This window comes from Globicephala melas, chromosome 9 (genome assembly GCF_963455315.2).
Source record: "Globicephala melas chromosome 9, mGloMel1.2, whole genome shotgun sequence".
Classification (NCBI taxonomy): Eukaryota; Metazoa; Chordata; class Mammalia; order Artiodactyla; family Delphinidae; genus Globicephala; species Globicephala melas.
The window spans coordinates 48,240,726-48,312,814 of NC_083322.1; positions in this window are offsets into that span (position 1 = coordinate 48,240,726).

A 72,089-nucleotide genomic window follows, 5' to 3' on the forward strand; every position below is an offset into this window, starting at 1 on the left:
GAATAAATGGAAATGTAAATGCTTTTATTGAGTGGGAAGACTTAATATCTCCCTAAATTAACCTAATTTAATGCAGTCTCAATAGAAATACCAACAAGATAATATTCAATTTCATACAGACTTAATTTTCAAGTTTCTATGAAAAAGTGAATAAGTAAGTATAGCTAGAACATTCTGAAAAAGAAGAGTAATGGAGGATACTAGTCCTACTAGATATTAAAATGCATTACAAAGTTGACTATATCTTATAATGAGATTCTGGCAAATGGAAATACAAATCAATGGAATGAATACAGATTGCACAGATAAGATTCTCAAGTTCAAATGGGAATTTAGGTTATCATCACAGTGACACTGCATACCAATAAATTAAAAATAGATTATTCAGTAAGTCATGTTGGAAAAAGTGGGGAGCCATCAGGAAGCAAAACAAAGCCAGATCCAGACCTCTCTCCTTATACTAAAATAAATATTAGACCACAAAATTACTAGAAGAAAACAAGGAAGAACTTTAAAAAAAAAAAGATCTTGGAGTGGGGAAGCCCTTTCTTTTTTAAGCATCACATAAAACCCAGAAGTCACTAATAAAAAACATGATTACATTTAACTACATGAAAATAAGAAATTGCTCCATGGCATAAAACACCTTAAACTAAATCAAAACTTAAGCAAAAGAGAAATGACAAATTGGGAAAAAATACTTAAAATTTGTATGACAAAGGCTAATTCCTGATATATAAAGATAGCCTACAAAACTATAAGAAAAATGTCAACAACCAATAAAAAAATAAGTAAAAGAATATAAACAAAACTTCAAAGAAAAAGAAATGCAAATGGTTCTTACACATATGAAAAGGTGTTCAGTGATACTCATAATGACAGAGATGTGAATTATAGGTCTGAAATAGCATTATTTTTGCCTATCAGGTAAAAAAATTTTAAGTTTTTTAACACATTGTTTAGTATATAGCAAAACAATGAAACTTTTGAACATTGTTGAAGTGAGTAAAAATTGGTGTAACCTCTACCAAATCTGCCAAAATTAAAAATACACAAAACTTTTAGCCCAGCAACTCTGCTTTAGGAAATCTTACATTTTCCAGTATAACCAAAGATGCATCTACAACATTGTCTAGAAGTTCAAAACTGCAAACAGCCAAAAGATCATAAACAGAGAACTAATTAAATAATTTACAGTATATTCTTACAAAGAAGTATATGTGCTAATGTGAAGTGACTCCAAGATGTATCATTAAGCTAAAAAAAAATGTGAGTGTTTGTGTGTACACAAATACATGTTTGGAAACTTCTGGTAGGTATACATTAAAGTGGTGTTGGAGGTTAATTCTAGGCAATCAGCCCAGGGACCAGAGATGGGAGGGAAACTCACTTTTCATTGTATACCATCTTGTGCTATATAAATGTTTTTTACCATTGTGCAAGTGTTATTTGAGTAAAAATAAATATTGATTTTTTCAGTATTGAAACAAAATGGTTTTATTAGTGATTTTAAGTATAGAAGTACTATTCTACCATGGACAGTGGCTAGCCATTCTCAATTTCCATAGAAGAGATCTCCAACAAGAAGAAAGATCAAATTTAAAGTGAATACATATTTTGGATTGGAGAAAAAGAAGAATTTCCTGATGGAACTGGTGCAGAGTTGTAAAACTCTCTGAAGGGCTTTTGAAAGAGGGTTTGAGTCTGGAGTGGGTGGTGAGTGATTGGGGGAGGGAAGGACACTGGTGGCCTGGGGAGGCTTCTTTCCTCCCCAGGATGCTGTGACCCTCTTCCCAGGAGCAACACCTCTCTGCTGGCTGACAGTTTAATGAGCATGTTACCCAAGACATTCACACCGGTAGGAAATCCTGTTAGATTTACAAGTGCCCATTAGTTAAAAGTTCTCCAGAGCCACTGTGTAGGGTTTCTGCTCTGAACTTCCTTGTGCTTTCCAGTGTTGAATATCAGTGCAGAGAGGGCAGCACCTCTAGGAACTTGATTCTTCTCTTGTACATTATAAACAGCCATGGGGGCAACATCTTGAGCTCCTCATAGCTGACAAACTACAAACCTACCACTCTCCCACAAGGAGCTCCAGACTATCGAGCAAAAATGGGGTTCCTTCCATGAATGAATGACCTAGGACACTTCAATGAATGGGGGAGCATACTGAGAATAAATGAACAAAGCCAGAGTAGGGAGGAAGACAACTGAGTTTGCATAGCTGCTGTTTTTGCTTTGCTACAAATCACAGTCCACTGTTCATCCCCTAGGTCAGTGGTTTGCTAACTGTGGTCCCTGGACCAGGAGCATCGGCATCACCTGGAAACCTGGGCAAGGCGCAAATTGGACTTCCTGGATCAGAAACTCCTGGGGTGGGGCCAGGCCATCTGTGGTTTCTGGAAGAAGACCACCCATCAACAGGAATGAGTGCTGGCTTACTCTGCATTCTTTCCTCTGAGAGAACCCAAAGTGACACAACCTGACGTCTCTGGACAAGTTTTAGAATTTTAGCCTCAAGGTGCATCTTCAGCTCTGGGTGTTAATGAGTACATCAGCACCTGCCTCCTCTAAAATGAGCATCATTTTTGGTTACAGTGGTTATCCCACAGAAGGCACAGCCATTCAGCTCCTATGCTGCGGTGTGGACATACTCCAGAATGCCAAGGGAAGCCAGGCTGGCCCTAGGTTCTTTTGCAAGCTGTGACAGCCAGATATTGGAAGTCCACCTCACACCGCAAATATATGCCAGTGACTGTAGGGCACTAACTCTCATCAGTAAAGACTGGGACCTTTATAGGTCAAAATCTCCTATTAGGGTGGATTCTCCCCAAACAACGTCATCTACAGCCTGGCAGCATTAACTTTTTAACTGTACTTTATATTAACTTAATATTTTCAGGCTCCAGTGTGTTTTCATCCCTTTTTTCCTTTTTATTTTGGGCCTCAGACAATCCAGAGAAGCACACGTAGCAGACAATGTCAGATGCTCCCCTGGCCTCCTTTACCCCCTCCCCTTTCTAATGGGAGTTCAGATTGTGCTGCAGCACACTTCCCTCACCTGACAGCACCGGTGCCCTCAGGGAAGCTTACCTGCCCTGGCTCCAGAGGTGAGCCCTGTTGGTCTAAGGGTGATCCCACTCCCCTGTGACTCAATTCAGGTTACTAGGATTCAAGAACAGGTTTTCCAGGCTGCTGGGCAATTTCTTGCTCACCTTACTCTTTCAGGACAGCTTCCAGAGGCAACCCTGTCTCTCTCTACTGGGTGCTTCCATGCCCCCTTGTCAGGCTGGGGATTGCTGCCACCTCTTCTGGATTATCTGAAGGGTGTGGTTGACATGGGAAGGAGGGCAGGAGATGCTGGGAAAGGAAGATGGGACCACTGGGTTAACCCGTCCCTAGCATCCTGTCTAGGAGTCAGTAAGCATTGAATGTTGAAGACAATTTGACTTGGATTTTCTGTTATTCACTGCTGAAAACACCCTACTGATAGAGTGAGGATTATTATCACTTTATATATATATATATATATATGGAGAGACCAAGGCAGAGAGTGGTTTTGGAGACTCTGTAGTAAAGGACAGAAGTTGGAGTGGAAGCTGGTGGTTAACCCCCAGCCTGGGTTCTGACACCTGCTGGAGAGCAAGTCACTAAGGGTGTTTCCTGGGCCCTGCGGGTGGGGCGCAGGGGGATGAAGGGCAGCACTCCAGGGTCCTGGAGCTGCCACAGGCAAGCTCTGCTTACACCACAATTTTGTCTCAGGATGCCCAGATGCAGGACTGGAGGTAGGAATACAAGAAAGAAGAAATGATGGAGAAGGTAGATGATAGGTATTATAGAAACATAAATAAGACAATTAAAGAATAATGTGTTTTTAGCACTAGGACGAAAATCCACCCTCTATGAAAAAGTTAATGTCTCTTTCGTGCTTTTTTAAACGCATTTCTATTAGTTCACCATTGATGCATACAGAGAGAACTGGCCTGTGCTCTACCTGGGAGGCCTGAAGGCCACTCTGTACAGCTTTCTCATCCAATGACTTAACACTGCAGCCAGAGTCCTGTGGGCATTAACACCACCACTCTGCAGAGCAGACCCACATTTTTGCATTAGCAGTGGGCTGCCTAAGGTTCCCTGGGGTAATTCACCCAGGTGGGGACTGGGAATACCATCCACAAGATCCTTACCTTGAGTAACACCCAGCAAAGCCCCACTCAGAGATGGCCTCTCTCTGGCCCCTGAAATGGGAAAAGCAGGGTTGTTTTGTGTCTGCAAATCCCTCCTCCCCCATCTCATCTAGTCAAGTTGCAAATCAGCATTGCTCAGGGGATAGCAAATCAAGTTTCAAGGTTTTAGGTAACAGAGAAAGGAAGAAGATATATGGGAAATCATTTATCAAGACCATATTTGAAAGGAAAAAAACTTCAGGTCAAAGAAGAAACACAATCTCTTAGCTATATTCTTCACTGGTGTTGGCTAAATCTCAGGGTGCTATGAGATTTAAGTGGGTTTTGCAATTTGGGGTCAGATGTGTTATAAATGTTCTAGATCACAGAGTTTAATGCATTTTTTCTTCTTCTGTAAAGCATAAATGGTTTTTTTCCAATATGAAGACATTAACAACTTTGGGGCTGCTAGGTGGCTCCCTAATCCTCATCTTGACTTTTCAGTTGATCACCTTTTAAATTAGCCAGTTTAATGAGTTATTCAGTGTTTGGAGGAGTTAGTAGTATATGGGAAGAAATGCAAGAATAAGGAATCGCACTTTGAGGTTGGAGGTTGGGGGTGGGCATAAAGGGAGGTGAGGGTCATCAGCAGGGAGCAACCTGAGGCTCAGAGAAGGTAAGCAAATTGCCCAGATCAAACAGCTTGTTCCTGACTCCTTTGCGACTCAATGTAGAAATGGCCAAGGGAGTATCATAAACCAAAGCGACATATGAGAAGGACCCTCTCTTCATCTCCCACTACTTTGGCCACTGACAAACCTTGACCTGGCCATGAGCTTGCTGAGCTGATGGGACCATGCAATCCTGACCCGGGTGTCACGTGCCAAACAGGGGCAGCTGGACACTGTGTCTCATATCCCAATCTCCATACCTCAAGACAGAGGCCCTACATGTGCAGCTGACCACGTCCGGCCAGCCCACTGACCAGGTCATACATTAGCAGCCCTCCAACCACACTCAGAGACTTTGCTTTCTAATATAACTCAGAGAAGTTTATGGTGTTTTGGCTTTGAAGGACCTACCCCATTTCTCCCCACTCCTCACACCTCATACCCCACAGCCTACACACAGATTCCCTGCTTGGTGGTAAAACTTTTCCACTTAGCACTCAGTCTTCGACTTCACGGACTTTATTTTCTTTACCTCCACCAACTCAACAGCGCCTTTAACCCACTGCTGCCCCCATGATCTAGAGGAAGGTGGCAGAAGGACAACAGTTATCTGTGGCCTTAATTGAATGGAAGTACCTCCTGCCTTCACCAATCCCCCTCCCCCTTTCCAAATCAAGTCTCTTTCAACCCAAGCAAGCGGACTCTTCCCACAGAATCCCAAGGGCCTTGTGCAGAGGTGTGAAATGTGCTCAGCAGGGCTATTTTATGCTGATTCAGGGCCATTTTCCCATCAGAGAGATAAAAGAAAAAGCACACTCACATTAAGACACATTTCCATTAAAAACAGCGACAGATTTACTGATCTCTGTAATAGTAAATGGAGCTACTACATTACATATTACCGCAGGAGATTTCATCCTGGCACTTGAAAATTTGCTTTCAATTTTGGAATCAGAAAATACTTCTGGTAGTTGTATGTTCAAACCTTCATCTGAGCTGAAAGAATGATTGTGATATACAGCGAAGACCACTACAACTTCAGCCATGGTTATTTATCTTCTTCATTTGAGTTTCTCTTAATCAAGTATCTGTTATTTTATCACTTTCTTTGGTACTAGTTGAGGAAATCACACATCTCATGCTTAGCTGTTCATATATGCTGTTTACGTGTGACTTCCACCATTTCCAGTGTTGAATGAATAATCGCATATTGCACAAAGATCTGCAAGTGGACTTTTTCCTTATTTAACAAATGTCCACTCTTCAGAAAATTAAAAAAAAAAAAAGCAACAGGGCCATCACCCCTGGGTGAATATCTCAGAACAGGGAGGAAGGTTGACTCCCTGCCCTTGATTCTGTGCTGTCTAGACACTTACAGACCGATACAGGGGGCTTTCACATGTCTTCCTCTGCCCTACTGAGGGCAGGCTTGCTGGGATGGAGAGAAGTCAAACAGCCTCATAGTCTTTCTTCAGGTTACCTGTCTTTCCTTAAACTATATCTATCATTCCTGGATTTAGTTCTCTCACATCTCTGGCCAAAGAGAAGCCCGCATTGGCTCATATAAGGAGTCAAAGCTGTAAAACTGAGACGCAAGTAAAAATGCCTATAAGACCATTAACCTCTTTGTACTCGCAGCCCAGAGTTTTTGGATCTGAAGAACTAATTTAAAATCCGTTTGTCCTTCATGTTTGGACTATGAGTCTCCAGGGGCTTAATCAGAATGAAAAAGAAACAAATACCCCACCAACCACAGGGCCTCTAGTACCCAGCTCTTGCCTGTTGACCAGCAGATTTAGATTTCCACGTATTCCCTGAAATCACCTCTGAGGCAGAAAAGAAAACGGTATCACAGGGGCTTCCCTGGTGGCGCAGCGGTTGAGAATCTGCCTGCCAATGCAGGGGACACAGGTTCGAGCCCTGGTCTGGGAGGATCCCACGTGCCGTGAAGCAACTGGGCCTGTGAGCCACAACTACTAAGCCTGCGCATCTGGAGCGTGTGCTCTGCAACAAGAGAGCCCGCGATAGTGAGAAGCCCATAGTGAGAAGCCCACGCACTGCAACAAAGAGTAGCCCCCGCTCGCCGCAACTTAAGAAAGCCCTCGCACAGGAACGAAGACCCAACACAGCCAAAAATAAATTAATTAATAAATTTAAAAAAAAAACTTGGTGAGAGAAAGAATTAATTTTAAAAAAAAAAGAAAACGATATCACAATTCGGCCGTAGCTACTTAATGGAAGGAAGGTGGTAGCAGGCCGATGAACTGTGTACAGTTCTAAGAAAGACCAAATGGAGACAATACTCTTTAGCGGCCCGAGTCAGGGTCTCAGAGCAACTGGGTGGGTGTGGGCGTTGTGAGGATGCTACCTGCCGTGTAAAGTGAAAAGTGATAGGCAAGACATCCCGCTGCAGGCAACAGGGAGGGTGGTGAGAGAGAAAGTTCAGGGCTTCACGGCAGAGGGTCTGCTCGCCCAAACCAAGGGCGTTTGGGGATGCAAGGCTACCTTTTTATGGGCTGCATGAAACAAAAGACATCAAAACCATTGCTTTATTCCTCGTCTAGCCCAGAGCCACAGTCACATTCTCGTAATAAGGACTCCAAGGGGGAGATGTTTCCAAACGCTTGTGGAATGTGTGGCCCCAGCCTTCTCAATTTAAGGGAGGCCTCAAGCTACTGAACACACTGCTGTTAATCTGCATGATTACTGAAGAACAGTAAAACAATCAGCCCTCCAACCCCGACCCCAGGCTAGCCTAGCAGGCGGGCAGGAAGCCGTCACCAGCTGGATCACTGGGAAACTGTAGGAGAAAAAGGCTTGGCTGGGAGCCGCCTGGAAAGAGCAGTCCAGCAGCACGCCATTTTTTTCTCTCTTCGATGACGTTCTTCTGGGCCCAGGCTCTGGAAATACCAATGAAGAAAGGGGAGCAACTCGAAAGCACTCTGTGGAATCCTTGGGAGCTGCTAATAATGGGGAGGGGTGTTCCGAACCAGTTCATTTTTAATAGGACTTTGTGATTTTTCATGATCCACATAATTAAAGGAGAGAAGTCAGGAAACAAAAACCCACTCTAATTATGTTCACCAACATAGGAAAGTCAGGTTGCCTTTTTATAGAAATGAAAAAGTAAACAAAAAAAGTGTCTCCAACCAACAGGGACTCACTCATTCATTTACTAAATGTTTATTGAGCATCTGTAAATGAGTCCCTTTAGTAGGTAGGACTAAGATCCAGTGAAGGGCAAGACAAGGTCATTCCTCAAAAGGACCTGCAGTGTGGGTGAGGATGGAGGCCACGCTGTTAGGCAGAATGGGCAAGTACGAGATGGCGGAAGAGGCATGATGGGACACATAATCCAAATTTGGGGGCATCAGGGAAGGCTCCCTAGAGAGAAGGAGATGTCTAAGTGGACACAGACAATGCCGGTAGCTAGGGACGGTTCAGAACAAATTAGCAAAGTTTCATTCCAGGGAAAAAACAGGTGTCCTGTTGGATGGGTCAGTCCCTGTGTCTGTTCCCCAATCTCATGCCCAGAACTGCTCTGGATTTGTAGAAATAATGATGAAAGCACTTTTTCTTAGCCTTGCAGTCTGATGGGCTTAATCCCATTCCTTTCAGCGTCCTTGAATTCCATGTTTTTGAAAGAGGTTCACTTGAAAATTTGACTTTAGTTTGATGTTATTTTCTTTTGATTAGTCCATGTAAATTAACCTGAAAATTATTCAAAATAATGGAAAAATCTTTTGTACTCATTATATTGGGAAATTTTAGAGCAGGTTCAAGAAAAACGTCTGGCAGAGTCTTTTTTTGAATTAATTAATTTAGGCTGCGTTGGGTCTTCGTTGCTGCACACAGGCTTTCTCTAGTTGCGGTAAGCGGGGGCTACTCTTCGTTGCAGTGCGCGGGCTTCCCACTGGGTGGCTTCTCTTGTTGCGGAGCACGGGCTCTAGGCACGCGGGCTTCTGTAGTTGTGGCACACGGGCTCAGTAGTTGTGGTTCTAGAGCACAGGCTCAGTAGTTGTGGTGCTCAGTAGTTGCTCCGTGGTTTGTGGGATCTTCCCGGACCAGGGCTCGAACCCCTGTCCCTTGCACTGGCAGGCAGATTCTTAACCATTGCGCCACCAGGGAAGTCCTGGTAGAGTCTTTATCTAATGTTGCCTGGAGGGAATAGGAGCAGAGTATAGAAGGGAAATGCCTGCTAGTTTTAAAGAGGTAGGACCTGGAAAAACTTCCTGAGGGAGTTCTACTCCCAAATTAGGTATAACAGTTTTACCACAGTGTAAGTAATAACCCAGGAATCAAACAATGTACAAAAAGGCTCCTGCCTGTGTTTATTGCTGAAGTCTGGCTAATGGGAAAAAAAGAGATGAACTGGATGGTAAGACCTGGGGAAAACTACAAAAGCAGCTGGATTTATTTGGAGAGACAGAATAAAGGAATTGTACAAAAAGGAAGTAGGTTATCAGGGATCTCTTTATTTAAAGTCAACATGGTATTGGAGTTAGGCCCATCAATTCTGCAGTCATACCATCTGGGCTTAAAACCTCTGTTTAACCACTTATTGGTTTTTTGTTTTTTTGTTTTTTTTTTTTGGTTGCGCTGGGTCTTGGTTGCAGCAGGCGGGCTTTTTACTTGCAGCTCACCACCAGCTCCTTAGCTGTGGGGCATGTGAATTCCTAGCTGTAGGCATGCGTGTGGGATCTAGTTTCCTGATCAGGGATCGAACCCAGGCCCCCTGCATTGGGAGCACAGAGTCTTATCCACTGTGCCACCAGGGAAGTCCCCTAGTCGTTTTATTATTTTATCTTGGGACAGTTACTTAATACCTTGTGCCTCAATTTTCCTTACCCAAAAAATGGGGCTAAATGAGTAATTACTTCATGAAGTTGAGGTGAGGAAAAGATTTTATTGAAGTCTAGTTGATTTACAATGTTGTGTTAATTTCTGCTGTACAGCAAAATGATTCAGTTATAGATATACATTTTTCATATTCTTTTCCATTATGGTTTACCACAGAATACTGAATATGGTTCCCTGTGCTATACAGTAGGACCTTGTTGCTTATCCATCCTATATATACTAGTTTGCATCTGCTAATCCCAAACTCCCCCACTTTTTATGAACCAGGAATGAACATCATTAAAGTCTATAAGAATGAGATTGACTCTGATCTGCTGAGGATGAGTAATGTGAAATGACAAGGAGTTCTTGTATTGGGGCAAGAAGAGGACAGTGTTTAGAGTCAAAATACTTGGATACAAGTCTCAGCTTCACCATGTTAAAAACAAGGAAATAGGCCCTAAATGGAGTAACTTATGCTAAGCCTCGCATCACCAAACCAAGACCTCATTATAGTTTCAGCTCTCCCAGAAATGGAATCTTAACCAGTCAATCAGGAATCACCTGAGCAGCATTTGTTAGGTAATCTGCTTGATAGACCCCTGCCATCCCCCACAAGGAAAGTTATTGCATTAACCTATCCATTGTTTTGCCCAGTACAACTTCCTTGTTCCTGCTCCCTTCTGCCTATAAAACCCTTCCTTGCCTTGTATAGCTCTTCGAAGCTCCTTTCTATCTGCTAGACTGGATGCTGCCCTGTTTATGAATTGCTGAATAAAGCCAGTAAGATCTTTAAAATTACTCAGTTGAATTTTGTTTTTAACCACCACAAATCAAATCCATACTGTTTTTTACAATGGCTGTACCAATTTACATTCTCACCAGCAGTGTATACATCAGGGAACCATTTTCTTCACATATACCATATACCTCTGTGTGCAGCTGAGATGCCCTAGCTTCTAGGCTAGGTACTGATGTATGCTCTAACACTGCATGCGGACATGAGAACTTTGCTGTCACTTTGAAAGACTTGCTATGAAAAAGTTCAAACGAGATTGAAACTCAGTTGCATTAATAACAGAATTTTCAACATTATATTTGTCAGTGAAAGAAAAGGAAGACCTATTAAATTTTTAATAGATTTGCAACTGTAGAAATTTCTGAATGGTTGTAAAAGTGGTTTAAAATTTTTTTATCACCTATTTTGAGAATCAAGTTTTTCTCTGGTGGCTATAGGGAGTCTTTAAAAGTCTTGATTAGGAGTTGAATGTAGCCATTTCAAACATGAAACCCGATATGGAAAAAAATATGTCTAGAGAAGCAAGCTCAAGTTTCTCATTTTAAAACTTGAAAAGGTTTTATTTGGAAGTGTTATACAAATTCAATGTTTAATATCTTCCTTAGTATTTTTAATTATTTTTCTTATCATAATTATATAACATAAGTAGTGATTATATTCACCAAGCCCCATAGAGGCTCCCCAATTCCCTCCAATTTCCTCCGATGTGGCATTCAGGTATTATAATTTTCTACATGTGGAAATCACTGGAAAGTACTACCTTAGCCAAGATGGCAGAACCTACTGATGCCTAGACAGTAAGAATTCACCAATTTCCTCCCTGTTAACTGACCTTACATCTGATTCAGATATTGAGAGGGTCTGTGCTTAAGAGCCAGCCCCAAGTCAACTGTGTAATTTCATTCTCCTTGCCAATGACAGAGTTCAGAATAGGCAAGTGATATGATTGTAGCCAATGAACCACATGAAGGAAAATTGCACAGTGGGGTAGACAGAGGGGCTTCTGGAAATTTTCTTCCTCTTAAGTAGCAACATAAGAAAGGGACGTTCTTTCTCCCAGCTTTTGTACTTTGTTGAATGAGTCTGTGATGCCTGGAGCTGCTGCAGCCATCCTGCAACTATGAGGACTTAGTCACAAAGACAACCCAAACATGTTGGAGATGGCAGAGCAGAAAGATGGAAAGGACATTGGATCCTGGTGACCACTGAGTCAGTCAATTAACCAGCCTTGGAACTCTCTTTCCTCTGGACATGTTGTTATGTGAAATAATAAGTTTCCTTCTTATTTAAGTCATTTTTGTCTAAGTTTTCTGTTAGTTGCACCTAACTGTACATTCATCCATGATACACAGGGGGTTCAATACCATCCAGATGACAGTCTCAATTTACACTTCACTAGTAGAATATGAGAATGCCTATTTCTCCTTACTAGCATTAGAGTGGCTGTAATTCTTTGCCAATTCGATAGGCAGCATTTAGTTTAAGACTGATAGGGCCTACCCGTGTACCTGGGAGAAAGAGCTGTTTTAAGGACTTCTCCTGACTGCATCTCTGGGCCTCTGTCTTAATCACAGTGAGTCTGTCTGTTGATTCCAAAGGGCCCAGCAGGACTTCTGTTTTCTAATGCTTAATTCCAGTCATAAAGTATGCTTAAAAGTAATATATTTGTATTTAAAGGGAACACATTATTTAATTTAAACTTGTCATTGATTGCCTCCAATCTTCTTCCAATTAGTTGTTTTAACCATATTTGTGGTTACAACCAGATGTTGTAAAACGAAAATCAGTTGAAAGTAATAAACTAATGTATACCCTCCAACATGCACAACAATTTGTTGAGGTTAAAGAGAGTGTGAGTGTGTGGTGTGTGAGAGAGACCGAGACAGACAAAGGGTGAGGTGGGGAGAGAACCGGAGAAAGAGAGAGGTGCCGTCCACAGTCCTCTGTGTTTTTAGAAATAAAAATACATTCTTACAGAAAACTACCTGATGTATGAGATTATTAGAGGAAGATGCAAGAATTTGGGGTACGTTGTTGGGAATAATATAGGGCACAAATCAAACTTCCCAGTAGAAAAACTGACGAAGTCATAAACTTAAGATTCACAAAAAGTAAGACAAATACTCAATAAAGATAAAAACATGTGCAACCTTACTACTGATCAAAGCAAACAAATTATTATAAGCCTGACAATCAGTTTTTTGCCTATAAAATGGTAAAAGGTTTGCAGCTATGCATATACTTGATGCTGGTAAAGGTTTCAGGAGGTAGAACCTCCCATCCTCACCCAGTGGGAGAGAAACTAGCATAATCTTTTTGGAAGTACATATCAAGAGGCTCAAATTTGTCCCTGCTCCTTACCCTTCTATAAAAGAGAACACTTCTCTATATCAGATGTATACCAGAGAGGTGACCAGGTATACATGCACATGGTCATTCATAGCAGCATAATGTATAATAGTGAAAAGTTGGAAACAACTTAAGTTCAAAAGATAGGGAAACAAATAAATTGTGGAATACCTGCCCAATACTGGATGAAGCTGTCATGAAAGTGTTTTGAACACCACTTAATAACATGAGGTGATAGTCACAATGTTATGAGGTGATACTCACTGTGAGTCAGGAGGTGAAAAGCAGGATATAAAACTGTATATAGGGACTTCCCTGGTGGCGCACTGGTTAAGAATCAGCCTGTCAATGCAGGGGACACGGGTTCGAGCCCTGGTCCGGGAAGATCCCACATGCCGCGGAGCAACAAAGCCCGTGCGCCACAACTACTGAGCCTGCGAGCCACAACTACTGAGCCCTGTGCCACAACTACTGAAGCCCGCGCGCCTAGAGCCCGTGCTCCACAACAAGAGAAGCCACTGCAATGAGAAGCCCGCGCACTGCAATGAAAAGTAGCCCCTGGTCACCGCAACTAGAGAAAGCCTGCACGCAGCAATGAAGACCCAACACAGCCGAAAATAAATAAATAAATAAATTAAAACTATATACACTAGAATTCAATTTTTATACATATATATACAATATATATGTAAAAATATATTAAATACTCACAGTTGTTATCTCTGAATGATCAATCCATGAGTAAATATCATTAAATTTTTTTTTCTAAATTTTCTACAATTAAAAAGCAATATTATTAGAGAAAAAAAACACTTAAATTTTTTCTGGTGGTAACTAGGCTCAGAAAAGACAACACAGCTTGAGCCTGTTAACCTTAAGACATCTTTGGAGGATTCCCAGTCCTCAACCATCCCTTCTCTCTGGGAACTGGGAATAATTATCATAGCAACTGCTAATATTTATTGAGCAATTACTATGAGCCAGGCATTATGCTAAGCACTTTACTTTCAATATTGCATTAAATCCTGACAGGAGACCAATAAGGTAGCTACTAGAATTCTTCCCAGTTTACAGAAAATGGGACTAAGACATTGAGTCTTAAGCAATTCACCTAAAGCCATTCAAGGATTAAAGCAGAATCCGACCAGGAGTGACCCTAGCAAACCAAGACTGACTCCAGAAGAAAAACAATTTTATTGATGCAATCTCCACTTCTCTTAAATCTCTCTCTAAGCTCTGCCCCTCCAATTACAACAATTCTTAATAGCCAAGCAGTTTAGTTTTCCATGTTCTGAGCTCTTTGGAAGAAATGATTATTTAGATCTAAGAAGTATATACAGTAAATAGTGATAGAAAACTTGTTCTGTCACTTTGAAGAATACAGTCACCAGGGCTGGCTATATGGCCTAAGACCTGTGCGGGCGTATAGGGGCCACACTTAAAAGGGCTCCATGCTTGATTTGATGCTCTGCTGTCACTGTCTTACAATTCTTAGTAATTTCCAATGAGAAACCCACATTTTCATCTTGCACGGGGCCCTGCAAATTATGTCACCAGTCCTGCTAGTCACATGTGAGTAACTAAGCCTCAAACCTCATTTAAAAAGACAGCACTTGGGGTTTAACGCATATATGTGGAACCTAGAAAAATGGTACAGATGAACCGGTTTGCAGGGCAGAAATAGAGACACAGATGTAGAGAACAAACGTATGGACACCAAGCAGGGAAAGCGGCAAGTGTGGGGGGGAGCTGGTGTGATGAATTGGGAGATTGGAATTGACATATATATACTAATATGTATAAAATGGATAACTAATAAGAACCTGCTGTATAAAAAAATAAATAAAATTCATTTAAAAAAAAGCACTTGGGGTTTAAAGTTCTGTTCTTTGCTTTTATTACCTACTTGGGCCCGATGCCTATTGAAAAAGTACTTTCCCTTGCTTCAGTGACTCCTCCAGTGGAAAACATGCGATGTTATCAATGTCTACCTGACCTTCTCGTCCTCAGCAACTCCAGTGAGTGCTGTTTGAAACACTGCTCTCTGAGTGTGTATCCCCTGTAAAGCAGGGTCTGCTTCATGGGGACCCAGTGTGTGTGACCTGCCTCGTTTTACAGCTAACCAGTAATGCCAACTTTCAGGGTGAGAGGCAGGTGCCCACTGTAAGGAAGGCTTAGCATATTCAGAACACCAGGGAATCTTCCAGACCAAAAAATAAAAGCTCCTAGTACGTACTGTTACATAAGGTCGTTCCCAGGGAAGATAGATAGGATTATGTTTACTATATGGCCCTACTGTCTTGAACAGGGTAGTGGCTGGCACAGTAGTTTGGTATTAGAAAAATACATTGCTGGGGTGGATTGGAGATTGGTTCAAGATGGCGGAGTAGAAGGAGGTGTGCTCACTCCCTCTTGCGAGAGCACCGTAATCACAACTAACTGCTGAACAATCATCGACAGGAAGACACTGGAACTCACCAAAAAAGATACCCCACATCCAAAGACAAAGGAGAAACCACAATGAGATGGTATGAGGGGCGCAATCACAATAAAATCGAATCCCATAACCACTGGGTAGGTGACTCACAATCTGGAGAACAATTATACCACAGAAGTCCACCTACTGGAGTGAGGGTTCTGAGCCCCACATCAGGCTTCCCAACCTGGGGGTCCAGCAACAGGAGGAGGAATTCCCAGAGAATCAGACTTTGAAGCATAGCAGGATTTGACTGCAGGACTTTGACAGGACTGGGGGAAAAAGAGACTCCACTCTTGGAAGGCACACGCAAAGTTGTGTGTGCATCAGGACCCAGGGGGGAAGGAGAGTGACCCCATAGGAAACTGAACCAGACGTACTTGCTAGTGTTGGAGGGTCTCCTGCAGAGGCAGGGGGTGGCTGTGGCTCACCATGGGGAAAGGGACACTGCCAGTGGAGGTTCTGGGAGGTGCTACTTGACGTGAGCCCTCCCGGAGTCCACCATTAGCCCCACCAAAGAGCCTGTATGCTCCAGTGCTGCGTCGCCTCAGGCCAAACAGAGGGAACTCAGCCCCACCCATCAGCAGACAAGCAGAGTAAAATTTTACTGAGCTCTGCCCATCAGAGCAACACCCAGCTCTACCCACCACCAGTCCCTCCCATCAGGAAGGTTGCACAAACCTATTAGATAGCCTCATCCACCAGAGGACAGACGGCAGAAGCAAAAAGAACTACAACCCTGCAGCCTGTGGAACAAAACCCACATTCACAGAACGACAGACAAGATGAAAAGGCAGAGGACTATGTACCAGATCAAGGAACAAGATAAAACCCCAGAAAAACAACTAAATGAAGTGGAGATAGGCAACCTTCCAGAAAAAGAATTCAGAATAATGGTAGTGAAGATGATCCAGGACCTCAGAAAAAGAATGGAAGCAAAGATCAAGAAGATGCAAGAAATGTTTAACAAAGACCTAGAAGAATTAAAGAACAAACAAACAGAGATGAACAATACAATAACTGAAATGAAAAATACACTAGAAGGAACCAATAGCAGAATAACTGGGGCAGAAGAACACATAAGTGACCTGGAAGACAGAATGGTGGAATTCACTGCTGCGGAACAGAATAAAGAAAAAAGAATGAAAAGAAATGGAGACAGCCTAAGAGACCTCTGGGACAACATTAAGCATAACAACATTCGCATTATAGGGGTCCCAGAAGGAGAAGAGAGAGAGAAAGGACCTGAGAAAATATCTGAAGAGATTATAGTCAAAAACTTCCCTAACATGAGAAAGGAAATAGCCACCCAAGTCCAGGAAGCACAGAGTCCCAGGCAGGATAAACCCAAGGAGAAACACGCCAAGACACACGGTAATCAAACTGACAAAAATTACAGACAAAGAAAATTTATTAAAAGCAACAAGGGGGCTTCCCTGGTGGCGCAGTGGCTGAGAGTCCGCCTGCCGATGCAGGGGACACGGGTTCATGCCCCGGTCCGGGAAGATTCCACATGCCGCAGAGTGGCTGGGCCCGTGAGCCATGGCTGCTGAGCCTGCGCGTCCGGAGCCTGTGCTCCGCAACGGGAGAGGCCACAACAGTGAGAGGCCCGCGTACCGCAAAAAAAAAAAACAAACAAAAAAAGCAACAAGGGAAAAATGACAAATAACAAAAAAGGGAATTCCCATAAGGTTAACAGCTGATTTCTCAGCAGAAACTCTACAAGCCAGAAGGGAGTGGCAGGACATATTTAAAGTGATGAAACTGAAGAACCTACAACCAAGATTACCCAGCAAGGATCTCATTCAGATTTGACGGAGAAATCAAAAGCTTTACAGACAAGCAAAAGCTAAGAGAATTCGGCACCACCAAACCAGCTCTACAACAAATGCTAAAGGAACTTCTCTAAGTGGGAAACACAAGAGAAGAAAAGGACCTACAAAAACAAACCCAAAACAATTAAGAAAATAGTCATAGGAACATACATATTGATAATTACCTTAAACGTGAATGGATTAAATGCTCCAACCAAAAGACACAGGCTTGCTGAATGGACACAAAAACAAGACCCATATATATGCTGTCTACAAGAGACCCACTTCACACCTAGGGACACTACAGACTGAAAGTGAGGGGATGGAAAAAGATATTCCATGCAAATGGAAATCAAAGCTGGAGCAGCAATACTCATATCAGATAAAATAGACTTTAAAATAAAGAATGTTACAAGAGACAAGGAAGGACACTACATAATGAGCAAGGGATCAATCCAAGAAGAAGATATAACAATTATAAATATATATGCACCCAACATAGGAGCACCTCAATACATAAGGCAACTGCTAACAGCTGTAAAAGAGGAAATCGACAGTAACACAATAATAGTGGGGGACTTTAACACCTCACTTATACCAATGGACAGATCATCCAAAATGAAAATAAATAAGGAAACAGAAGCTATAAATGACACAATAAACCAGATAGCTTTACTTGATATTTATAGGACATTCCATCCAAAAACAGCAGATTATACTTTCTTCTCAAGTGTGCATGGAACATTCTCCAGGATAGATCACATCTTGGGTCACAAATCAAGCCTCAGTAAATTTAAGAAAATTGAAATCATATCAAGCATCTTTTCTGACCACAATGCTATGAGATTAGAAATGAATTACAGGGGAAAAAATGTAAAAAACACAAACACTTGGAGGCTAAACACTACATTACTAAATAACCAAGAGATCACTGAAGAAATCAAAGAGGAAATAAAAAAATACCTAGAGACAAATGACAAAACACGACAATCCAAAACCTGTGGGATGCAGCAAAAGCAGTTCTAAGAGGGAAGTTTATAGCTATACAAGCCTACCTCAAGAAACAAGAAAAATCTCAAATAAACAATCTAACCTTACACCTAAACGAACTAGAGAAAGAAGAACAAACAAAACCCAAAGTTAGCAGAAGGAAAGAAATCATAAAGATCAGAGCAGAAATAAATGAAATAGAAACAAAGAAAACAATAGCAAAGATCAATAAAACTAAAAGCTGGTTCTTTGAGAAGATAAACAAAATTGATAAAGCATTAGCCAGACTCATCAAGAAAAAGAGGGAGACGACCCAAATCAATAAAATTAGAAATGAAAAAGGAGAACTTACAACAGACGCTGCAGAAATACAAAGCATCCTAAGAGACTACTACAAGCAACTCTACGCCAATAAAATCGACAACCTGGAAGAAATGGACAAATTCTTAGAAAGGTATAACCTTCCAAGACTGAACCAGGAAGAAACAGAAAATATGAACACTAATCACAAGTAATGAATTTGAAACCGTGATTAAAAATCTTCCAAGAGGGCTTTCCTGGTGGCGCAGTGGTTGAGAGTCCACCTGCCGATGCAGGGGACATGGGTTTGTGCCCTGGTCTGGGAAGATCCCACATGCCACGGAGTGGCTGGGCCCGTGAGCCATGGCCGCTGGGCCTGCGCGTCTGCAACCTGTGCTCTGCAAGAGTAGAGGCCACAACAGTGAGAGGCCCACGTACGGCAAAAAAAAAAAAAAAAAAAAAAATCTTCCAAGAAACAAAAGTCCAGGACCAGATGGCTTCACAGGTGAATTCTATCAAACTTTTAGAGAACAGTTAACACCCATCATTCTCAAACTCTTCCAAAAAATTGCAGAGGAAGGAGCACTCCCAAACTCATTCTATAAGGCCACCATCACCCTGATACCAAAACCAAACAAAGATATTACAAAAAAAGAAAATTACAGACCAATATCACTGATGAATATAGATGCAAAAATCCTCAACAAAATACTAGCAAACAGAATCCAACAACACATTAAGAGCATCATATACCATGATCAAGTGGGATTTATCCCAGGGATGCAAGGATTCTTCAATATATGCAAATCAATCAATGTGATACACCATATTAACAAACTGAAGAATAAAAACCATATGATCATCTCAATAGATGCAGATAAAGCTTTTGACAAAATTCAATGCTCATTTATGATAAAAACTCTCCAGAAGGTGGGCATAGAGGGAACCTACCTCAACATAATAAAGGTCATATACGACAAACCCACAGCAAACATCATTCTCAATGGTGAAAAACTGAAAGCATTTCCTCTAAGGTCAGGAACAAGACAAGGATTTCGACTTTTGCCACTATTATTCAACATAGTTTTGGAAGTCCTAGCCATGGCAATCAGAGAAGAAAAAGAAATAAAAGGAATACAAATTGGAAAAGCAGAAGTAAAACTCCTCACTGTTTGTAGATGACATGATACTAAACATAGATAATCCTAAAGATGCCACCAGAAAACTACTAGAGCTAATCAATGAATTTGGTAAAGTTGCAGGATACAAAATTAATGCACAGAAATCTCTTGCATGCCTATACACTAACAATGGAAGATCAGAAACAGAAATTAAGGAAACAATCCCATTCACCACTGCAATAAAAAGAATAAAATACCTAGGAATAATCCTACCTAAGGAGGTAAAAGACTTGTACTCAGAAAACTATAAGACACTGATGAAAGAAATCAAAGATGATACAAGCAGATGGACAGATATACCATGTTCTTGCATTGGAAGAATCAATATTGTGAAAATGACTATACTACCCAAAGCAATCTACAGGTTCAGTGCAATCTCTATCAAATTACCAATGGCATTTTTTACAGAGCTAGAACAAAAAATCTTAAAATTTGTATGGAGACACAAAAGACCCCAAATAGCCAAAGCAGTCTTTTATATATATATATAAATTTCTTTATTTTTGGCTGTGTTGGGTCTTCATTGCTGTGTGTGGGCTTTCTCTAGTTGTGGCGAGCGGGGGCTACTCTTTGTTGCAGTGCGTGGGCTTCTCACTGCAGTGGCTTCTTTTGTTGCAGAGCACAGGCACTACTAGGTGCATGGGCTTCAGTAGTTGTGGCTCACAGGCTCTAGAGCACAGGCTCAGTAGTTGTGACGCACAGGCTTAGTAGCTCTGTGGCATGTGGGATCTTCCCAGACCAGGGCTCAAACACGTGTCCCCTGCATTGGCAGGCAGATTCTTAACCACTGTGCCACCAGGGAAGCCCAACCAAAGCAATCTTGAAGGAAAAAAACAGAGCTGGAGGAATCAGACTCCCTGACTTCAGACTATACTACAAAGCTACAGTAATAAAAACATTATGGTACTGGCACAAAAATAGAAATATAGATCAATGGAACAGGATAGAAAGCCCAGAGCTAACCCACACACCTATGATCAACTAATCTATGACAAAGGAGACAAGGATATACAATGGAGAAAAGACAGTCTCTTCAATAAGTGGTGCTGGGAAAACATGTAAAAGAATGAAATTAGAACACTCCCTAACACCATACCCAATAATAAACTCAAAATGGATTAAAGACCTAAATGTAAGACCGGACACTATAAAACTCTTAGAGGAAAACATAGGAAGAACACTCTTTGACATAAATCACAGCAAGATCTTTTTTGACCCACCTCCTACAATAATGGAAATAAAAACAAAAATAAACAAATGGGACCTAATGAAACTTAAAAGCTTTTGCACAGCAAAGGAAACTATAAACAAGATGAAACGACAACCCTCAGAATGGGAGAAAATATTTGCAAACGAATCAATGTACAAAGGATTAATCTCCAAAATATATAAACAGCTCATGCAGCTCAATATTAAAAAGACAACACTATCAATAAATGGGCAGAAGACCTAAATAGACATTTCTCCAAAGACATACAGGTAGCCAAGAGGCACATGAAAAGCTGCTCAACGTCACTAATTATTAGAGAAATGCAAATCAAAACTACAATGAGGTATCACCTTATACCAGTTAGAATGGGCATCATCAGAAAATCTACACACAACAAATGCTGGAGAGGGTGTGCAGAAAAGGGAACCCTCTTGCACTGTTGGTGGGAATGTAAATTGATGCAGCCACTATGGAGAACAGTATGGAGGTTCCTTAAAAAACTAAAAATAGAATTACCATATGACCCAGCAATCCCACTACTGGGCATATACCCAGAGAAAACCATACTTCAAAAAGAGTCATGCACCCCAATGTTCATTGCAGCTCTATTTACAATAGCCCGGAGATGGAAACAACCTAAGTGCCCATCATCGGATGAATGGATAAAGAAGATGTGGCACATATATACAATGGAATATTACTCAGCCATAAAAAGAAACGAAATTGAGCTATTTGTAATGAGGTGGATAGACCTAGAGTCTGTCATACAGAGTGAAGTAAGTCAGAAAGAGAAAGACAAATACCGTATGCTAACACATATATATGGAATTTAAGAAAAAAAAAGTCATGAAGAACCTAGGGGTAAGACAGGAATAAAGACACAGACCTACTGGAGAACGGACTTGAGGATATGGGGAGGGGGAAGGGTGAGCTGTGACAGGGCGAGAGAGAGGCATGAACATATATACACTAACAAACGTAAGGTAGATAGCTAGTGGGAAGCAGCCGCATGGCACAGGGATATCGGCTCGGTGCTTTGTGACCGCCTGGAGGGGTGGGATAGGGAGGGTGGGAGGGAGGGAGACACAAGAGGGAAGAGATATGGGAACATATGTATATGTATAACTGATTCACTTTGTTATAAAGCAGAAACTAACACACCATTGTAAAGCAATTATACCCCAATAAAGATGTTAAAAAAAAAAAAAGACACATGCGCCCCAATGTTCATTGCAGCACCATTTACAACAGCCACGTCACGGATGCCACTTGAATGCCCATCAACAGATGAATGCATAAAGAAGATGTGGTACATATATACAATGGAATATTACTCAGCTATAAAAAGGAATGAATTCGGTCATTTGTAGAGACGTGGATGGACCTAGAGACTGTCATACAGAGTGAAGTAAGTCAGAAAGAGAAAAACAAATTTCATATATTAACACTTATATGTGGAATCTAGAAAAATGGTACAAGTGAACCAGTTTACAAGGCAGAAATGGAGACACAGATGTACAGAACAAACGTATGGACACCAATGGTGGGATGAATTGGGAGATCGGGATTGACATATATACACTAATATGTATAAAATAGATAACTAATAAGAACCTGCTATATAAAGAAATAAATTAAATTTTAAAAAGTAAATTAAATGGGTGGATTTTATTATATGTAAATTACACATCAATAAAGCTGATTAAAATTAAAAAAAGAAAAATACATTGCTGATAAACTAACTTTTAGCACATTTGGGAATATTCTGGACTGCCAGACATCACTACAGAAAAGCAATGAACTCTCATCTGCCTTTCCTCAAAATTACATAGGATTCCATACGACTAACTTCCCTGCACGTTTTCCCTTTTAAAATGGGTCCAGCATAGAATTAAGTTTGGGCCCTGGGGAAGTGGATGCTCCGCCACAGCAGTGGGCTCCTAAGAGTGGTGCACAATCATTGTGCCTGTGAGCCGTCCACGGTCTTGACATGGGCAAGCAGAAGCCACGGGGGACAACAGAGATGTTGCTAGGGAAATAAAATAAGGAAAGACATAAGAGACAGTGAAACAACAGAATTTAATTTTTGGTCAGTCCCTCTGACCAAATAAAATAATCTCTTTTTGCTGCCTCAGTCCATGACAAACACACAGATTTTCTCATATCCACTGGCTACCAGAATCACTTTAACTGCAGAGAATTCTGTTGATTATCTACTCAGCAACCTTTCCCACTTCTTCCTTCTTGTAAGAACACTGATTTGTCTGGGTATGCTCCCTTCTCCTGAATATTCCATGTGGCTCGGGATTGCTTTGATTAGACTAAATCAATCATACTAATCCCATGACCCTAGCTCCATCATTCTGGAGAAAGAAAGGGGTTTCTGGAAGTTGCTAGGAAAGTTCTACCTTGCTTTTAAGAAATAGCAATGGGGAAATCAGACTCTCCTGCCTGCTAGGAGTGAACTAGGGAGCACGCTGCCCCCATTGCTACTGACCACCATCGTGCAGCCGTGAGAAAAGCCAGCCAGAAGTCAAAAGTCAGCACCCAGAAGAGCATGGAGGAGGAAGGACTGCAGAGAAATAGAGTCAAAACTTGGATGGAACCAAGCCTGAAGCCCACCGCCTCTGACCTTCCCATTATACAAGCCAATGTAACTCTGTATTGTTTAAGCTTGAGTTGGCCTTTCTATTCCTTGTAGCTCAAAGCACAAAATGACCTTTCAAACTAGAGCCAATCTGGGATTTGGAAGAATTGGGTGCTAGGCTCCAGCCTAATTATTTACTGTACAAATTATTGTGTGCAATTCCCAACTTCCCCAAACCTCAGTTTTCTCATCTGAGGAAAAACTGGACGTCATAATACCTGTTCTGTTTAATCTGGGGAAATATTACTAGGGTTGAAGAGCTCAAAGATACAAAAAAGCCCTTTGAAACTTGTCATTGTTGTATACATATGAGATGCTGTTACTCTTCGTAGGTAAATTTATAATGTGTCCAAGAAATCCACTTGTATTTTTGGATACACATGGGTAAATACAATGCCTTAGTTTGAGTTCCCCTATTTCTTTCTCCTTTCCCTTCCCCAGTTGTACTTAGCATCTCATAGATGTGTAGGAGGCAGTGACAGAGCTTTCCAACGTCATTTTTTCTCCCCATTCAGAATTTCCCCAAAATACCAAACAAAAGAATACAGTAAATTCTTTAAAGCATCTCATTGAAACCTCTCCTGTTCTGTGCATGGAACAGAGATCTGAGATGGAGTACTGAAGAAAATTTTCTGGGCCAGAAAGAAATTTGTCTAATCCCAGAACAGACAGAGTGTGTGGTACATTTATCCTCCTAAAAGGTAAATGAAATTGTCAAAGGCATGTAATGGATTGGCAGAATTTTAAATGGAAATTGTGTGTGTTTTCAGAAATGCACTAACTTGTGATCATTCACTGCAGAGGGAAATTAAACTGAAGTGAGGAAAAGAAAAATCTAGCCTGTGAAAAATACACAAATGCAAAGCAAGGCACCATCAAGAATCTGGGAGACCAACTGGTCAATTAAGTACCATGTAAGATTTCCAATTTTCTTGTAGTAAATTATTTATTTAGCTCTTACATACCATCAATATATTTTACAAGTTTAATACCCAAATTATAGCTGGTCCACCCATTTATGGCTCCATAAATGAGTCCTGACTTAACCAATGTGAATTCTTATTCCTGGCAGTATCAGATTTAGATTGGATTTGGATCTATTGCTTTTATCCTTATCAGGTATTTCGAGGCTGATATTTTATTGCTATATTTAAAATGGAAAGTGCTTTAAAACAGACTCGGGAGGGAGCACAACTGATTCCTGCCCCGATATGTCATTTCCTGACTTACCATCCTACTATAATCTAGGTTAAAGGGGTGGAAGTCCACAGAGGATCCTTCTCCACTGAAGATTTCCCCCACACACAGAGAATTTTCCTGGAGGAAAGTGAGTGATTATAAAAAGAATGACTTTAATCTTAAGTAAGAGTAGCTGGAGCTTTCAGTAGTAAAACTGACAGGCAATTTCTATGCCTATATACTTTGTAAGTCAAATGAATAATAAAGAATATAAATGAAATACATCTAGCCATTTCTTAAGTGTTAAAGTGTATATGGTGCTCAATTGCCAAGGCTTGTTTTTCAAGGGCTAAATTTTGTAAAATATGTAGACCCAACCAATAAATTAACAGCAGAAGAGAAGACTAACAAATCAAACCTAGGGAACAGCTTCCACTCACAGTTATAAAAAGTATTACAGCTCTGAGATGAGTAAGTCCCACAGTTACACACATGAAAATACATTCAAGAGATGATTCATGGACTTCCCTGGTGGCGCAGTGGTTGAGAGTCCGCCTGCCGATGCACAGGACACAGGTTCGTGTCCCGGTCTGGGAAAATCCCACATGCCGCGGAGCGGCTAGGCCCGTGAGCCATGGCTGCTGAGCCTGCGTGTCCGGAGCCTGTGCTCCGAAACGGGAGAGGCCACAGCAGTGAGAGGACCGCGTACCGCAGGAAAAAAAAAAAAAAGAGATGATTCATGATGCCCCAAATTATACTAATATCTGATAGTGGTTTTAGGCCTTTGAAAAAAAGTCACCCAAATGATTTTTTTTACCCTTTTTATATTACTTAAAAACTTTTTACATTGCTATTGTTCTTTTAAAATTTTTTATAGAAAGTTTTTAATGACCCATAATATAAACTTGAACATGAGGTGCACTGGAAGCAGCCCAGCTCTGGGGAAAGAACAGAGGGACTTGAGCTCTTAGCCCTTGCATCAGCCCAAGGAGACACCAAGTACAAACTACTCCTCAGGGCTTATGCTTTCACTTGAAAAATGGGCCCATCTCATAGAAATAGAGCAGGGCAAAGTGATCTGGAGGAGAAACATGAAATTATTAAGAAAAAAGAAGGAATCGTCAAAGTACTCAGAGTCATTTTGAAAAACCATGTAGCCGCACCAGCCCCAGCACTGCACCTGCACACCTTCCTTTAGGCCAGCTACACAAATGAAAGTGTGGCATTCCTTGTTCAAAAATCAGGAGGAGCTACAGGTGCTAAACTGCAAAGTTTTCTCCTGTCTTTCTCAGTCTTTCAACGTGTCATGGTATGTTCTTATTTGTCACATGCAGTATTAAATAAAGAAATATTAAAAATCTAAATTTTAGCATGAATTTTACTGTTTATCTTTATAATGTGCAATGCCAGTTTTACATGAAAATATAAGAGCATTGAACGTATGTGTGGAATCACCAAAATTACACAATTCATGTTTTGTACTTCATCCATGCATATGTATTTTGTTCTTATCAAAAACAGTGAAAATGTTGCACAAAATGAGTTCAGCTGGCTCTCTTTCCCTTTTGCATAAGTGCGTGTTCTAGCAGCACTTTACTTTTGGCTCTGGCTGACTGAGGAGGGTCAGACAGAAAGGAAAAGCCATTATGGTTTGCCCTGTATTTCCCTTTCCTCTTACATCATCACTTTCAGGATAAATGGTAACTCTGACAAGAAAGTAACAAAGGTAAGAAAGGATAGCATTCCTTGCTCATCTGTGTTTCCTAGAACGCCACTTCTTTTTGCATTCGATGCAAATTCTGGAAAGCAAGTTTTCAAAGCCTGGCCTCTTGGGGCTTTCAGCTCCCCCGACTCAGTGACAGGCATAACAGGCTTACCTATGTACTCACTTTGAGTCTTGCTGAACTCCCACACATGGTGGGTCCACTAGAATTTTGTGCTTTTGAGGCATCACAAGCCCTATATACAAATGGGGTGTAAGGAACAGCGGACTCGAATATTGCGGGAATGCTCACACGCATACTCCATGCCCCATCAGATTAATATACAAAACACAAGTTCAAAAATAAAATTATTAAGAATTTCAAGATACTGACAGCAGAGCCTTAAACCAAGTGTGGGCCTCTGAGCACCAGGCCTTGCGCCATTGCACAAGTCACATACCCATGATGCCAGCTCAGTCTTCCACCAAAGCCGCACCTGGGAGGGATTCCCAGTGAGAGAGATAGTCACAAACCTCCCATAAGCCCCTGTCTATTCAGAGACTTATTGCCTGCCCAGCCCTAGCCATGCTTAGGGAAATCCCTGCAGGCAGCCTTCTCTCTTCTCCTCTTTCTCATCCTCCTGCCCCATGCATACCCATCCCAACCTGTCCCACTTATTTCCAAATTTTGAGGAAATGCAAAATAGCTCTTCTTTCAATTCAAAAGTAGGAAAACAAACTACATTCCCATTTGCTTATACCTTTCCCTTTTCTCTTAAAACAGTGCTTATGCCCCATGCAGTAGAGCAAATTTCAGTGAATGTTCACTGTTGACAAATTTTAAAAGCTAGATGGCAAAGAATAAGCATTTTCATTTATTGTATTACCTGGGCAGAACTTTAGGGGGGAAGGCAAGTTGCTTTTAACAAATCATGGGCTGCTAGAAGAACTACAATTGTGCAGCCTGTGGAACAAAAACCACATTCACAGAAAGATAGACAAGATGAAAAGGCAGAGGGCTATGTACCAGATCAAGGAACAAGATAAAACCCCAGAAAAACAACTAAATGAAGTGGAGATAGGCAACCTTCCAGAAAAAGAATTCAGAATGATAGTGAAGATAATCCAGGACCTCAGAAAAAGAATGGAGGCAAAGATCGAGAAGATGCAAGAAATGTTTAACAAAGACCTAGAAGAATTAAAGAACAAACAAACAGAGATGAACAATACAATAACTGAAATGAAAAATACACTAGAAGGAACCAATAGCAGAATAACTGGGGCAGAAGAACACATAAGTGACCTGGAAGACAGAATGGTGGAATTCACTGCTGCGGAACAGAATAAAGAAAAAAGAATGAGAAGAAATGGAGACAGCCTAAGAGACCTCTGGGACAACATTAAACACAACAACATTCGCATTATAGGGGTCCCAGAAGGAGAAGAGAGAGAGAAGGGACCCGAGAAAATACTTGAAGCGATTATAGTCGAAAACTTCCCTAACATGGGAAAGGAAATAGCCACACAAGTCCAGGAAGCACAGAGTCCCATACAGGATAAATCCAAGGAGAAACACGCTGAGACACACAGTAATCAAATTGGCAAATATTAAAGACAAAGAAAAATTATTGAAAGCAGCAAGGGAAAAACGACAAATAACATACAAGGGAATCCCCATAAGGTTAACAGCTGATTTCTCAGCAGAAACTCTACAAGCCAGAAGGGAGTGGCAGGACATATTTAAAGTGATGAAAGGGAAGAACCTACAACCAAGATTACTCTACCCAGCAAGGATATCATTCAGATTCAATGGAGAAATCAAAAGCTTTACAGACAAGCAAAAGCTAAGAGAATTCGGCACCACCAAACCAGCTTTACAACAAATGCTAAAGGAACTTCTCTAAGTGGGAGACACAAGAGAAGAAAAGGACCTACAAAAACAAAACCAGAACAATTAAGAAAATGGTAATAGGAACATAGGTATTGATAATTACCTTAAATGTGAATGGATTAAATGCTCCAACCAAAAGACACAGGCTCGCTGAATGGATACAAAAACAAGACCCGTATATATGCTGTCTACAAGAGACCCACTTCACACCTAGGGACACATACAGACTGAAAGTGAGGGAATGGAAAAAGATATTCCATGCAAATGGAAATCAAAAGAAAGCTGGAGTAGTAGTACTCATATCAGATAAAATAGACTTTAAAATAAAGAATGTTACAAGAGACAAGTAAGGACACTCAAGGGATCAATCCAAGATGAAGTTATAACAATTATAAATATATATGCTGTCAACATAGGAGCACCTCAACACATAAGGCAATTGCTAACACCTATAAAAGAGGAAATCGACAGTAACAATAATAGTGGGGGACTTTAACACCTCACTTACACCAATGGACAGATCATACAAAATGAAAATAAATGAGAAAAAAAAATCATGGGCTGGAAATCACAAAATGTTTATGTACAATGCTACTTTATGTGAGTAATGAAAGAGCTCACCTAGAAAAAATTACAGGTTTTGGATGAAACTCATGTATTTCCATATCCCGTGCAACTTGGTACTTAATTCTAGAGAGGAAAAAATGACTAGGTCATGGAATAATAAGGAAACGGGAGTGAGTTTATTAAGATTTCTTAAATATTCCTGGAACATAGGCAGGTATTTGGAAACATTTTTTACTCACTGAAGAATGATGCTTGAGGGATAAAAAGACCTTTTTGCATTTTTTGTTATTTTCTTCATTTCCCTTTCTCTTCCCAGCCTAGCATTCCTAGAGTTCCCAGGTTTATAAAATACTTAATGAAAAAACAAGATCACAGAGCTGCTTTTTTTGGTTCATGCATTTTTTTTTCTCATTTTGTACCTATATAGAAATATTTTCAGTTCAACTGTAGGAACTGGTAACTGTCTGAGTTAGAAGGGAAAAAGGTAGAAGATCTCTTCTTTTGCTTTGTGAAGCTTCAGAATGGTACCCTAACAGAGCCTGCTAACCAAGCCACTTCCCTCTGCGATTTGAGATCAAAAGAGTGAACGTTTGGGGCTTCCCTGGTGGCGCAATGGTGGAGAGCCTGCCAATGCAGGGGACATGGGTTCGTGCCCTGGTCCGGGAAGATCCCACATGCCACGGAGTGGCTGGGCCCGTGAGCCATGGCCGCTGAGCCTGCGTGTCCGGAGCCTGTGCTCCGCAACGGGAGAGGCCACAACAGTGAGAGGCCCACGCACCGCAAAAAAAAAAAAAAAAAAAAAAAAAAAGAGTGAACGTCCAAGTTCCCACAGATTTAAGCACCAACCTCTCAGAGACTGAATAAAAGACTACACATCCTTTTCCGAGAGTCCAGTTTTCTTCAGCACTTAACAGATTCGGTATGTTGGATGGAGCAAAAGGGTGTCCTACAGAGGTCAGGAAACTCACAGGCCATCCTTCACCACATTGATAACTTGGTGGCAGCTGGGAGCACATTCCTCACTTTGTTCATAATCCCCATTAACGAGCCCTTGAATATTACCAAACTCCAACTAAAATCATTTTATTCGGCCCTATTTATGCCTTTCCTGGAACTCTAAATGGACATCACTCTTCCCTCCTGGCTGGTCAGCAGCCTGTTGTGCTCTGAAGGTGGCTGTAATTCAGAGGGAAGGAAGCCGGAGGCCCTGACAGATAAACATTTAATAATCACAGAAACGCTCTCTCTTCAGATTCATACTCTTTTCCTTCATATCTTTTGGAGCTGAATACTTTGGAATAAAAGTAGCTCCTCAAAACCTAAAATACATTCAGACTAGGCAAATCCACAGAGACAGAAAGGAGATTAGGGGTTGCCAGGGGATGGGGGAAGAGGAAATGAGGAGCTATTACTTAATGGGTATGGGGTGTTCTTTGGGGATGATGAAAAAGTTTTGAAAACTAGAGAGAAAGTGGTGATTGTACAACACTGTGAATTCAGTGCACTGCCACTGAATCGTACACCTTGGAATGGTTAGATGTATGTTATGTGAATTGCGCCTCAATTTCTTAAAAATGTAAAACACTGTTGTCACAGGTTTCATTCACTTTTCATTCTATAGCCAATTTTCTTATGAGACAGAGTTTCAGGGATATGCTTCAAGAGAAAATTCACATCACCAAATGGGTCTAAAGAAGAGAGTTTAACAATTAGCCAATGAGTCTGTTCAATAGGTATTATATGAGACAGAAGAGTGTTTTTTCTCAACCAGCTAAAAAGACTTCCTCTCATTTTCCCTAGGTAGACAGTGAATATCTCTCTCTAGATGAGGTTTCCTCACAAAGCAAGAACCACATAAATTAGGATGGAGGTGCCAGAAGTAGGAGCACTGTTGTATGCCAGGAGCTTCCTTGCTCAAAGTTCATGTGTAAATGGCTTTGGTTGTTGAGGGAACACCTCTGTTGGCCAGAATGACAGGGCCCAGTATGATGCCCAGTTGTCCATCCTCCAATGACTGACCCGCTTACTTGTCCAACTTCAAAGGATCAGGCAACAGACATGAGTGATACCCTTCATCCCTTCAGTGTGAGTTGGGCCCACCAGACCCACAGTGCTCGACTTGTAATGCAGGTGCTGCATGAAGCAGTAATTAAAGAAATGTAGAAGTCACACGTGCCAGACTAGTATATAATCCAGCCCTGAAAGGGGCTTAAATATACCTATTTATGAATGTTCCATCCTGTCAAATGCATGCAAAGCAGAACTGCTAAGGTATGAGCTAATTGACTTGATCAATGTTTCTAGTTTTCTCCAAAACTTTACTTTTAAAAAAATAGCCAAAGCTTGTCTATGTCTTAAAAGTGTATATTCAGTTAGAATCTTTCATCACACCAATTGTGACAGATGTATAACCCCAACTGGCTTGGTGCCCTAATTGCATGAGCTTCTGAGGCTCCATAAACCCCTATTTACTAACTCATGACAGCCCAGCTGCTAAGTCCATTCTAAGGTTTAGATTTGCCTGGTATATAGTTAGAGCTGAACTGTTGGTTTGTTTTCCAGTAAAAACATATTGCATACAATAAAATTTAGAAAACTTGTCAGCACTTTTTGTAATATTATAGATGCATAGAACCAAAGAGACTGTAGAGAGTTTATATTCTAAATGTCCTCATTTTAGAAATGAAGCACAGAGAGATTAAGTGACTTCTCCAGATCCTAGTGGGTTAGTGATGGTGTCCGACTAGAAGCCAGGCCTCTGATCCCACTTCATTGGTTGTGATCCACCACTCTGCCCTTCTTCACTTAAGAAGCTCTGAAGACAAGGGATAATGCAATTCCAGAAATATACCATGATATCATATTTTAAATTGTTTTTCCACACAGAGTATACTAACAATAAAAAAAAAAAAACCCACAACAGTACCTCAGAAATCTGCATCACGTCTCACACATGCCTCTCCCTGGCATTAGGCAAACCCAGCAGGCCGGGGCCTTGTTGAAACCTTAAAACAAACCAGGCCAATTCTGAGGTCTAGACAGGCCCCAGACAGGGTTTCCCGAAGCTTTGAAATGCGATTTTAGAACTGGGTAATTTAGAGGCAATTTAACCCAGAAACCAAACTGACATTCAGACATTTATTTTTAAAACATTTTTAAAGCATCTACTCACCCCTTTAAAACACAATTTAGTGCTCTACTTAGAGCATACCAACTAGAATTGCAATGATTAAGTTTCGGATTCACTAACTCTTAGTAAGTTCTAAACACAGAAAGCGCCGCCTCCTTCCTAGTGCACTTACCCAGGATCCAGGAGAAACTTGCTTTGTCAAAAAAGATTCTAAAAATCATGTTCAAGTTTTACATTGCTTCTGCAGCAGTAGAGGGTTATACTTTTAGGTTATATTTACTCAAGAGTCCCAGAAACAGTTTCGACTATAACTTTTGTTCAAGGCAGCCGAATTCTTCACCTATGCAGAAGTATCATGGCTGCAGAACTTGGTCTTGCAACTAGTGGGTACTTAAAATTTTTTTTTTAAGTGAAAAGTGAGTGCTCTCCAGATTTCTCTGTTCTAGGGGGCATAGACTGAGCCGTAGTCTTCTTTTCTATAAAGCAACCAGGAGCCACAATTAAGAAGATGCCAGAAATCCTATCACACTCTAAATGCTGCATATTAAGTGGAATTCTCAGTATGTGGAGAAGCAATAGTTTTTATTTCAGATTCCTTTTCCTTTCAGGATCCTGCTCAACATCGAGATAATTTTACTTTTCAATAAATGACAGTGTTGGATGGGAAAGGTTGGCCAAAGGTATCTGAGAGAATCAGAACATGCTGTGTCACAAATGAGAGTAGGTGGTTCTTAAAGTTTAGGTCTTGAGAAAGGACAGTTACTCTCTCAACAATGTGTGATTCTTATTAATTACCTTAAAATACAACTGTAGGAAATAGGATCAGAATGTGATGGCTCTGCAATCTCTGGGTTCCTTCTTTTAATTCTTATTAGTCATTTTAAATTCAGCTTTTTAAGTCTTAGTCCAATTGCCCTTTGGGAACAATAAAGTGGCAATTAGGTATGACAAAGGCATGGAATAGACACTATTACTTATTGCCATAGTAAAAGAAAAAAGATGGGTCTATGAACCTATCAAGAAAACCTGCAAAATGGAATGGGCTGCTGGACCTTGTAAAAAATGTATCCTAATATTTGCAGAATGTATTTTTGGCTACCTCCCTACAGAGATATTAAACAATTTTCTTTTATTGGAGAATTTACTACCATTACATTTTATATTAATCTGGCAACTTTGATCAGGCAATCATCATTTATTTGCCTAAATTACCAGTCCCTTAATACTTCATCGGCAAAGAGGAATATTTCATAGAACATGAGGCAAAGCCTCTAATTACTATTAGATCAAAATTTAAAGTAACTTCAACAGGTATTGTAATTTTGACCAATTGCATTACTAATTTGGAGAATCAATTATCTCCCAGACCTCTTCAATTTGCTGCCTCGTTTAATTGGCAGTGGCTGTCCAATTACACATCTGGCATAGTCATAATATTTGCATCTGCATATAGTCAACCAATCAGCCAACTGAGCCTGGTTATCAGGTAACAGTTGTGTAGATTTGAAGACTATGATATATTTGTGTATCAAATTATTCACAAGCTTGTCTCCTTCCTCCACCATTCAACTTAAAATTTTTAAAATTTAAAGCAACTTATTCACGTAATTTTTCGTGTCCCTCCTTTGTCTACCCCAATTTCAAAAGACAATCTCAAAAAGAAAACCAAGACACAAAGGGAACAACCTTCTTGTGGCAACAACCAGAAAATTAAATATCATCCAATGCTTTAAGGTGAAACTAGTACAATCCAGTACTACCAATCACAACGTAAATTTGAAACCTTTGAAAAGCAACAGGGCCACAGGAGTCATAAAATGTCCACGCTCTTTGATCCTGTAAGACCATGTCTAGAGTTTTACCCTGGGGAAATAATGCCATAGAAATCTACATTCCAAAGATGTTCTTTCCAATGCTGACTTTAACAGTAACAAACAACAACAACCATAAAAACATAAACAAAAACTGAAACAAAAAAAGTCTGCATATACGGAAATATTTAAATAACTCATGTCAAAAAATAAAACATGTAGCCATTCAACATGGAAACTACTGACTGTGCAGAAATATGGAGAATGTCTATGGTATTAAGTGAACTAAGTAAACTATAAAATGAGATGACTGCAACAATGTACAGATGAGTGCCCATATTCCTCCTATAAATCAAAAGAAGAGTAAGTGCTATAATCCCTAACAGCAACACCAAAATGCTTTGCAACCTAAAGAGGAGGAGCTATCACACCCATTTGGGAGACTGTGGAGATGGCATGTGAAACTTGCATTCAAGGGTTGCAGAAAATTGAGAAGGGGTTACTGTGGAGGGGAAAGTTCAACGCCAGGGAAAAGATGTGCCACATCTGGGCACCATCAGGGATTCCATTTGGCTGCCTTGGGGGCATGTAAATAGGAAAGGTGACACATTTTCCTGGAAGGAGAGGCCAGCGTCTTACTGTGGAGGGCTGAAGGTTAAGGTTTCTTTCTGAAACCAGTGAGGGAAGCTGAGCGTTTTAGAAAAGAGGGAGGCTGCATGCTATTGGCAGACTGAGAATTGGGGGAACTGGGTTTGAATCTTGCCTCTGTCATGTGGTTACTTTGTGGCCTTGGGCAAGTTCCTTAAGGACTATAAGGAACTGATTTCCTCATCTCTGCAATGGTAGTCATACCTACTTATTAGGGTGATTGTGGGAGTTAAAGACAGTATCTATAAAGTACCTGGTACCTAACAGGTACTGCATAGATCGTACTTGTTGCTGTTATCAATAAGAGTAATCTGATATGAGGAAGCAGCATGGATGAGAGTAAGGAGAAGATGCAGTGAGAACCACTTTTGGTACTTACTCTGCTGGACCACCACAAGATGAAATGGTGTCTGAAGAAAGGTGATGTCTGCAGTAAACAGAAAGATGGAGCAGAGTCAAGAAACACCACGGAGGAAGAATCCATAGGGCTGGGTCAGGATGAATCCAGGTTTGGTGGGTATGAAGCTCATATAATCAAGAAGCTTATATGATTCCTTTATAAAGAAAAACAATAAAGTATTAAGTATAAAAGTGAATATCTATTTAGAATGAGAAAAGAAATCATGAATTACAAAATCGAGAAAAAAAAACATATTTTTAAAAAGGAACTGCCTGACAAACCTCTATAATTCTTATTTTTGTACATTTTTGGCTATACACTCCTTGATTGCTTCTTCATATAGCCAATATTTTATAATACCATTTTCTGTGGAGAGAATAGGAAGATAACTTAGTCTCTCCTCTAGCATCGGTGACCAAAATTCGTTTTCTATTATTGATAGTTGAGAAAAGTTTCTTTGGACTCACAACTCATTATTGGTGATGTCATGTAAATTTTTAGGATTCTTTAAAGTTGAAAAACATTTCTATTAAGTTTATTTTGTGTGTAAGTTGTTAGAGACAGACTTAATATTTATAGACCTGCTACCAATTTGTACCATACAAACAGAGGCTGAAAAACTCTATTTTTCACTATTCCCATTGCAAAAGAAAAAAATGTATGGTGGATTCATAACTGTATACACTGCATTTTAGAGTACATTCTTGATAGGAGAGAACTATTCTGTTGACCAGGCGTTGATGAGGAGCGAATCGTCTGCTTACAACTTTACATGCCTGGGAACTGAAAGAACTTTCCATAGCCCAACTTCTGGTTCCACACACTCATGCCTTGTTTCTTCTCCCCACCCGCACTGCATGATGCACTGCTGGCCCTGCTTCTCTACATTATGAGACCAAAGATTCAGCACAGTGGACAGTAGGAATATACTGGAAGGTGTTCCCTACATTGGAACAACTAGCACTAACTAAATATAAACAGACGTACCTCCAGAACACATGAATATGTCCCATTAAACCCAAATAAATGTATCCCCAAACTCAATTCGACGTCCCTTTTGCCCAGTCTCCAAGCTGGCACCTGACAAGAGGGCAAGTGTGGCCGAGGAGAGGTCACGGTGGAAAGAGATAGCAGCCGAAATGTTTTATTTCCCCCAATTTTACAAAAACATATGGCCTTTACAAAAACACAGTGCTGTGCCGTTGCCAGAGCCCTGGAAAAGACCTGTGCACAAGAGCAGCCCTGAACGTAAGCTTCATCTGCTTCATGGTAAATGTCTCTTCCAGCAATGATTGAATATTGTAAGTGGACATAGAAGCAGGAAGTAAGGTTATGAGCACCAATGAGGGGAAAAATTATGGTGCCATTAAGGCGTGAAAGAAAATCGAGACGAAAGTGATGGGGTTAGTTTTGTTGTGCTGTAGAATGGTTAGGGGAAAATATAATAGCAAGTTTTATTTTAACTATGGTGAGTTTAAGATGCTGTGGGACCTCCAAGTAGACATGTCAAGGTGGTAAAATTACTTAAAGAGGGTCTAAAATCAGAGATTCTCTGAGTAACTGAAAATATTCCTGACTTCTCAACCTGCACCTACAATATTTGTTTCCATTTTTGACTCTTCCATTAATTCCTGACTTGGACATTCTACCTTTTACTGAAAGCAAATGTTCTTGTACTGATAGTTTCGGAACAACAACAACAAAAACCCATAGTCTGAGATAACAGTTGTGGTAAGGAACTTGAAATAAAGCTTCAGTAAAATTGCAAAGTCCTACTTTCTATCCTCTGTCTTAAATAATTCACAGAGACTTCAGTGTTTTTAAAAGAGTCCTATGACACAGAACCAGCAGGAATCTCAATTTACTGTTCTCTTTCTGCCAATTCCCCTAGCTTGGAATAAAAATAAAAGAGATGATAGATAGTTCACTTATTACCTTGGTCTTCATTTAGACCATTTTGTCTACAGTGCACACAGAGTAATCAGAGGATGAATCAACAGTGAGAGCCATTGTGGCTACTGTACACGACTGTAAATTCACGCTCATTGAGGCTGATGTTGCTTGACAGTCTATTTTTCATGTGTATTACTTCTCCTATCTGAGTCCTTGTCTATTGATAGTTCATGCATCTTCTGTTATTGTTCCTTGTAGCAATTGTGGTTATCTGGTAACAACACAATGATATAAGAAATTAAATATTAATAGGCAATTTATAAAAGAGCTGAAACTTTACATTCCAATAGATAAAACTGAAAAATGGAACATGTAAAAGGCAATAAGAATCAGAAGGCTGTTTCTCACTAAATGTGTAAATCAGAAGCTCTCTGAATCCTTTTAGTGTTGTCTAAGGATTAACAGAAGTTAAAACCTTAATGTCTCCAATGGTAACTGGAGAGTACCAGCTGGCATGAAAAGAAAAATGTAAGACAATCTTTGTTTTGCCCTTTGGGAAGAAAAACTCAAGTAACTGGACTGATTTCAACTGACAAGACAACAAAACGAGTAAATTGGGGAGAAAAAATGATCTGAACCAACTCTAAACAGATCATTCTTATACGACCTGATAATACTCATTTTTAAAAACCTTTTCTCTTCCTTTTCATTGTTCATTTCTGGTGGAGGCACGTGTCTCATCGTTCTTGGATTTATCTGGATCGTAGATCTGTAGTTTTACAATGTAGAGAGAAATCTATTGTCAGAAAATTCTGGCTTAACTAGATTTAAGATCCTAATCTTGTCCACAAAGCCTGTTCTCATGGACTTGGCTTTCCTTCAGGCAAAACTGATGATTAGTCCTCCTCTGTGCCAGCCACTGGCCATGCAAGGTGATGAGGGCCTGAGGTGGCAGTCGTAGGACGGAAGAGATGGATGGTAAGCGGTCCAGTTACTATTGCTAAGTTATAGTTTACCCCAAAACTTTGTGGCTAAAAACAACAACAATTTTTTTTTACAGTTTATTTTTTTAATATTTCTCTTTTTGAAAATTTTTATTGGAGTATAATTGATTTACAATGTTGTGTTAATTTCAGGTGTATAGCTAAGTGAATCAGCTATACATATACATATACCCACTCTTTTTTAGATTCTTTTCCCATATAGGTCACCACAGAGCACTGAGCAGAGTTCACTGTGCTGCATGGTAGGTTCTTACTAGTTACCTATTTTATATACAGTAGTGTGTATAATCTCCCAATCTCCCAATTTATCTCTCCCCTCCCCCGGCCTACCCCCAGTAAACATGTTTTGTTTTCTACATCTGTAACTCTATTTCTGTTTTGTAGATAAGTTCACTTGAACTCTTTTCAGATTCCTAAAAACAACAACAATTATTTTATCAACTCTCATAGTTTCTGTGGGTCAGAATTTGGGAAGGGCTTGCCAGGCAGTTTATCTAGTCAGAGGCTTATCATAGTTGTAGTCAGATGGTGGTTGGAACCTCAGAAGTGGAAGGGCAGAGTAGGTGAGAGCTAGCCAAGCATCCCTGTCTCTTCCTGTCTCAGGGCCTCTCTATGCAATTCCTTCACATGTGCTAGTTTGGGCTTCCCCACAGCATGAAGGCCTTTTGCTGATGAGTTCCAAGGAGGAAACCACCAAAGCTGAGCCACCTTTTATGGATTAGCCTTGGGTCACATGGTGTCACTTTCACACTCTACTGGTCAGAACAGTCACAGAAGTCTAGTTTCAAGTGGAAGAGACATAGACTCACCTGTCAATAGGAGAAACATCAAAGAACTTGGGGATCTATTTTCAAACCACCAAGTAAGGAATTTGAATTGACAGAGCTTAGTGACTGATTGGATGTAGGGAGTGAGGAATATGGAGTGGAAGATGACTCCAAAATCAGCCACCTGGTATCTTAGTCTGTTTGGACTTCTATAACAAAAATACCATAGACTGGATGACTGAAACAACAAACATTTATTTCTCACAGTTCTGGAGGCTGGGAAGTCTGAGATAAAGGTTCTGGAAGATTCAGTGTCTGGTGACAGCCTGCTTCTCGTTGTGTCCACACATGGCAAAAGGGGAAAGAGAGCTCTCTGGGGTCTCTCTCTCTCTTTTTTTTTTTTCAGATTTATTTATTTTATTTATTTATTTTTGGCTGTGTTGGGTCTTTGTTGCTGCACGTGGGCTTTCTCTAGTTGCGGCAAGCTACTCTTCATTGCAGTGCGTGGGCTTCTCATTGCAGTGGCTTCTCTTGTTGCGGAGCACGGACTCTAGGAGTGCAGGCTTCAGTAGTTGTGGCACGTGGGCTCAGTAGTTGTGGTTTGCAGGCTCTAGAGCGCAGGTTCAGTAGTTGTGGTGCATGGGCTTAGTTGCTCTGTGGCATGTGGGATCTTCCCCGACCAGGGCTCAAACCCATGTCCCCTGAGTGAGCAGGCGGATTCTTAACCACTGTGCCACCAGGGAAGTCCCCATGCAGTCTCTTTTATAAGGGCACTAATTCCATTCATGAGGGCTCCATCCTCATGACTTAATCACTTCCTGAAGGCCCCGACTCCTAACACCATCACATTGGGGGTTAGGATTTCAACATATAAATTGGGGGGAGGCGGTACAAAAACATTCAATTTGTAACCTCTGGGTCAGTGAGAATGTTACCAATCAAGTTATGAAATTCAGGAGGAAGAACATGTTTGATGGAAAAAAGGTAGATTTAAGGTGGACATGCTAAAGCAAAGATGATCAGCAAGACAGAAAGTTATATCAAGACCCCAGGAGAAAGTTGGAGCTAGAGGCAGAAATCCGGAAGTGACTGGTACATAAGGAGGCCATAGGTTTGAACAGAAGTTCCAGGGAGAGTGCACAGACAGAGGGAATTAAATGTTGAGGCCATTTGAGTGTCCCCAGCCACCAACTAGACTAGACCTACCCTTAGCAGAAGTAAACATGGCTGACTCCACATGCATCCCTTGTTAGGTGAGTGAATATTGAGTAGGGCTGGCCACTGGGGGGCCAGGGTGGGGCGGGGAGCATCATCATTGGTGGTGGAGGATTGCACTAGGGCTGTCTGATCCCAAGACCCATGCTCTTCCCCCTACTAGACCACCTCCCTACTTTCTGTGTATTCCCTTTTCACTGGAACATTCAATAGTCTTCACCCACTTGCTGCTTGTCAACTGCTCTCCTCTGCAGCCCTTGGTTCCTTTCTCTTTTGGTAAGGTCTAGACTAAGGCTGATTCTCAGCTCTGCCCATTTGACAGATGAACACAGACAACTCGTACTTTCCTAAGTCTTTCCCAGTGGCTTGTACTATCCTTTTGAACTCAAATATCCACCTCTTCTCCCTCCAGAAAAAGAAAGAGAAGCTCTTCTAGGTTTCTCTTGACTTTCATTGTTCTTTTTTCAAATAATTAGGGCTAAATCAATTAAATGAAGACTGAATTTGATTTTTCCAGATCTTCATCAAACCACTTGATATTTTCTACCTATTGCTGAACCCTGTACAAAAGCCAGGTCCTCTGGCTCCTGGATCTTAGTGGAGCTCTAAAGATTAACTGGAAAACATAGGTTTCTTAAGCACAGATGTGGGCTTATTTGATTATCTTAATCACCTTGTAAAAGAGATAAGCAAAACAGGTATTATTCTTATTCCTATGGAGGCTGGGACAGTTCAAGTGACTTGCCCCCCAGAACACTGCTGCTAAAGGAGGGTAGCCCAAATGCAAACCAGGTCTCCTGCTACGACACCATGATGCACTGCTTCTACTGGGCCTGCTCTATATGACTTCCATTATAGTGAAACATTTGGAATAACTGATAGGTGACAGAATTGTTCGTAATGGAAATAGACATTCTAAAGAATCAATACTAAATCAAGAGGATATCAGGTGGATGGTATTTTGATCATGGTCTCATTGAAGGTGTTCATTTGTAGGGTTCTTTTTGTTTTTTTTGTTACATTTACACCTTAGTTACTATAATTTTCCTAGGATGACAGGGTCCTGGGGCATTTCTCTGGAATAACACCTTATTAATCACTAATAGAGTCCTGGCTTACATTTTAATCATGTGTCCAGAGATTAAGAGAAAAACTGAGAATTTAACCTTCCAAATTCTTGTGGCCAAATTTATATCCTGTTATTCAAGTACCTCCTTTCTGGGGAGGAACTATAAGGCAGAATGAGGACTCTCCTGGCTGCAGAATGAGGTAGAGGGACTTATGCCACTTTTGTCCGAGGCCTTTCCTGGCCCTACCTTATTTAAACACACACGCTCACTCAGAACCTTCTTTGATCTACACTACTGCAGCTCAACTATTTTGAAAAGCTGATGTTGTGGAATCCTTAAGTCATCTGTGACCTAGGTCACTAAAGACAGGAGCAATTTAGTAAAAGTATTAATTGAAACTCTCCTGACAAGCCCTACTCCTCCAGATAAACTTACACATCAAACCCACACGGGCTGCTGGGCTATTCTGAGCAGCCTGAGATTTTCAATATCTCATAAACAGTCCCCTCAATCACTACAATCTAATAAGGCTATAATCATCATTGACACTATAATGATTAAAATGAATAAAACCCATTAAGAAAAGTCATGTTGAGTTATTAAAAGTTTCGCTCTACGTGATATGTAATCTTTTATCCATTTTTTATGATGAAATCTGTAACCATCTATCCACAAAAGACCATTAATTTACTGCTCTGTGGATGTTACCATGCTCTTTAGTTTAACAGCTTATCATTGATTTCTTGAGGGAGATATTGTATTTGGAGAAATACACATGGAACAAAAGCCCGAATGTTGCTGTAAATTTCCCATGACAGGCTGATCAAAGTATTTTGGCCTGGTCTGCAGCCTGGGGCTGGTGAACAAGTTTTCTAGAGTGGAGAGAGCGCTGGGCTACCAGGCGGCAGATCCATGCTTTCGGGCACTGCAAATGCTTCTAAGGAGAGGTCATGTGCACAGCAGGGGGAGAAACAATAAAATGTCCATTAACTGGAGCCTAGTTAACTGGCTTATTGGCATCTATTAGAAACAAATTGCAAACAAAACTGATCCTATTATAAACTTCTCCTCATCCCCTCCATCCAGGGCAGTCCTGCTTGGCTTCGAAGAGCCTCAACAAATACAATGCTGGCAGATGACTCCTTTATTTGTAAGGAGAAGATTGGTTTGTAGCCAGCAACGGCCTACAACCCTGACCAGCAGACAACTACAAAGCTGTAGTGGCCCCGCACAGCAGACAGAGCACCAGAGAGGCAGCTAATGTACTCATGCCCACATTCTTTCACCAGGGACTTTTTTTCCCTAAGCAAACAGCAATAAAAAAATCTGAATGGAAGAATGTGTACAGAATGCTGAACTAAGTGGTGGAGGAGCCCGATTCTTAATGTGTACTTTTTCTCATAATAAACTCTGCTCCAATATCTTTACTGCCCATCTCCTATTTAATCTTATTAACAGTAAAACCTTAAAAGATCCTGTGAAGCCAAGGAGAGAGTGTTGTCTTTGAAGGCCTTCTTCATCTTTCCTGAAATGATTAATAAATGCATTTGCCAGCCTCTGTCTGAACAGACCTGCCAGACTTCCCCAGCAGGTAACGACAAGTTCCCACAGAACAAGACGAAAATGGTTGCCTTATATTTTATCAGATTTCCATATTTTCTAGATTTGTTTCCCTCATTGAGGTCTTGCTGGGTTTTTTTCCCCCCACTTTATCTAAATAACATTAGGTTATAAATGTCATTCCATAATATACCATCTTTTTTACAAAGGGAAGCCTGTCTTTACCAAAATAATCAAATATTCTTTATGATCCTCCCTTTTAAAAGAAAACAGCAAATTTCATTTATCAGGTTGAAGTATAGTTCAAAGCGTGGTGAACAGACATCGATTTTTATCAATCTTTGGAGAGTTCATTTAAATCTACACCATTCCATCATGTAAGACAAAATGGTCACTAAATGAAATTAAAAGGCAAATTCACCAAGAATAAAAAGGAAGTCGTTCTTTATGTAACACATTATTAACCTGTGGAAATAACTGCTTCAGGGTATGATTGAGGTGAACAGCTTAGTAAAAAATTTTAAATGATGTAAAACTTCTAGACATCAGAATGGTATTAGTGACTGGTAACTCTACCAATCCTCACATTTCTGTACATACACTCACACCACAGTTGAAGACAGGAAGACTTTTCTCATGCCCTCAATATACTAACAATAAGTTGGTGAGATATAAATATAGCACTCTCTGGTGCACAATTAACTTTTTCTGCTGTTCTCATACCTTCCTCTCACCTTAACTGTATTCATGTCAACTGCGGTTCAAAGTGAAAATGGGATCAGGTGAACTATTTGTCCATTTCTATGTGGCACTCTTTATTCCCCCTCCCTTTTTTGGGGGGGGGAATCAAGATGTAATGCAGTATAAATGGTTATTTGACTATGTCTAAAGGACCTTAAGAGAAATACAAAATCACTTAAACATTCCAATAAAAATGGACTGATACTTAGAAAAAATTGTGTGTGTATAACATAAAATAAAATACATAAGCCAGAGTAGAGGGTAAGGAAATAAGGAAGAAATCACTTCAGTACATCAAAGACTTCTTTTGGTATATCTTCAGAGAAAGCAAAATTGACTGTTAAAATACCTATAAAATTTTGGGCTTCCCTGGGGGTGCAGTGGTTAAGAATCCACCTGCCAATGCAGGGGACGTGGGTTCGAGCCCTGGTCCAGGAAGATCCCACATGCCACGGAGCAACTAGGCACATGAGCCACAACTACTGAGCCTGCACTCTAGAGCCTGTGAGCCACAACTACCGAGCCCACGTGCCACAACTACTGAAGCCTGCGCGCTTAGAACCCGTGCTCCGCAAGAAGAGAAGCCACTGCAATGAGAAGCCCGCGCACTGCAACAAAGAGCAGAAGCCAGTATGCAGCAATGAAGACCCAATGCAGCCAAAAATAAATAAATTTATCTTAAAAAAAGATTCATTAAAAAACTATAAAATTTTAAAAGACAATCATGAATTTTAATTTATCATCATAGTATTAGAAATATAGTTCTTTCTAACCATGGCGGCACTGAGAATTTTGTGAGATGAAAGTTTTCCTGGTGTTAATTTGAGCCTTTAATTAATTATAATCTTTTAGAAAGGGGTTGTTTACGAAAAAAAAGGGTTACACAGAAATGATGGAAAAACAAGACTTGGTGCAGATTTTAGTGAAGCTGCATACCGGTAAGCTGTGGTTCTAGAATGATGAGTCAGCACTTCTGTGATTACAGGTGGGGAGAGCAATAAAATCTTGCTAAGTTTAGTTATTGAAATTGTACAGTTTCATAAATAGTATAATGTTCTCAGCGGGTAAATGTTATATTTTAATGACATCCATATTAAAACACATAACAAATTCTCGAGCTCACGGTCAACAGAGCCTCCTTCAATGTGAGCCACTGAAGTTCAGGACCAAGGCTGGAAATGGAAGATTCAGTCTCTGAAGGGATGAGAGTGAAGGGAGAGAAACTGAGATCCAGTAACTTATTAGTTAAGAAAATTATGTTTTTCTGGTAGGCCATTTGGAAAAGTGCACAGGTTTGAGCTAGTTAGAACTTAAATAGGTGACCAAGCTTTCTCACCAGGTAACAGGACCTTGTGTGAACTTGGTCATAATGAAGAGAGCAAGCCTGCTGTGATGGTGAAGACCTTTGGTTTCCAGACTTAACTGTGTTAAAACATAAGTCTACATGCTTCTTAATTAGTCTCAGGCCAGTGTACCCCTTCCTAAGCTCAGAAGTTGAAAGAACAGGTGACACATTTGTACATCTAAACCCCCTCCTGAGCATATTAATTTTAAAAAAAGTTTGAAGAGACTAACTTTGTTGAGATTGTTCATCAATCAGCTTTGTTTCACTGAAAACCTACTCATACACTCTAATTCTTCCAGGTGTTTTTCCTTGCAGCCTCCTCGAGCATGGTTATTTTTGTTTACATAAATGGCAGATTATTTCTCCTCTTTTAAAATATCTCTCACGTATGGATCTTAATTGTTTACAAAGCACTCTCCCTTGCATCCAAGTTTATTTAATCCTCACAGCGAGCTTCGAGGTATCTGTGAGGTAGATAATATTTCCACTGTACAGGTAGTGAAACTAAGACTCAGAAGAGTTGATTCATCACCTGAGGTCATACTGGTAACTGTTGAAGTCAGGAAACAAATTTAGGTCTCCTCTCTCCAAATTCACCCCTCTCCTGAATCACCTCAGTATTTTAATAATAACATGTGATTAAAAATTCAGAAATCAGAATAATGAAATGGTCAGAAATCTATTAGTTAAAAGCTTTGTATAATAAATGTAGTCTTGGAAAACCATTATGCTTCTAAATCTTACAATGGAGAAAGTTCTTATACTGACAGACCAAACTGTGTCTCTGCCTCTGTTAACATCACAAAGATGTTTGTGGTAATTCGTAGAGTCCCCAGAATCACACCTAAAATGATCCAGCTCAAAAGCACAACCAGGATTTACAGTCATGCTGAGAAAAATGCTCTACTATGTCTTCCTTGTGAGATGTGTAAGAAGATACAAAAGAATACAATGTAAACTGTGTTTCAGTGAGAGTAACACAGAGGCAAAATAAAAATGGAATGGTTACACACCTAAGATTCAAGGATCCTCATATATGTCAAATTATTCCCAGTGAATAACACCTTGAATCAAAAATACTTGAGCTATTCATTTGGCTATCAACAAGTCTCAGGAAATTCAACTAGTTTGAGATAAAGGTCATTTTTCCTAGCTCTCGTGTACCTTGGATCAACATTTCTCAGGACCTATTAGATGTTAATTGATGTGTACCCCACACACACAACAGGGAAGGATCTTGGTTTGGGTTCCCCCAGAAATAGAACCTGGGTCAAGGATTAAAATACAAATAGTACACTTAGGAGGTGATCCCAGGAACTGCCAATAGGGGGTGGGAAATTAATCAGGGAAGGGAAGGGAGCCAAAATGGGGTGCTTTATCAAGTCATTTACTACTCTCAGCACCTAGAAGTGCTCCAGCAGGAGCAACTCAGGAACATGTCTGTCAATCCCCATTCATCTTTGGTTGAGCGCTGCTTTGGGGGGCATTAATTCTCTTGTTCTTTCAGCTTACTTGTTAACATATTGAGTGGACTCCCATAGACTTCCTCCTAAAAAAAAATAAGCTTTCAGGCAACGAATTATAAGTCTTACTAGTATTTTCATTCCAAGCTCTGTCATAAGTCATTGGTTAGCCACTGAATTGTCTTCTCTGAGTCAGGTGCCCACTGTTGATCTGGGTGTGCTTGGAGGTTTGTGTTTCACATTGCTCACACGAAAGATGAGCTGGGCCAGTTCCTTGGTAATTTTGTTTGGGAAACATGGAGTAATGTAGGCAATTAGGAGAAAGAGTAGAAATTTAAAGAATGTAGAAAAGGCAGCCATGAAGTAGTGTAGGGGTCATGAGAGGGAGGTAGAGTAGGAGCTGCGAGGGGTCCTGGCAAGCTGAAGTTATGATTAAGCCAAAACCATGAGAAATCAAAAACTATGAATTTTTTAAAGGATAAAGTAGATGAAAAGAATAAGTGCTTTGGAGCTAGTCATAATCAGAGACAAAGATAAATAGATACCCTGATTGTTGGTCAAATCACATCACTGATGGAACATCAGAGTAAGGATCATAGACTCCTGGTCCTTGGGTCATAAGGGCTACCTTGGATCCAGAAATGCCCTAGAGTTCTGGACTTTGTAAGGTCCTGGTCCTTTTCTAGCTGTACTCATGGAATTCCATGAAGATCCATGTTAATTCTTACATAAAGTGCTTCTTTCTTGAACTTGTTTGAGTGGATTAATGTATATGGACTTGGGTTCAAATCCCAGCAGCACCACTGTTAATGTATATGGAAGAGCAAATGACTTAAATTCTGTGGGCCCCACTTTCCTCATTTGTAAAATGAAAATAGTAATCCCTAGCCTGCAATATCATTTTAATGGTTAAATAAAATACCTGAAACACAATAAATTATAAATATTTATTCTCCTTCCCCTTAGAAAAGGTAAGGAAGACAGTGGAAAGTCTGCATTGCCTATGCCTCTCTAAATCAGTTTTATTAATTAGTAATCTAATTCTGATCAGGATGGGACAGAATTCAGAAATTTTATTTATTACATGTCCTCAAGTAGTAAGCATAAGTGCATAAAGCTACCTAGACTGACAGAATCCTCAGATGTTAGAGTCTGAGGAACTCTGGATATCACCCCACAGTCCTTTTTGTTCAGGTGAAGAACCCGGGGTCAAGAGAGGTTATGTGACGTGCCCAGGTCGTACAGCCAGTTACCAGCAGAGCCAGGAAGACAATCTGGGTTTCCAGACTTCCCATCCAGAGCTTATTGGTTTTCTTAACCTTAGATCAAGTTCTCCACTTCTGTTGTTTTCCCTTCTGGTTTTCTCCATGGTAAATTTAAAATCACTTTTCCCTGTAGACTCACAGGTGTGACTCTTGAACCCGGCACACTCTGCCCATTCCTTGAAGTGCTCTTGTCCGCTCCTGTTTCCTCAGGCCCCCTTCAAGTTGGGGTTAATGGTCCCTCTGTAACTTTCGTCTATCAACACACTCTTCACGTGGTGTTGTGATCATCACAACTCCTCTTGATTCTGCACTCCCTGAAGGCAGGGCCTAAATCTGGTTCATCCAGCACAGTTTGGATTTTTTAAATGCATGTTTATGGACATTGACTGAGAAACTTGTTAGAATAGGTTAGAATAACATTAAATGTTGAGGTAAATGAGATGACCCTTGGATGTCAGTCATTTCTTTACTGAAAATATGTAAATTCAAGGTTACAACACTAACAACCTCTGGAAAACAATTGTCCAGGCTAGTCAGAGTCCCTAAAGTGTGGACAATATGAAAAGCCCCAGATCTGTCAGCTGGGTGACATGGTCAATTGTTTTCCAGTTCTCTGTGTCAGCTTCCCCATCTGTGAAGGTGTGCAAAGGGAGGGGCAGTTACCTTAGATTATTTTTAAGGTCATTTATAGTTCTAAAATAGTAAGATTCTACATTTAATTAAATATAACCCTGCTAAAGGCTATGAAACTTCATTATTGCTCACAGATCAGATCTCAAAGAAATTACCTACATTCACACATAATCCACTTCATAACAGACTCTACTTCTAGTGTGAGTCATAAAAACAGAAACCTTTTAAAATCTTGGGAAGAAATTCACATCATTTACCCTCTCTTTAGAGTCACTATTTAGATTTTTAAACATATAAACATAAAAGGCTTTTATATGAATTCAATTCATTCTATTGAAGTTTACTCTGAATAGTGCAGCATTTGATTCCCCAAAGAAAGCCAATAGAGAGTTTATATCTGGTCAATATTACTGACATATCACTGCATTAGGAAAAAACTGATTTTCTAAGGTAGAAGAACGCTGATCTCATTTGTCTTTCTAACATGAAGATTTAGGAATGCTTGCAAGGATGGAAAGAGAAGGCTAACTATACTAAACTAACATTTTGGTTTCAAGAGTTTGAAACAAAATCATATGCAAAAGTACAGCAATCTGTAGCAAGATGTTCTCTGCTCCAGGGAGAAATGGTTTGAAAATAATCCCACCAACAAGAGAGCTACAAACAAAAACACCTTGGAAGATGTCCTCTCACCAGAGGACTCTATAATATACATAAGTGCACATACTCAAGTAGGAGAAATGCCTTTAAATTTCCTTTTATTATTTTCAAGAATGCTCCTAAATTGGGTAGGGAGTAAGAATCAAGAGGTGGAAATTCTTTCAAGACATATAGTGAAATCCTAGACCATCAAGCAACTTGAGAAAGAGGAGTTTTTCTAGAAGCTATTGAACCAGGAGGCAGTTAATGAGCAAAGAAATGTCTTTAGAATTGAACAAAAAAAGATTCTGTAATAAGATCCCCACTTCTCTAGGGCAGAGCTGGGGAACTGATTAAACTAAAACTCGGGAAAGATCTGCTTAACATAGGTGCAGTATCAATGGTCCATCGGTAGTCATTTGAAACCAGTCACTGTCCTCTGGAATAGTATTGAAAGGTGATCTATCTCTCATGACTCAGATCTAGTGGAAGCTAAACTAGAGAAACCTGGTAAGCTTGAGACAAATAGAGGCATGGACAATTCCAGCCTATCTTAATTTTGCTAATTTAGTATTTTGAACATACTGTGAAATTTTTACTATTGTCACACATATATTCTACATCAGATTGGAAATTGAACTGGAAAAGATTCACTGTTTTCTGTGTGGTGTGTGTGTGTGTGTGTGTGTGTGTGTGTGTGTGTGTGTGTGTGTGTGTGTGTGTGTGTGTGTGTGTGTGTGTGTGTGTGTGTGTGTGTGTGTGTGTGTGTGTGTGTAAGAGAGACAGAGACAGAGAAACAAAGAGACAGAGAAAGTAAACAAGAGTGGAAAGATGAAAAAGTACAAACATTCACTTGAAAACTTAGACCTCAACTATTATGTACTTAAAAGAATTGAAATGAATGCATAATCTTGAGCAAAAGAAGTCAAACAAAAGAGATACACTAAAATTTCATTTACATGAAGTACTACCAGACAAACTAATCCAGGATGTTAAAGAGTTAGGATCGTGGTTACCCTTAGAAGCGGGGTAATGACTGGAAGGCAGGTAGCAAAAGGAGACTTCTAGAGTGCTGTTTATAATCTTCTTCATAATGTGCTGGTTACATGAGTGTGTTCACTTTATAAAAATGCATCAAGCTGTACACTTGTGATATGTGCACTTGTCCGTCAGCTGGGTCAGAGGCAGGTGCCGAGGTGGAGAGAGGGTGCAAAAGGTTTATTAGAGAGTAACATTGGTGAGGAAAAGGGAAGAAGTAGGACTTGCAGGAAGAGCTGTCAGACCATCAGGCAGAGCTGGCAAGGAATCTACCAGCTCATTCGGAGCTCCACAGCAAAAGTTATTCATTGGAGGGATTCCATGGTAGGTAGAAATGACTAACCCTTTGTAAAAAGCCTTACCTGGTCTTGGCTGGGGCCACCTTGAGAAGAGCAGCTCAAAAGCAGACCTGAAGGAATGAACAATGAGAAGCTGTCAGCTGACCACACTCCTTACAACTGGAAAATAAGTTCTTTCTTAAAGGCAGTTTGAGCAGTACATAGATCCATACAGTGCAGGGGGTGAACTATGGATTTATAGTAACTATATATCCACAGTAATATGGATATGTAAATATATGTAATATATAAATATATTATATTGCAATTAAAAGCTTTTCTTTAAGAAAAAGGACTGCACCCTTCTCAGTGTTCTTGACGTTTACTCACACAGAACCCCAGTGTTATACAAGTTAAATCAAAGTATTCCACTAATGAAAGATGAAAAGATTATGTTTTTTCCATTTTCACAAAACAAAAACCCAGATAATGCATGTTTTCTTATTTTTTGAGTTTTAATCTCAAGTTCTTCTTAACTCTTTAACACATATTACTACATGTCTGTACAAGAATCCAAATAAGGTGATATCTGATTTAGCACAAAATTACATATTTTGTCATATCAATACTTTATGAGATTTCATAAAGAGCACCGTGACATGCAGGTGTCCTGCCACAGGCACAAGTTTAAGGACCAGCTAAGCTACTTAAGAAACAAACAGATGCTAGAATTGTAAGGAACCCACAGGGCATCAATGCCTTAATCACTAGCCACCAGGGAACAAACGGCCCAACCTCAAAGATCACAAGAAGTTCAGGTGCTGGGTATGTCTTCCCATGTGAACCGACACTGTGCTATGGTTCCTCATCTCACAGAACTTAGAGGATAAGTTCTTTGCTTATTCCTTTAAGCTCAGTTTGGATTGTACCTGTATGCTTAGTCTCTGTTTCTGCCCACATGCTGTGATTCATCCATCTGCCCATCTGGGGTACTGCAGACACCCCAGGTCTAGATCTTAATCATGCTCTCTGGATTCCAACACCACACACACACACACACACATTTCCAACTATTCTTTCTGAACCTTTGCACTCCTAACCTCTTACCCTCACATCAAGCTCTCTGCCTGACCCAACCTGGCCTGGTTCCCAGACCAGAGGCCTCTAGGCTTGCCCTATCTTGTAGCCATCCTGCTGCCAAAATATGTTAGGTATAAGAGCATTTTTAAAAGTTCAGAAAAGAAGCCAAGTGTGTGTAGCAGGGCATATATGTCTAAATTCTCCTAATAATAGGATGAAACATCAATCATCTGAGAATTATATCATTAGAAATGTTTTAGAACACATGAAAAGGGATCAGCAGTCATTTACCTGCAAGTCCATGGTATCATAAGCTAATAAGATTTCATTACTAAAAAATCCAATAAACCTCTTCATAAATGACTCCTGGCAGGACACATTTATTTGTCTGGCTACACAGATTCCATCTCCTTTGTTTGGACAGAGTACCCCTGCTTTCTTTTTGGCGCCTTACCTTCCTGTCACAGTAAGCAGCTTTGATAGGATTGTCAACCAAGGCACACTGCACTCTCAAGCCAAGAGAAGAGCATGTGGTCCAAGCTGGACCCATCAGGCCCCTGGGATTTTGGAAACTAAATGGTTGGAGGTCATCTGTTACAGCAAAGTTTCCTGACAAAATGGTCAAATAGTTCCAACTTCTTTGCCATTAGGAACTACTGTTCTCTTCGGATCCAGCTTTCCAAGGAACAGAACAATTTTCAGTAAAAACATTTTAATAACTCCCACCATAGGACAGGATACAGAGTTTATTCATTCATTCAAAAAATATTTATTACATTTACTGACTTCGCTCTGGCCGTGACACAGTAAAAAACAAACAAAAATGCAAAATATAGTTTTCAAGACATTGGGCATAAGACAATGAAGAGCAGCGATCCCTGAAAGATGGAAAACATATGAAATGAGTCCTGAAATTACCTCAGTCTTCTACGACCTGGCTCTGGCATAGGGAGGGGGAACCCAGGAAAAACCCCAAGGAAAACCCCAAGATCTCCCTCCATTGGGGAGAACTGGGAATACAGGGAGGCCAAGGCAGCTACAGTACACAGAACAGAGTACCAGAGAAGAGAAAACTGCATAGAGAGCTTCACAGATTTACAGAGGACTTGCCCTTGAGCAAGCTCTCACACTAAGTACTGATTAGTGCCCTGTAGTAAGGAAAGTGCCTACAGCTGAGAAAAGAAGCACATGAGGATTAGAGGAAATAATCTCCAGAAATCATCCAGGAGCTGAAGTAGTTCCTCTTCCCACCAGCCAGAGTGGAGAAACTCATAATTCATGGGGCATTTGGGAGAGTACTCAGAAGTGTTTTGCCTCAGGAGTGGGCTTTTTTTTTTTTTTAGCCCTAGGCTAAAGCTCTGGTCTTGTCTAAAAAAGCTTAAAAACAAGACCTGAAAGGATCAAACCATTCCAAGGCACTTAATTTTCTTTGAATTCATTTTTAAGTCTAAAATTATTTCAAAATAAGTCTTTAAAAAGTGACAGCACAAAACATCACGTGCCAAGAAAAGAAGACCTAAATCAAACTTCTAGAGATGAAAACTACAATGTCTGAGATACAAAGTACACTGGATGGCATTAACAGCAGATTAGACATGGCAGAAGGAAGAATTTGTGAACTTAAAGACACAGCAATAGGAACTATTTAAAATGAAACACGGAGAGGAAAAACTAAAAGGAAAGAGCATCTGTGAACTGTGTGACAACTTCAAGAGGCCTAACATATATGTAACTGGAATCCCTGAAGGAGGGAGTGAGGCAGAAAAAATATGTAAAGAAATGAGGATGAAATTTTTCCAAATTTCATTACCCACAGATCCAGGAAGCTCAATAAACCCTAAGCACTAGAAACTCAAAGAAAACCATGCCAAAAGCATGTCATAATTAAAATAGAGATAAAGAGAAAAATCTTAAAATCATTCAGAGAGTGTGGTAAATACAAAAGACTTTTATTAAGAACTACTGTGTTCCAATGCTTAAGGGGTTATTATTTTTGTTACTTTTCTTTCTTCTTCCTCCCTTTCTTCCTCTCTCTCTCCTCTCTCTAAGAATATAAAGTCTAAGAGAACATATATATGTTTTCACTTTGAATCCCTGGCTCTTTGGATTCCAAGGATATGTAACAGAGAAATACTTTCTTCATAAATCAGACACTCTCCTTGCCTTATAGGAATTTGTTGTGGTCTAGAAAATAGTATAAAATACTCAATATTCAAGCTTCCAGACTTCTGCTTTATTTTTCTTGAGGATGCCTATTGCCAAGTACTCCTAAACATATGACAAAGATGAGTGTTCAAAGTTACTCACAGATAAAATGTCACAAATGAAAAATAAATTTTTTATCATTGTCCATGTATTTTGAAAGGAAAGGCATCATTCTGAAGCTGATTATACTTGGTGATTGTACTCACAGAGAGGAGAAGGGAGACCTGAGAGGGAAGGGTAGGAAGATTTCCAACCTCAAGGCCTTTGGTATATTTAAAAGTATAGAGAGGTGGAAAGTCATAACAACTGTGAATGTGTGTGTATGTGTGTGTGTGTGTGTGCATACATAGTGGGACAGGCAGATCTCAGAGGTGAATCTTCTGTTATCTCCCACTTCACAAAATATACCCAAATATTTCTTTATGCCAAATACACTTCTTTGCTTATGATCAACACTGGAAGATGTTAGAAATGTTCCATTTGGACATTCAACATGGAATATGCTGTGTGCTATACAGAATTTTTAGCACACTACTTGGTGTTTATTTGGATGTAAGCACAAAGCCTAGACTCAGTCTTTTCACTTAGCCTCTCTTCCTCCCTTTCCTCTTCATCTGTTATTTTCCTTTGCAATTAATGTGTCCATCTCTTCAAAAAGGAAGAACAAAAAGCTTGAACTAAGAAGATTTTTCGGTTCACTTTGGTTGTTCTACAACTCATTATCCCTCAATTGACCACCGGAGACTCTGCTGCCATATATTTAAATCACCCTAGGCATGAGCTGGGGATGGATTTATCATGAAACTTTTATAATAGAGAGGGTCACAAGGAAGAGAGTGCTTTTAAATGTCTCCTCTCCTGCAGGCAGGTGATAACTTCACTCTTTGGTGAGTCCCTGCTGCTTTACTATTACATTCAGATGTTTTTATTCTAAGAGGAAAGTATAATGGATGAACATAAAATTTTAGTATTTGGGACAGTTAGACTGCACACCAGGTACTTGGATCTTTTTTCTATCTTTAATGTATTTTAAGATCAGTTATACTTAATGCTTCTGATTTCAGCTGGTTCCCGAGGCAAATGAAAAAAAAAAAAAAAAGATTTGTAGGAAACCTAGATAGTTTGAGTTTCAAGGAACTGTTCTGTCCGAAATTCCATCCAGAGTTTCTATTACATTCATAATAGCACCAACCTTCTAAAGTGAATGGGAATAGTATTAGGAGCAAGACCACTGCATTGGAGTTGTGCCCTTGTGTGGTGCAGACAGTACAACTCACAAACTACAATGAGTGGTGTCCCCTAGAAAGCATAGGACACAACCTAAACAAATTGCAATGCAGCCCTAAGCAATAGTGACACAGAAATTTAAAACACAGCGAGACTGAGCGTTGGATCAGGAACTCAAGTGAAGAGCCTGGGCAAAAGAGTCAAAGCCAAGAAGAAATTTTGGATTTTGGATGATGGGTACAGGTGTCCACAGCAAGAACATAACTCTTCGCCTCATCCTAGGCTGTCATGGCTTTACCAGTATTTACCTTGGTATAGTTTACACAGGCCTCATTACCCAACCCAGACTTGTGGTCCTCCATAACCATAATATTTTTCTCCTGTTCCCTCTCAGGTCCCCACTTCATTCAAGTTCCCATTGTGGTGATTCTACCAACAGAACCTTATATTTTGGATTTCCAATATGAATACAAGGCCTTACAAATGGGCATGCAAAAAAAAAAATGATCTAGGAATTTGCTCAAAGGAAATAGTCATTAGTTTTACTAACAATGATGATAGTATGAAACAACATAAATGTCCAACAACAGTGAATTGTTTAAATAAACTATGTTATAGTTGTACAGTGGAGTACTAGGGAGTCATTTAAACTGATTTTGTGGACAAAATCTTAATCGTGGAGAAAGATGTTTAAGATGTGTGGGTAAGTTTAAAAATAAAGCTTCAGGGCTTTCCTGGTGGCACCGTGGTTAAGAATCTGCCTGCCAAAGCAGGGGACACGGGTTCAAGCCCTGGTCCGGGAAGATCCCACGAGCGGCGGAGCAACTAAGCCCACGTGCCACAACTACTGCGTCTGCGCTCTAGAGCCCGTGAGACACAACTACAAAGCCCAGGCGCCCGAACTACTGAAGCCCACGGGCCCTAGAGCCCATGCTCCACAACAAGAGAAGCCACCACAATGAGAAGCCCGCGCACCGCAAAGAAGAGTAGCCCCCGCTCACCGCAACTAGAGAAAGCCCGCGCGCAGCAACAAAGACCCAATGCAGCCAAAAATAAATAAATAAATTAATTTAAAAATAATAATAATAAGGCTTCAATACAGTGTGACTACAACAATTTTTTAAAAACTCTGTCTAGGGCTTCCCTGGTGGCGCAGTGGTTGAGAGTCCGCCTGCCGATGCAGGGGACGCGAGTTCGTGCCCCGGTCTGGGAAGATCCCACATGCCGCGGAGCGGCTGGGCCCGTGAGCCGTGGCTGCTGAGCCTGCGCGTCCGGAGCCTGTGCTCCGCAACGGGAGAGGCCACAACAGTGAGAGGCCTGCAAACTGAAAAAAAAAAAAAAAAAAAAACTCTGTCTAGACATAGGGAAGAAGACTTAAATGATACACACCAAAATATTGGCAATATTTCTTTCTGAGTGGTGGAATTAATTTTAATAACAGTTATTGTGAAATTGTTTCACCTCTATCACAAAAATAGCAGTTATCATTATATAAAAATAGGAAGAAATAAAGCCCAAAGAAGAAAATTTAAATTACCCACAATCCTACCATCCAGAAAAAAAAAGCTGTTAACGTTTTGGAATATACCTTCCTGAACTTTTTAAATATTAAAACCAACTTTTTTCTCATTATAAAAATAACACAGGGGTTTTTTGCTTCCGGGAAGATGGCGGAAGAGTAAGACGCGGAGATCACCTTCCTCCACACAGATACACCAGAAATACATCTACACGTGGAACAACTCCTACAGAACACCTACGAACGCTGGCAGAAGACCTCAGACCTCCCAAAACACAAGAAACTCCCCACATACCTGGGTAGGGCAAAAGAAAAAAGAATAAACAGAGACAAAAGGATAGGGACGGGACCTGCACCATTGGGAGGGAGCTGTGAAGGAGGAGAGGTTTCTACACACTAGGAAGCCCCTTCGCGGGCAGAGACTGCGGCTGGCGGAGGGGGAAAGCTTCCAAGCCGCAGAGAAGAGCACAGCAACAGGGGTGCGGGGGACAAAGTGGAGAGATTCCCGCACAGAGGATCAGGGCCGACCGGCACTCACCAGTCCGAGAGGCTTGTCTGCTCACCTGCCGGGGCGGGCGGGGCTGGGAGTTGAGGCTCGGGCTTCGGTCGGAGCACCGGGAGAGGACTGGGGTTGGCGGCGTGAACACAGCCTGCAGGGGATTAGTGCACCACGGCTGGCCGAGAGGGATTCCGGGGAAAAGTCTGGACCTGCCGAAAAGGCAAGAGACTTTTTCTTCCCTCTTTGTTTCCTGGTGCGCGAGGAGAGGGGATTAAGAGCGCTGCTTAAAGGAGCTCCAGAGACTGGCGCGAGCCGTGGCTAAAAGCGCAGACCCCAGGGACGGGCATGAGACGCTAAGGCTGCTGCTGCCGCCACCAAGAAGCCTGGGTGCGAGCACAGGTCACTATCCACATCCCCCTTGCGGGGAGCCTGTGCAGCCCGCCACTGCCAGGGTCCCAGGATCCAGGGGCAACTTCCCCGAGAGAACGCACGCCGGCCTCTGCTGCCGCAGGCCCTCCCCGCACTCCGTGCCCCTCCCTCCTCCCCGGCCTGAGTAAGCCAGAGCCCACGAATCAGCGGCTCCTTTAACCCCGTCCTGTCTGAGCGGAGAACAGACGCCCTCCAGCGACCTACACGCAGAGGCGGGGCCAAATCCAAAGCTAAGCCCCTGGCAGCTGTGAGAACAAAGAAGAGAAAGGGAAATCCCAGCAGCCTCAGGTGCAGCGGATTAAAGCTCCACAATCAACTTGATATACCCTGCATCTGTGGAATACATGAATAGACAATGAATCATCCCAAATTAAGGAGGTGGACTTTGAGAGCAAGATTTATGATTTTTTCCCCTTTTCCTCTTTTTGTGAGTGTGTATGTGTATGCTTCTGTGTGAGATTTTGTCTGTACAGCTTTTCTTCCACCATTTATCCTAGGGTTCTATCCATCCGTTTTTTTTTTTAATTTTTTTTCTTTTTTTCTCTTAATAATTATTTTTTATTTTAATAACTTTATTATATTTTATCTTACTTTATTTTATTTTACTTTACCTTCTTTCTTTTTTTCCTTCCCTCCTTCCTCCCTCCCTTCTTTCTTTCTTTCTACTTATACTAATTCTTTCTTTCTACTTTTTCCCCCTTTTATTCTGAGCCGTGTGGATGAAAGGCTCTTGGTGCTGCAGCCAGGAGTCAGTGCTGTGCCTCTGAGGTGGGAGAGCCAACTTCAGGACACTGGTCCACAAGACACCTCCCAGCTCCACATAATATCAAACGGCGAAAATCTCCCAGAGATCTCCATCTCAACACCAGCACCCAGCTTCACTCAACGACCAGCAAGCTACAGTGCTGGACATCCTATGCCAAACAACTAGCAAGACAGGAACACAACCACACGCATTAGCAGAGAGGCTGCCTAAAATCATAATAAGTCCACAGACACCCCAAAACACACCACCAGACGTGGACCTGCCCAACAAAAAGACAAGATCCAGCCTCATCCACCAGAACACAGGCACTAGTCCCCTCCACCAGTAAGCCTACACAACCCACTGAACCAACCTTGGCCACTGGGGACAGACACCAAAAACAACGGGAACTACGAACCTGCAGCCTGCAAAAAGGAGACCCCAAACACAGTAAGATAAGCAAAATGAGAAGACAGAAAAACACAGCAGATGAAGGAGCAAGATAAAAACCCACCAGACCTAACAAATGAAGAGGAAATAGGCAGTCTACCTGAAAAAGAATTCAGAATAATGATAGTAAAGATGATCCAAAATCTTGGAAATAGAGTAGACAAAATGCAAGAAACATTTAACAAGGACCTAGAAGAACTAAAGATGAAACAAACAACAATGAACAACACAATAAATGAAATTAAAAATACTCTAGATGGGATCAATAGCAAAATAACTGAGGCAGAAGAACTGATAAGTGACCTGGAAGATAAAATAGTGGAAATAACTACTGCAGAGCAGAATAAAGAAAAAAGAATGAAAAGAACTGAGGACAGTCTCAGAGACCTCTGGGACAACATTAAACACACCAACATTCGAATTATAGGGGTTCCAGAAGAAGAAGAGAAAAAGAAAGGGACTGAGAAAATATCTGAAGAGATTATAGTTGAAAACTTCCCTAATATGGGAAGGGAAATAGTTAGACAAGTCCAGGAAGCACAGAGAGTCCCATACAGGATAAATCCAAGAAGAAATACGCCAAGACACATATTAATCAAACTGTCAAAAATTAAATACAAGAAAACATATTAAAAGCACAAGGGAAAAACAACAAATAACACACAAGGGAATCCCCATAAGGTTAACAGCTGATCTTTCAGCAGAAACTCTGCAAGCCAGAAGGGATTGACAGGACATATTTAAAGTGATGAAGGAGAAAAACCTGCAACCAAGATTACTCTACCCAGCAAAGATCTCATTCAGATTTGATGGAGAAATTAAAACCTTTACAGACAAGCAAAAGCTGAGAGTGTTCAGCACCATCAAACCAGCTTTACAACAATTGCTAAAGGAACTTCTCTAATAAAGAAACACAAGAGAAGGAAAAGACCTACAATAACAAACCCCAAACAATTAAGAAAATGGGAATAGGAACATACATATCAATAATTACCTTAAATGTAAATGGACTAAATGCTCCCACCAAAAGACAAGACCCATATATTTGCTGTCTACAAGAGACCCACTTCAGACCTAGAGACACATACAGACTGAAACTAAGGGGATGGAAAAAGATATTTCATGCAAATGGAAACCAAAAGAAAGCTGGAGTAGCAATTCTCATATCAGACAAAATAGACTTTAAAATAAAGACTATTTGAAGAGACAAAGAAGGACACTACATGATGATCAAGGGATCGATCCAAGAAGAAGATATAACAATTGTAAATATTTATGCACCCAACATAGGAGCACCTCAATACATAAGGCAAATACTAACAGCCATAAAAGGGGAAATCGACAGTAACACATTCATAATAGGGGACTTTAACACCCCACTTTCACCAATGGACAGATCATCCAAAATGAAAATAAATAAGGAAACACAAGCTTTAAATGATACATTTAAAAAGATGGACTTAATTCCTATTTATAGGACATTCCATCCAAAAACAACAGAATACACATTTTTCTCAAGTGCTCATGGAACATTCTCCAGGATAGATCATATCTTGGGTCACAAATCAAGCCTTGGTAAATTTAAGAAAATTGAAATCGTATCAAGTATCTTTTCTGACCACAATGCTATGAGACTAGATATCAATTACAGGAAAAGATCTGTAAAAAATACAAACACATGGAGGCTAAACAATACACTACTTACTAATGAAGTGATCACTGAAGAAATCAAAGAGGAAATCAAAAAATACCTAGATACAAATGACAATGGAGACACAACGGCCCAAAATCTATGGGAAGCAGCAAAAGCAGTTCTAAGAGGGAAGTTTATAGCAATACAATCCTACCTTAAGAAACAGGAAACATCTCGAATAAACAACCTAACCTTGCACCTAAAGCAATTAGAGAAAGAAGAACAAAAAAACCCTGAAGTTAGCAGAAGGAAAGAAATCATAAAAATCAGATCAGAAATAAATGAAAAAGAAATGAAGGAAACGATAGCAAAGATCAATAAAACTAAAAGCTGGTTCTTTGAGAAGATAAACAAAATTGATAAACCATTAGCCAGACTCATCAAGAAAAAAAGGGAGAAGACTCAAATCAATAGAATTAGAAATGAAAAAGGAGAAGTAACAACTGACACTGCAGAAATACAAAAGATCATGAGAGATTACTACAAGCAACTCTATGCCAATAAAATGGACAACCTGGGAGAAATGGACAAATTCTTAGAAATGCACAACCTGCCAACGCTGAATCAGGAAGAAATAGAAAATATGAACAGGCCAATCACAAGCACTGAAATTGAAACTGCGATTAAAAATCTTCCAAAAAACAGAAGCCCAGGACCAGATGGCTTCACAGGCGAATTCTATCAAACATTTAGAGAAGAGCTAACACCTATCCTTCTCAAACTCTTCCAAAATATAGCAGAGGGAGGAACACTCCCAAACTCATTCTACGAGGCCACCATCACCCTGATACCAAAACCAGACAAGGACGTCACAAAGAAAGAAAACTACAGGCCAATATCACTGATGAACATAGATGCAAAAATCCTCAACAAAATACTAGCAAACAGAATCCAACAGCACATTAAACGGATCATACATCATGATCAAGTGGGGTTTACTCCAGGAATGCGAGGATTCTTCAATATATGCAAATCAATCAATGTGATACACCATATTAACAAATTGAAGGAGAAAACCATATGATCATCTCAATAGATGCAGAAAAAGCTTTCGACAAAATTCAGCACTGATTTATGATAAAAACCCTGCAGAAAGTGGGCATAGAGGGAACTTTCCTCAACATAATAAAGGCCATATATGACAAACCCACAGCAAACATCGTTCTCAATGGTGAAAAACTGAAAGCATTTCCACTAAGATCAGGAACAAGACAAGGTTGCCCACTCTCACCACTCTTATTCAACATAGTTTTGGAAGTTTTAGCCACAGCAATCAGAGAAGAAAAGGAAATAAGAGGAATCCAAATCGGAAAAGAAGAAGTAAAGCTGTCACTGTTTGCAGATGACATGATACTATACATAGAGAATCCTAAAGATGCTACCAGAAAACTACTAGAGCTAATCAATGAATTTGGTAAAGTAGCAGGATACAAAATTAATGCACAGAAATCTCTGGCATTCCTATACACTAATGATGAAAAATCTGAAGGTGAAATCAAGAAAACACTCCCATTTACCATTGCAACAAAAAGAATAAAATATCTAGGAATAAACCTACCTAAGGAAACAAAAGAACTGTATGCAGAAAATTATAAGACACTGATGAAAGAAATTAAAGATGATACAAATAGATGGAAAGATATACCATGTTCTTGGATTGGAAGAATCAACATTGTGAAAATGACTGTACTACCCAAAGCAATCTACAGATTCAATGCAATCCCTATCAAACTACCACTGGCATTTTTCACAGAACTAGAACAAAAAATTTCACAATTTGTATGGAAACACAAAAGACCCCGAATAGCCAAAGCAGTCTTGAGAAAGAAAAATGGAACTGGAGGAATCAGTCTCCCTGACTTCAGACTATACTACAAAGCTACAGTAATCAAGACAGTATGGTACTGGCACAAAAACAGAAAGATAGATCAATGGAACAGGATAGAAAGCCCAGAGATAAACCCACGCACATATGGTCACCTTATCTTTGATAAAGGAGGCAGGAATGTACAGTGGAGAAAGGACAGCCTCTTCAATAAGTGGTGCTGGGAAAACTGGACAGGTACATGTCAAAGTATGAGATTAGATCACTCCCTAACACCATACACAAAAATAAACTCAAAATGGATTAAAGACCTAAATGTAAGGCCAGAAACTATCAAACTCTTAGAGGAAAACATAGGCAGAACACTCTATGACATAAATCACAGCAAGATCCTTTCTGACCCACCTCCTAGAGAAATGGAAATAAAAACAAAAATAAACAAATGGGACCTAATGAAACTTCAAAGCTTTTGCACAGCAAAGGAAACCATAAACAAGACCAAAAGACAACCCTCAGAATGGGAGAAAATATTTTCAAATGAAGCAACTGACAAAGGATTAATCTCCAAAATTTACAAACAGCTCATGCAGCTCAATAACAAAAAAACAAATAACCCAATCCAAAAATGGGCAGAAGACCTAAATAGACATTTCTCCAAAGAAGACATACAGACTGCCAACAAATACATGAAAGAATGCTCAGCATCATTAATCATGAGAGAAATGCACATCAAAACTACAATGAGCTATCATCTCACACCAGTCAGAATGCCCATCATCACAAAATCTAGAAACAATAAATGCTGGAGAGGGTGTGGAGAAAAGGGAACCCTCTTGCACTGTTGGTGGGAATGTAAATTGATACAGCCACTGTGGAGAACAGTATGGAGGTTCCTTAAAAAACTACAAATAGAACTACCATATGACCCAGCAATCCCACTACTGGGCATATACCCTGAGAAAACCATACTTCAAAAAGAGTCATGTACCAAAATGTTCATTGCAGCTCTATTTACAATAGCCCAGAGATGGAAACAACCTAAGTGTCCATCATCGGATGAATGGATAAAGAAGATGTGGCACATATATACAATGGAATATTACTCAGCCATAAAAAGAAACGAAATTGAGCTATATGTAATGAGGTGGATAGACCTAGAGTCTGTCATACAGAGTGAAGTAAGTCAGAAAGAGAAAGACAAACACTGCATGCTAACACATATATATGGAATTTTAGAAAAAAAAAAAGTCATGAAGAACATAGGGGTAAGACAGGAATAAAGACACAGACCTTCTAGAGAATGGACTTGAGGATATGGGGAGGGGGAAGGGTAAGCTGTGACAAAGCGCGAGAGAGGCATGGACATATATACAGTACCAAACGTAAGGTAGATAGCTAGTGGGAAGCAGCCACATAGCACAGGTAGATCAGCTCAGTGCTTTGTGACCGCCTGGAGGGGTGGGATAGGGAGGGTGGGAAGGAGGGAGATGCAAGAGGGAAGAGATATGGGAACATATGTATATGTATAACTGATTCACTTTGTTATAAAGCAGAAACTAACACACCATTGTAAAGAAATAAAAAATTAAATTAAATTAAAAATAATAATAATACAGGGGCTTCCCTGGTGGCGCAGTGGTTGAGAGTCTGCCTGCCGATGCAGGGCACACGGGTTCGTGCCCCAGTCCGGGAAGATCCCACATGCCACGGAGCGGCTGAGCCCCTGAGCCATGGCCGCTGAGCCTGTGCGTCCGGAGCCTGTGCTCCGCAACGGGAGAGGCCATAACAGTGAGAGACCTGCGTACCGCAAAAAAAAGAAAAAAAACAAAAAAAACATATTGAATGTCGAAAAATTGAAAATGTAGGTGAGCAAAAAGAAAAACATTTATTGAATGATTTTTATTTTTTCTTTTGCTTATTTTATATTACAAATCTTCAACAATGAATATATATTGATTCATAATGAAAAATTTTTGAAGTATTGATCATGCCTCATATTTCCTCAGCTTCACCTGAATTGCAAGAATTCAGAAAAGAAAGTCACTTGGTGTTAATGGTTGATAATGGCTTGATAGATAAACCTCTTCCATTTCAGCTGAGGCTTTCTGTAACTTCTGTTTTATCCTAGGATGAGCAGCAGCATGAAACCTATAGAGACACAGAAGCCATGGAAGAGAAAGAGGAATCTGAGACCAAAGCAGAATCCACACCACAGTGAAGTAGTCTTGAAGCAGAGCTCATAAGGGATGAATTCAGACAAGAACTGAACACTCAGGAACCAGGGAGGGTGCTAGTCATGCTTGCCAAAGATCTGACCCCATATCACAGAAGTAAACTGGGCAAACTTTCAGTATGGTTGTCTCATCCAGGTAGAAGTGTCAGTCTAATTTCTGACTAGTGGAAGGTGAGCCCCAATCCCAGGGGATCTGAGGCGCTATTCAAGGTAACCAAGCAAGCTAGAGCTCAATGAGTTGGAACTCTATCGTGTGGGAGATCCAACACGATGGGAAGGCATGGGAAGGTTGTATGGATATGGCCCAGAGCTTGCCCTGGACCACTGGTTACAGGACTTGGTTGGCTATGAAGACATTTTATCAATCATTAGTTCATTCAACAAGTATTTATCAAGCATCTAGCAAGTATCAGGCCCTGTACTAGGTACCAGAGATACCCAGTGAAAATGCATAGATGTAACAGAGGAAGATAGATCTTTTTTTTTTATTCTTTAAATTATACATATGTATTTTATTTACACTTTGTATTTGATATATTTCATGATAAACAATTTTTTTCCCATCTTAACCATTTTTTAAGTGTACAGTTCAGCGGTATCAAATACGTTCACATTGTTGTGCAAAAATCACCTCTGTCCATCCCCATAACTGTTTTCATCTTGTGAAACTGAAGCTCTATACCCATTAAACAATAACTCCCCGTTATTCCTTGCCCCCAGCCCCTGGTAACCACCAGTCTACTTTCTGTTTGTATGATTTTGACTATTCTAAGTACCTCATATAAGTGGGATCATACAGTATGTATCTTTTTCTGGCTGGCTAATTTCATTTAGCATAATGTCCCCAAGATTCATCCATGTTGTAAACATACTGCAGAATCTCCTTCCTTTTTAAGACTGAACAATATTCCATTGCATGTATATCCACATTTTGCTTATCCATTCATCCACTGATGGACACTTGAGCTGCTTGCATGGTTTAGTTATTACGAATAATGCTGCTATGAACATGGGTGTACAAATATCTCTTTGAGATCCTACTTTCAATTCTTTGGGATATATGTGGCGAAGTGGAATTGCTGGATCATATAGTAATTCTATCTTTAATTACTTGAGGAAACACCATATTGTTTTCCATAGTGACGGTACCAATTTCCACCAGTAGTACACCAGGGTCCCAATTTCTCCATGTCCTTGCAAACACTCATATTCTATTTTTTTTGATAGTAGCCGTCCTAATGGGTGTAAGGTGGTATCTCGTTGCAGTTTTGATTTGCATTTCCCTAATGAGCATCTTTTCATGTGCTTATTGGCCATTTGTATCTCTTCTTTGGAGAAATATCTATTCAAGTCTTTTGCTCATTTTCAATCAGGTTGTTTGGTTTTTTGTTGTTAAGTTTTGTTTTTGTTTTGAATTTTATTTTTTTTTTATACAGCAGGTTCTTATTAGTCATCCATTTTATACACATCAGTGTATACATGTCAATCCCAATCTCCCAATTCATCCCACCACCACCTCCACCCACCCCCGCTTTCCTCCCATACGTTTGTTCTCTACATCTGTGTCTCAATTTCTGCCCTGCAAACTGGTTCATCTGTACCATTTTTCTACGTTCCACATATATGTGTTAATATACGATATTTGTTTTTCTCTTTCTGACTTGCTTCACTCTGTATGACAGTCTCTAGATCTATCCACATCTCTACAAATGACCCAATTTCGTTCCTTCTTATGGCTGAGTAATATTCCATTGTATATATGTACCACATCTTCTTTATCCATTTGTCTGCCGATGGGCATTTAGGTAGCTTCCATGACCTGGCTATTGTAAATAGTGCTGCAATGAACATTGGGGTGCATGTGTCTTTTTGAATTATGGTTTTCCCTGGGTATATGCCCAGTAGTGGGATTGCTGGGTCATATGGTAATTCTATTTTTAGTTTTTTAAGGAACCTCCATACTGTTCTCCATAGTGGCTGTATCAATTTATGTTCCCACCAATAGTGCAAGAGGGTTCCCTTTTCTCCACACCCTCTCCAGCATTTGTTGTGTATAGATTTTCTGATGATGCCCATTCCAACTGGTGTGAGGTGATACCTCACTGTAGTTTTGATTTGCATTTCTCTAATAATTAGTGATGTTGAGCAGCTTTTCATGTGCTTCTTGGCCATCTGTATGTCTTCTTTGGAGAAATGTCTATTTAGGTCTTCTGCCCATTTTTGGATTGGGTTGTTTGTTTTTTTAATATTGAGCTGCATGAGCTGTTTATATATTTTGGAGATTAATCCTTTGTCCATTGATTTGTTTGCAAATATTTTCTCCCATTTTGAGGGAGAGGAAGATAGATCTTAAGCCATTATGGGATTCAGACAAATAAACACAGCAATGGAGTGTAGCAAGTACTTCATAGGTGAATCAAGATGCTCTAGATCAGTGGTCCCCAACATTTTGGGCACCAGGGACCAGTTTTGTGGAGGGCAATTTTTCCATAGACCCTGGGGTGAGGGGTTTTTTCAGGCGGCACTGCGAGCGATGGGAGGGATGGTTCAGGTGGTAATGTAAATGGGGGGATGGTTTAGCGGCAGATGAAGCTTCGCTCACTCGCCTGCCGCTCATCTGCTGTGCGGCCCCGTTCCTAACAGGCCGCCGACCAGTACTGGTCCTCGACCCGGGGGTTGGGGACCCCTGCTCTAGATTACACCAAGGATACAAAATTTAGATTGGGAAGAGGTTGTCAGGGAAGACTTTCTAAGGAAGTGATAGTTAAGCTATCTCAAAGGCTGAACAGGAGTTAGGCAGGTAAAGATTGGAAGGGAAAGCATTCAGACAGAGAAAGCAGTGTGGGCTAGAAGTCTCAGGACACACATGGTAAGCAGGGACATACATGAGAGCCCACAAACCAACTAAGATTGGTTATAACTGGCTAACCAACCCTAGCTCACAGCACCCAAACTTAACTCCAAACCCCACTGGAGAGTGGGGCTGTGGCCTGGAGTGCAGACTTCAGATTGGACCCATCGACGGCCCCAGCCAGAAGGAGCTGAGGTCAGCACCACATTATTACTTTCACAGACCCCAGGCACTTTTGCCTTCATGGGCTGTTTCTTCCATTTAAAATATACATATATTTAAAATTATATTATATATACTAAAAATTTTATTTTGTGACGGAGTCACAAATAAAATCCAGGCTGGATTCTATTCAGATTTTTTCTTCTGATTTTAAAGAAACTAAAACATTTTTGTGGACCTCTAAAAGTACCATGGGCCCTAGGCACCGTGCCTAGTATGCCTAATAGATAAATTGGTGCTGGCCAAGGATGGCGGAGGTAGAAGAAGTAAGGTGGGCCAGACCCATCAACCCAAAGAATTAAGTACAAAGACACTTCTAGAAGCCTTGCCAGGATGTCAGGAGATCCTTGGACCTAGATGTCTTTGCTGACCTTCAAACAAGTAACAATCACATCACATATTATGATATCCACTTATACTTCTATAGTGCTTTTTGCACTTATAAAGCATATCTACACACAACCTTTCATTTGAGCAAGTAAAGTATGGATTATTCACCTACTCACTGGTCTAGACAAAGTTAAAGCAAGTGTTCAGTTACCTAGTTCTCCCTAGAAGCCAAAGTAGTATCTGGCAAGGTTATGGGCTTTGAAGTCAAATTAGATCTGGGTTCAGTATCCCTCATCCACCAAGTCATAGTTGCATGACCTTTGGAAAGTTGCTTAACTTTTCTGAGCCTCAATTTCCTCCTCTATAAAATAATTATTACTTTCTCAAAATACCATTGTAAGGCTTAGGTGGAATTATAGCTGTAAAGCATCACTACAACTCAAAAATAATTTAGGAGTGTTTTATGTTTTTTTTTTAAAGTTTCATGAAGGCTGCTAGAGCTTAGGACACCATCAAAACTGGAATATCTCCTGGGGTGGGGAAAGGGCAACTAGATAGGGTATGTGAGTGTGTATGTGTGTAGGGGTGGGGAGGGGCAGTTAGAGGAAAGACAGGTAAAGGAGAGGAATAAAGCTGGGATAGAAAATCCATGCCAGGGACCTCCCTGGTGGTCCAGTGATAAAAAATCCACCTTCCAATGCAGGGGACACGGTTCGATCCCTGGTCAGGGAACTAAGATCTCACATGCGGGGTGGGGGGCAACTAAGCCCGTGTGCCGCAACTACTGACCTTCGTGCTCCTCAATGAGAGATCCCGCATGCTGCAAACTACAGAGCCCATGCACCTTGGAGCCCGTGCGCCACAACTAGAGAGAAAAAAAACCCACACACCACAACTAGGGAGAGCCCACAAGCTACAACTAGAGAGAAGCCCGCGCGCCACAACAAAAGATCCCTCATGCTGCAACTAAGACTTGACACAGCCAAAAATAAAATAAAGAAAATAAATAAATATTTTTTTAAAAAAGAAAGAAAATCTGTGCCAGCCAATGTCCCTGTGAAAACTGGTTGAGACAGCTGGGAGCCGATTGTGTAGGCTAGTACCCTCAGGTGCTGGCCAGGTTGGAAATGGGTTTGGGTCTCCTATAATCTTTGGAGGCTTTCAATAGGTGCAGGTGAAAATGAATTCTGAACTCCTCTGAGTATATTTCATGAAGTATATCTGGCAAATTACCAATGAAACTTAACTGAGTTCATCTCATGTCAGGAGACCCTTAAAGCCGCTATCATAAAACTCTAGTGATGAAAGAGTTTCTTATTGATTGCAATCATTATTGGCTCAGCCTGCCCAGCAGAAAGCAGATGCACATTACACCCCTTTAGAAAACACATTTCAGAACCACACCAATTTTATGAGACAAGCCTGAAAGATGAAAGCATTTATTCAAAGTCCCATTGTGATCTTTCAGGAGGCCTGTCTCAATCAGGAAGGTCTCTACAACCCAGAAAACTCCAGAGCAACAACCTACTGTGATTCATGCAACCTGTCCATAGCCATGTGGTCTGATGAGAAAGATGCTCCCAAACTCAACCAGCCTAATTTGCTATTTTACACTATATCAACATTTCACATCTATTAATTCATCACACCAACTATTGATCTGAAAATAAAATTAGTTCTTGCTTTCACGTAGCAAAGAAGAATTGCAGTTTATAATGAAAGAAATGTTCATACTCGGTTGCATAATAGAAATCGTGTTTCCTTACTACAAAGGTACCTAATTAGCAAAGATTTTCATTTTTCCCTGATGTGGGGGGGTGGGGCGCGCATCACTATTCTAAGCACATAGTTGTCCCTTAGGTGCATCAAAATTTGCATCTTGCAAATTCCTTTTGAGACAATGCCTTAGAATGAAACAGAATATAGACTTGGCATGAGATTTTTGCAAAGGAGGGGATGGAGAGATCTATTAAGTAGCAATTGTGCTCCTCAGGAATCAACCAGGGAATTCTTTAGTCTCCCTGGATCTTCTCTACAATTTTTCACTCTGCCTATATAAAAACAGTCTTTAGAATTCTCAGCATAATAGTGATTTTGTATTTTCCCCTACTGCTCTGAGGTTCTTACAGAACATAAAAAAAATTAAGATATACTAAATATAATCCCAAAAGTTAAGGTATAATTAAATTTGTAAATAAAATATTTTTTAAATTACATGAAAACATCCAATGCTGGTAAAGGTGTGGCAAAATTGGCACTCTCATGCACTGCTGGTTGCATAGTAAATTGCCACCACCCACTTGGAAAGCAACACAGTAATGTGTACCATTAACTATACACATGTTTAATACTCTGACTCAATGATCCTTCTTCTGGAACTCTATTGTATTATATCAGCCCAAAATGGGGTAAAAGGCATGGGCTAAGATGGTCTCTGAGCTGCCATTTATAGAAGTAAAAACTGAAAATAGCTTAAGTGTCAAATAATTTGGGCATTTCCTTACTGATAGGCAAAAAATTCAGATGTTTACCCGGCAACACCTGAGTAATATCTGAAAGACCCCTTACTTCATGGGCTAAGGTATTCTAAAATATATTACCAAATAAGGGTAGAAGCATTGTATCCATGAGTTTCCTATTCAAATGCAGTACTTCATGAAAACAAACAAACAGAAAACAAATAGGAAGATGGGATACATAAATCCAGCTATGTCAATAATTACATTAAATGTTAATGAATTAAACACTCCAATTAAAAGACAGAGACTATCAGACTTGATTTTTTTTAAAAAATGACTCAATGACTCAACTATATGCTGTTTACAGGAGACAGATTAAATATAAGGACTCAAAGAGGTTGAAAGTAAAAGTATGGAAAAAAATATTATTATACAAATGCCAACCATAAAAAGTGATGTGGCCATATTATCAAAGTAGACTTCAAGGAATATTACCAGAGATAGAGAGAAACATTTCATAATGATAAGAGTCAATTCATCAGAAAGATGTAACAATCCTAAATTCACGTGTGCCTTTTAACATAAACTTCAAAATACACAAGGCAAAACTGATAGAACTAAAAGGAGGAATAAATAAATCTGCAATCATAGGTGAATAAATTGTAGTCTCTGAGTCATGATATATGACTGATAATTTAGCTCAAAATCATCTCTGAGATGGCTTGTAACCTAGTCCTGAAGGAAAGAAACACAGGAAAAGTTCCCTTTGATTCTTTTGGAAGGTGAAGGACAGGCCTTAGATTGATATGTTAGTGGGAAAGGTCAGTGGGGAGTTGGGGCAAGGAGTTGGGGAGTAGGATGGCTCTAGGGCCATATGGGAGAGAAAGTCAATAAAAGAGAACAGATAAGAAAGGGGTGGTGGGAAGTTTGAATGGAATCAGAAAGAGTGGGACCTCAGTTTGAATACCCACTTCAACACTTACTGTGTAATCCTGGACAAGTCCATAAACCTCTCTAATATTAATATTCTGACACCTGTAAAAATGGAGAAAGTAGTATGTGTCTTATGGTTTGATATGGAAGTTAAACATACATGTGATAAGTGCTGACAATACAATATCTCTCCTCTTTCACACTGTTTCCTGATAGGGACTCATGTACTCAAAGTTTCTGCAAAGAACCATGAAATGAACTGGATAAGGATCCCAGGACCCAACTCACCATGGAAGAAAGAAAAATAACTTATCTAGTCCCAAGAAGGTACAGAGAATCTCAAAACAACCCATCCTTTAGGATTTTATCATGACTACTATTTCCTTTGGCAAAGTGAAAATACCTCCATGTTAGTCCTTAATCTCTTCGTGAGAGTCTGTGCTAGTGTTCTCCATTCTAAACTAAATGTGTGTGCTGTCTCAAGAAATTTAAACTATCTCAAGAAATTTACTAGAATTTTAATTAGCCCAAACTTTTGGCAGACATTAGTTCATTGACTGACTTCCAGGCAGGACAGAACCTTATAAAAAAATTTCCCTGAAATATATATTTCTTTCTTTAAATTTTCCAGAGAAAGCTAAATTCCCCACTCTTTCCTTGGAAGTACATTTCAGAGTCTCTTTTCTTACAGTCCAGGAGTCCTCTCTGTCTTACCTCAGTGTCTATGAGACAAGGCAGAGTCCTAAAAAGCTGAGACAGCGTTACAATGTGCTCTAGAGGCTCAGGGGAGGGAGAGCCTTTGAGTGTTTTAGGAAACCAGGAAAAACTTAGACAAGTGGCATTTATTCCTAACCTTAAAGAATAGTCAGGGTTTTGACCCATGTGGGGAGGGGATTGCAAATCCTGCTGGGAAGGAAGAGACAATGGTCAGGGCAATGGAGAACAGAAGGGAGGCAACAGAGAAGAAAAGGTAACACCATATAGTAAGAGCCCCACACACTAGAGATAAGATGGGTGGCCTTATTTGGTGGGTAATGAGGAGCTATAGGGGGTTTTGCTGATATATGTAGTCAGAGCTGAATTTTAGGAAGATTAATCTAGCAGGGAGATTTGAGGGCTGGAAGGAAGAGTAGGGAAGATCAGTTAGGAAGTCCTTTTGACCATTTGTGTAAGAATTCCCAAGAGCATGAATGTCAGGGAAAGAAATGGACATGAAGACGCGGGAGAGTATTAAGTCTTAAGGACAGAAAGCATTCTAATTAACCCTTATGTTCAGGGCCTGGTCCTCAATAACTATTTCTTGAATTGGAGGTACTGTTCAGCTTCAAGATTTGACCATAAAGAGTCAAGGAAAAAGGAGGAAGCCAAAGAGATGATGTAATGGGAGAGAGAGAGACAGAGAGAGAGAATGTAACAGATAATAATTAAATACAGAGAGCTCTATTCCAACAAAGTCCCTGACTCAAGGTTCTTACAATCACTACTTGCTGAATAAATCTAAACACATTTTCACCTGATAATGTATCTTTGTATCTGAGGGACATCACATTTGCTTGATCCTATTATCTCAAGAGAGATGCCACACAGACCAAATAAAAGGAAATCTAAGGAAGTATATTTAAGCTTATTGTCCCCATAGTTAATGTTGTTGAGGATTTATTATGTACCAGGCACCAGGTTAAGCACTTTATGTGAATGATCTTATTTA